The sequence below is a fragment of the Juglans regia genome, chromosome 16, assembly GCF_001411555.2.
Source record: "Juglans regia cultivar Chandler chromosome 16, Walnut 2.0, whole genome shotgun sequence".
Taxonomy (NCBI): domain Eukaryota; kingdom Viridiplantae; phylum Streptophyta; class Magnoliopsida; order Fagales; family Juglandaceae; genus Juglans; species Juglans regia.
The window spans coordinates 6,626,319-6,698,407 of record NC_049916.1 but is presented as its reverse complement, the minus strand read 5'-3'; the positions used below and the strand labels follow the sequence as shown (position 1 = coordinate 6,698,407).

Sequence of the window (72,089 nt, the reverse complement as noted above, 5' to 3'; positions counted from 1 at the left end):
TCTGTAATTGTCATCTCGCATGAATGAAATATTTTGTTTCTTATTAAAAAAAAAAAACAAAAAATCATTCATGTAGATTGCTTAATTTAAATGGATTAACCAATAATTTGTCTTTATGAATACAACATTATTAATCAATCCTCTTATGCCTACCAATTGATGTACTTAAGATTATTTCCTCTAACTTCCAAAGATGACATTATATGTACTGGATTAAAATGACAAGTCATCCTAAACTTAGGATTTATTTCTTGTCGTAAATATTTGCTTGTAGAATATCATAATTCAGTGAATTATAGTTAGTTAGAATTGGATGAGTGTAAAATGTTAGTTGTTCAACCTTTACCACAGGCTCTCGGAAGGCAATATTGGCGAAAAGATTGATCGAACAAGGGGAACAGATACAAGATCCAATACAAAAAGCTGCCATTATTATGTATGAAGTCTGTTAGCTGACGGACAAAACCCGACTCGTTTTCTTTAATTTCAACTGATCTTTTGCACTAAATATCAGCACATGAAAAATAGAAAAGAAAAAAAAAATGATACCATGCCACCTAAATTTGCCCTCTCAATTTGACCCTTCATGTATTTTATTTTAATTTTTAAATTTGTTTACTTAATAGTTAAAGAAAGGACTATTAGTATATTTGAATTTCTTTTTCTCTAAATGTTTACATATGTTTAAAAAATATCTAAAAGAAAAAAAGAAAAAAAAAATACAATTTGCACTGGAGACACACCCAACAGTCAAAGCTGAGTGGCATAATAGCACACCCAAAAAGAATGTGGGGCCCAGAAACAGTAAAAAAATAAAGATAAAAGTCATGGAATCATAATAAAAATAAAAAGAGAGAGGGAGAGGCTCATCATTAGGAGAGGCTGTAAAACTAATCTGAGTGCTAATTCATCTGGCAGGTATAACTAAGTTTTTAAAGTGTTATATATAACCATATACATCCACTAGAAGTTGGCCAAAAATAAGGAAAAGACCTTATAGCAGCAAAACTAATAAGCTCTCAGTCAATCTGCTTCCCTGCAGATTTCATCCAAGGCCAGTTTGCCTCACAGAGATCAGCAGGGGTGTTGCCATCATTGTCCTTTAAATTTGTTTCTGCATTTTGCTCCACAAGATATTTGACAATGCCTTCTCTCTCACACGTGACAGCATAATGCAATGGGGTTTGGCCATCATCATCCTTCCAATAGGGAAAGAAGGAGACCATTTTAGCAAAAAAATCAAATGGAAGTTGAAAAAGTAAAGAAATCACGGAATGGAAGAAATCTGTTAAAGATCTGATGGGGCATGAGAAATGCCGCAGGGAGGACCATTGCAGGTTCTACAACTCCAAATACTTATAAAAAATGAACAGTATAGGAAGACCAGAAGGCAGTTCAGAATGTCAATAACTGTTATATGCACTACCTTTGCATCCCATGATCTTGGCCCAAGGAAAAGAAATAACAAGGTCGCGCGGGGTTAAGTCTTAAGTAGTTAAGTATATTTAGAATTTCAAACTACCTTTGCATCTACATCAGCATTACTTTTAACAAGCAACTCAGTGATGTTAAGGTGGCCACGATCTACAGCCCAGTGCAATGGGGTCCGACCCTCGCCATCTGCAATTAATTTAGCCAAACTGTTTTAGAAGGCAACATAAATTTTGATAAAAGAGTAAATACTCATCAAACATAGAACTAAGAGTGGAAATCATCTACATCCACTTTCAAAGAAATCCAAAATGGAATCGATATCATTGAAAAATTGAACAAATGGAAACGGTTGCAAAGAAAAGAAAAAAACCTCTCAGATTTACTGAAATGCCGCCTTCAATACACTTGAGCAAATTATCCACCTCTCCCTCCCTGGCAAAGGCATGAATAGCATCCATTTTCCTGAAAGAAACAAGATACATTTAGCTCAGCCAAAAGAAAGAAAGAAAACCGTTGAAATTGTTATCAATAATTTATTTCTTCCAATATATGGAAGTATTGCATAGCTCAAAGAAGCAGATCCATACGTAATACAGAAATCAGCTCAACTCATTACAGACTGTATGGCTAACATTCCACGCCCAGATTATAGGGCATACACACATGACACAACTACTAAATGTTTCCTTAATTAACGAAAGACACCTGTCAAAACCTTAATTGTTTTTACAAGTATCTGCCAAAAAAGTTGCTAAACAAGAGCAAGACTGAATCATGATACCTGTGCTCAATCAACAACTCCTAGGTCAGAGGAAACCCAAACCAAAAGAATCTTTGGCTTATCCTATTTATACAAAGCCTCTTCCAAAAGATTCCATGATGCAGTAAAATTAATAGTCCAAATCTGCAATGAACTCTAAAATTTCAGATTTTGATCAGTTAGAATCTTCAACCTTAAGCCATAACGGAGAGTTAACAATCTTAGAACCATTTGATTTAAATTGAAAATGGGATGTTAATGCTGTAAAGGCAGCAAATCCCATTTGAGACAAACAAAAAGGAATTATTAAAGGCCATCTCTCCACATGATACGATTACAACCAGATAAATCCATAGACCACCATCAAGTAATCAGATCAGATACTAAACATTGATTAAAAAAAACATTTTCAAAAGCAAGAAACAATAGAATTAAAACCAACTTTTTCCTTCTCGTGCTCTTGGTTGTTAAGGGGCCCATGGGGAGAGAGTAGAGGGGAAGAAATCTAACAGGCAACATGACAGATTTCAGCATCCCTTGCAATCGGAAAATCTATTAAAAATTGCTAATTTCCTCACCATATCTCATCAGTCATCAATATATAAGCTCTTGCAGCAGCCCATGCAATAAGGCTTAAGGGGTGCAGAAATCTGAACATGAGCTTTGATGGGAAATTTTGTCAACCGTCAAGTCATTGTACTAATAAAATACCAATGAGAACAAGTCCTCAATGCTTACTCTTCCAAGACAGTGGTCCCCATTATATTATATAACTATAAGAGAGAAAAACAAACTTTTTTTAGCAGTAAAGAAGAAACAAACTCCAGGCTGCATTCGTGAAAAGTCCTCAAAAATACCTATTGAATGGGTATTCATTAATTTAAAATATAAGCAGAATCCTTGCACCAGATCAAAGCCAAGCCAGGACTACATGCTTACACTCTACATTTCTTTTCACATATACAACTACACAATAACATAAAATACACATCAACCACCTCTGCAAAGAAACTATTTAATGGCTTAAAATAACAGCACTAATCCCCAAACAATAAGAAGTTCTAAGAACCTTACGACTCGTTTCCAGACTCTTCCTCATAGACAAAAGTGCTGAAAACCGGTCCCATTGGTCCTTTAGCATCCATACTTGGTGCATCACCTTCTCTGCCTTTACTCTTCTAGTTAGCCATGAGTCAAGAAACCGGAAAGGGTAGGGTAAAAGAAAATTTAACAAAGAGTTAGCACACTCACATGAGTACAAAAGAATAGCAAGATGGGAAACTCAAAAGATCCTAACCAGAGTTGAACCAGCCAACCAAGAAGGATATAGCTCCGTAACAAGATCAATGTACTTCAGCATAGCTTCTTCTGGAGGCATAGCACCCAATTTCTGCCATGCTTGCCTGCAACACAGCAGTCAGAAAAATGAATAAAAGATCAAGCATTCAGCCAAAAGTAGTATCCAACCAATTACAAATCTAACACTACGTTTGGCAGGAGAAACGGAATAAGAAAAGGAATTGAGAGGGGAGAAGACATGGTCACTGATGTTAAAATAAATATGTTTTCTCAGTCGTTCTCTTGTTTTTAAAACTTTCCCTGAAAGATTTGATATCATAGTACCGACTCCTGACACATGACCTCTATTTGTAGTTGACAGAAATATTGCCTGCACGTATTTCCTAGGCAGAGGCCAATTTAATTATCACAAAAAAAAAAAAAAGTAACACATTTTTAGGCTAAAAAAAAACTTGTTTCCGACAGAACACTAGAGCAGTAAAAGAGATAACAGTCTCTTATTAGTAATCATCATATCACGTGCTATACTTCTAATAGGAAACAGTCCTACATAACTTACTGTTGCAATATGCTTCCCATTCATCTATCACCTTTCACCTACTTGATAAATTATATTGCTTAATATCGACAAGAAGAAGTCCACGCACACTTTAACTCCATTGACTGAAGGTCAATAGTTCAAGCACTTTCAATCCCAAACTCAATCAAACAGACCCCTAAACGACAACGTCCCTCATCATCAAGCTCGTGAAATCGCATTCCATTAAAATCCGCAACACCCACAAAATCAAATAAACAAAACCAAAACTATTCGTTTCAGTAACACCCAAAAAAAAACGCAACGATATCGCAAAACTAGCGCAATACCACTTGGCCCGCGCCTTGATTTTCAAAGCAGAAGGCTGTGGCGTGCTACAAGGGCCCTCGGTGGCAATCTTGTACAAACCATAGAGACTCAACTGCACGTCGTTCGAAACCTTTTCCGAAAGCCGATCGGCCGCAGCCGCCGCAACGAACGCAGTAGCCGCGCTGAAGGCCTCGTCCAGCTCCGTACTCTCCACTCCCTCCCAATCGTCGTCATCATCGTCTTCAGCATCGCTAGCGGGCACACTATCGTTTCTGATGCTACCCTGTTCTGCAATCAACGAGTCGGCATCGTTTGCCGGGCCTTCGGGTATCCCCGGTCTTGGGGCGGAGCGGGAGGGAGAGAAGTTGTCCTCTTTGAAAGAGAGGACAACGGAAATGAGCTTGGCAACGAGGAAAGAGAAAAGTAGGCCTAGGACTATTGACTGGACGAGCTGTTGCCAGTCAGCCATGGTTGAACCGGGGTAGCCTGTTAAACGAAGGATCAACAAAAGCCCTAAGCTCTAGAAATGGGACATGGGCGTGAGAGAGAGAGAGAGAGAGAGAGAGAGAGAGAATAATGTTAGTAGGGTCTATGAAGTGAATCGCTGAATCCCCTTGTAATCTTCGTTGAATAATGCTATTTGCAAATTTGAAATACCATCGGTCTGCGAAATATTATTTGTAAGAAAAAATCATCATCTATTTTTTTCTTATTTTTTTGTTATTTTATGATGTGATATTAGATAATAAATTTATAAATAAAATATAATAAATAATTTCTAATCATCCAATATCGTATCATTTCATAATAAAAAAATAATAAAAATTAAAATAATGAATAACATTATTTGTTACAAATAGTATTTCTCTTTTTTCCATTGAATATAATTTTCACCTTTTATCAAGTGCATCCTATGATCATATCACATGTTTGCATTGGCATGTCCGTAGCGATTTCACTTATCGCCTTCTCTTTTTACTTTTATCTTATTACGATGAGGTGATATTGTTTATCAATTTTTCAGATTTTCTTTAGAAATAATGAAAAATTATTCAAGATAATAATTGTATCACATTTTGCATTATAGGATGAAGTAAGATAAAAGCGTAGTATATGTTAATTTTTAAACTTAGAAATGATTAAAATATTTAATATTAAATAAAAATACTGTAAATCATTATCATTATTCAATGTATCGATTCGCTTGTTTAGATTTAAATGAAAATGTGTTATCCATTAAAAAAAAATGAAAATGTGTCAGGGTAACTTGAATCAATGCATGTCTTTTGGGAATATGAGTCTTAACCACTTGTAAATCAAACAAAAGATTGTGTCCTTCAGTGAATTAGAAATATTTTCAATATATTCTTTAATATTTGAGAAGTTGTGACTTCTTAAAAGTGATCTTTCATTTTAGTTGTAACTTTTCATAAATCCCCTTTCATATATATAAGTTGTGACTTTTCACAACTATTATTTCATTTATATATCTTGACTTTTCACAAGTATCATTTCATTTAAATAAGTTGTGACTTTTCACAAGTGTCATTTCATTCCAGTTGTGACTTTTCACAAATGTACTTTCATTCTCTATAAATAGGGAATCTCACCCACAAATTTATTGACTCCAAATTCTCTACAAAAATTAGATAAATACTTCTTCCTTTTTTTGGTCTTTCTTTCTTTGGATTTTGACTATTTATATTAGGCTCGAATATCTCATTTTGTGTGCACTGACAAAAAGATTATCGGAAACCGACGTTGTTGTATCTTGCAGTAGACTGTCAAGAAGTCTAATACATGTTTAAATTTGGAAGCGGTGGAATCTACTCTAAAGAAAACGTTCATCACAACGTGCCTCAACACCAAGTTCTCTTTTTCTAATTTTTTCTTATTATTTTACATATTCTCTAGTTTACAAAGCATTTCAATATATTTTCCAATAATATGTGCCATTACTCTTTAAAAAATATCAAAATAATATAGTTAGAAACTTATAAACTTAAAATAAAGGTTTCAAAAATAGTTAAAACCTTACCAATGAATTCGTTTTAAATTTTGCATAGGGAACTATTCCTCGCAAGCAACCTAAAGGAGGGACATATGGCAATAGTGATAGCTCCCGTTTGTTCAAATTGTAATTGTAGCCATTTTTTCCCCATTGCTAGGTAGTGAGCATTCACGGAATAAGCTACGAGTGCAGTTGTGCACAAACTTGTAATGTAAACTCGAGCTTCGCTCGAAGTTCCATCTGTTAACGAGCCAGGCTCGGCTTGAGATGGGTGTTTTTTTTTTATATTTCAAAAATAAATTATAACAAAATAAAATAAATACAAAAATGAAAATATAAAGAATTAACAATAAAATACAAAGCTACACCATCAAACTTTCAGGACCTCAGATAGATTATGGCTATAGTACATTAAATGACATCCTCATGGAATAATGAACCAAAAAAATGCTTTAAAACAAAAAATTATGCAACTAAGTACATTAAACTTCAAAACAAAAAGTGTAGAGTAAAGTCCTCAGTCTTCATGAATGGAGGTAGAAATGGTTAGCAAATAGCAAGTGTCCCGATTTAGGCATCTTCACACCAACTTGCATACGCTGATAAACTCAAAAAAATTAAGCTAATTTTTAATCCCTTGCATGATTATTCAAGTACTTTTAACTTAGTAATAATCATCAAAGCCCAAGTCCAAACCGGTAAAAAAAAAATACTGAAAAGATTAAAAAAAAAAGAAGCTTAAATACAATAGTTTAAAAACTAAATAACATGTATAATGTAGCTATAAGTTATAACAGTCTCATTTATAACGTAATAACAATATTGACTTAACCTTGAAATATAACTACATAAATATTAAACACGGATTTTACTCAAATCTCAATGGTTCTGCCAATAAATGAAAAAAATTGATAATAAAAAATTGAACACAGTAAAAGTAGAATTTGATTCTTACCAAGAAAGGGGTTCTCTCAACTCCATCCCAACTCTCAAGGAGCGTCCGTCTTAGACTCTCAGTCATCGGTAATTATGTTAGAATTTACGATTAGCTCTATAAAATCGTAAAAAGTAGAAGTTAGAAACATTAAAAACATAAGTAATGTTATTTGCAAATTTGCAATACCATTGACCTGCGAAATAGACATATATTATTTGTAAGAAAAAATCATCATCCATTTTTTCACTATCTTCTTATCATCTCATGATGTGGCGTTAGACGATAAATTCACAAATAAAATATAATAAATAGTTTATTATCATCTAATATCACATCATCCCATGATGAGAAGATAATGAGAATTGAAATGATTAGTAGCATTATTTGTTACAAATAGTAATTCTCTTTTTCCCATTGACTCCTTTTATCCGGTGCATCATATCACATATTTGCATTGGCATGTCCGTAGCGATTTTACTTATCACATTCTCTTTTTGCTTTTATCTTATTATGATGAGGTGACATCGTTTATCAATTTCTTAGATTTTCTTTAGAAATGATGAAAATTTATTCAAGATAATAATTGAATCACATTTTGCATTATAGGATGAAGTAAGATGAAAGTGTAGTATGTGTTAGTTTTTAAATTTAGAAATGATTAAAATATTTAATGTTAAGAAAAAAAATAATGTGAATCATTATCATTGTTCAATGTGTCGGTTTATTTGTCTAAATTTAAATGAAAATGTGATATGGTAACTTGAATCAATACATGCCTCTTGGGGATAGGAGTCTTAACCACATGCCAATCAAATAAAGGATTGTGTCCTTCAGTGAATTAGAAACATTTTCAATATATTTTCTAATATTTGAGAAGTTGTGACCTCTCAAAAGTGCTCCTTTATTTTAGTTATGATTTTTCACAAATCTCATTTCATATATATAAGTTATGACTTTTCACAAGTATCATTTCATTTATATGTCTTGAATTTTTACCAGTACCATTTCATTTAAATAAGTTGAGACTTTTCACAAGTGTCATTTCATTCCAGTTGTGACTTTTCACAAATGCCCTTTCATTCTCTATAAATAGGAAACCTCACCCACAAATTTATTGACTCCAAATTCTCTACAAAGATTAGATAAACATTTCCTCATTCTTTTTGTCTTTCTTTCTTTGAGTTTTGGCTATTTTATATTGGGTTCGAATATCTCCTTTTGTGTGCACCGACAAAGAGATTAACGGGAACCAAAGTTATTGTATCTTGGTAGTAGATTGTCATGAAGTCTAGTACATGTTTAAATTTGGAGGCGGCGGAATCTACTCTAAGGAAAGCGTTCATCACAAAGTGCCTCCATACCTGGTTTTCTATTCCTAATTTGTTCGTGTTACTTTATATATTCTCTAGTTTACAAAGTATTTCAATATATTTTCCAACAATATGTACCATTACTCATTAAAAAATACTAAAATAATACATTTAGAAACTTATAAACTTAAAATAAAGCTTTCAAAAATAGTTAAAACCTTATCAATGACTTCGTTTTAAAATTTGCTTAGGGAATCCGTTCCTTGCAAGCAACCTAAAGGAGGGACATATGACGTTGCGGAGGAGTCCCCCAGCCTTGTGGATTAGGACAAATCCTATATTTAGTAGGGTTCGTCGCACCACCCCATGAGTCCCTTAGAGCATTCACATTGGCATAGGCACTTTTATTGGCATTCACATTATAGTGCCTTGCAATCCTTATGGTGGAGGAATCTTCCTTGCTTTGTCCACTATTGGAGAAGGAGGAGTATCTTTATTTCTAGAATTGTTTTTGGTAATTTGGGGAATGATCGTTAAAATTGATAGTTTAAAAGCGTGAATGGATGATAGTTTGAGAGTGTGTGTATTTTTACAATTTGTTTTCTAGACAATATTAAATTTTTAATAAGTCCTATATAATGTACTCCATCTATTTATCTATTCTTGAGTTCTCATTTTAAATCTGAAAATTCAAATAAAAACTCTGAAAGAACTAGAAATATGAATAAATCTATTTATCATTCTATATATCATTATCCTCTCAACATCTCTTGACGTGGTATTAAATGATAGGCCCACAAATAATATATAATAAAAAGTTTTCAACCATTTAATATCATATCATAAAATGATGAGAGAATGATAGTTTAAGAGATGATGAGTAGTATTACTCTATAAATATTATGTCACTTACAAATACCTATAATGGCCAAATGTGTCTTCTCTCTTGCAATAGGTCTTCATTGCAAGTCTCCTAATATTTGCACCTTCCATAACCTGGAAAAACAAACAAACAATTTAATAAATGATAAAGACAAAAAGAGTTCAAAACCCACAGTGCCTTTAAAAATAGAGGAAATACATTATTTTTAAAAATAAAGGAAACACAAGTTAGCACTCTCATTGAAATATGCAAATACAAATAAAAGGAGGAATTTCGCTAATAGAGCATAAAAATATATTGTACTAGATTATGCAAATGTAAAAAAAAAAAAAAAAAATTAGCTACAATAAACTAACTCCTAAAGCACTAGTATTGATTTCTCTATATGCATATACAAAATCACATATTTTGAAGATTTATTTTGCATATTAAGAAAAACTCCTACATTAGATTATGCATATTTGAGCCTAATAATATATTATTTTTTTATTATTATTTTTTTTTCTAAAATTATTTTTTTCTTTCAAATTTCTTTTCGTTGGTGTCGAGAGAGAGAGAAAGCAACGAGAAAGAAATGTTTCGAGAGAAGGTTTGTTTCTGCTAGTCGAAAGAGAGAGAGGAGGAGGAGAGAGAAAAAATAATAAAATAAGATTTTGAGAGTGAACAGTACATCTTCAAATTTGTACAAATATTATTCATAACTATGTAAATTTTTAAATATGTATAATCCAATGCAGCCCAGTTTAAAATCATATTATGCAAATATGTAGATGCATATGTATATGTATATGCATAATCCAATACTAGTGCTCTTAGGCCATATTTGATGTTTACTGTAGCTAGACCAAAACTATAAAAAAAATGAGTTTTAATGCTGCTCCAGCCTCTTTTTGTCACTTTGCACTTAAAGTGTTGATGTCCCTCATTAAACGACTTACATTGAATTTGTTTTACATTAAATTATTGTTTTGCTATTAATTAATTTTGTTCAACCATGCTTAAAATTTGAAGCTCATATGGTTCTGGTACTTAATTATAGTTTGTCTCTATCAATCATATGTTAATTATAATTTGATTATTTATTAACATATAAGTGGTAGAATTGTAAAATATGAAAAAAAAAATAGAAAAATATATTACTATTAAATTATCATTATTTTTTATTATTTTAACTAATAGATAAATAATTCAATGTGATATTAAGTTTTGAGTAGAATATTACTATTCATTATTACTATTCATTATTTTTGTGTTCTCATCAAGAACCCAAGAACTAGGCCAAAAAGTGAGTACTCCAATTTCTGAGGAACAGCCGAAAAATGAATATGGGTTTTACCATAAAAGGTGCATTGCTGGCAATAGGCTGTATTGGAGTCGAGTTTGAGCGAGCACATGATGTACGAGTTAGGTTCATTCACAATATAAACTCAAGCTTGGCTCGAAGTTCCATCTATTAAATAAATAAAAAATAAGATATAACATCATATTCTAAACATCTCACTAAGATTAAGAGAGCCTATCATAATTCATACAGTCTTGATACAATCTTACAGAGTCATAGCCTATATTAATGTCCACTGAGATATCATCATATTCTTTTTATAAGTATCACTGAGATAGGATCAAAGAAGAGAGATAACAAATTAGCTATATAGCATCATACCATCTATCAAGTGTTTGAACTAGTAGGCAATAGTAGTTAAGACTTAAGATGTATACAAACTTCAATATGACAGCAAGCTAGTAACTCTGATGACTAGTACCAAACATGAACAAAATAACCATGACACAAGTTACCAAATTTGAACAAAATCACCATGACGACAAGTTATCAAACTTGAACAAAACTACCATGACAAGAAGTTACCAAACTTCAACAAAATCATCATGACAACAAGTTCCCAAACTTCAACAAAACCACCATGACACCAACATGCATACACTGATACACTAAAAAAACATTAAGCTAATTTTTATCCCTTGCATGATTACTCGTATACTTTTAACTTAGTAATATTGTTAATGGATGTTTGACAGTAATGCAAAATTTAATCGGCTGGACGGTGAGGAGTTAGAAATTACCTTAACTGTTATATCATCCAACAAAATCTTATTAATCCACCAAACCATCCAAACATACAAAGTAAATACACAATGTCGAAATATTAGTTGCACTTGAATCTGATTCCATATGGCTATGGCAAGAGAATCTAAGTTGTTGATGGAACAACCTTTTATTGACAAAAAAAATTAGTTAGTATTTCTATAAATTTTGTTATATAAGATAATAAACTAACAACTTAAAATAAAAATAAATATAACACTTACTGTCACAATTGATGATCTTGTAAGCCCATATAATGCTCTAACTCAATCATACCCACATAACAACATCTGTACAATTTTAGTTGACTATAAAGCTCAATGAGGATCAATAACTTTGCCACATGCACTGAATGTTGATTTTGAACTAACATTGGTAGTTGGTGAAGCTAATATATTCCGGGTCAATTTCGACAAAGTTTGAAACTTAAGACTATTTGTTTTCCACAATTTCAAGACATCGAAACTTGCATATGAACCCTTTTCACAATGTATATACTCTCCTCTAAATAATTGTCTAGTTCTGATTTGATTGGCTTCACTGTATCAACACTTCTAACAAAAAATTTAAACAATGACTAGCCACTCTGCATGCTTCTCTCAGCACTAGAGGAACCATTGGATAAGTTTGTTGAGCATGTTCCTACTTTCTTTGTGCCTCAATAGTCGAATTACATTCATTAACATACTCATCATTAGGAGTGGAAAAATGTGTTAACAGGTCGTGTTCTTATTGTGTCAAGTTGTGTATTTTATACGATATGGATCAACCCGCATACGACCCGTTAAGTTTAACGATTCAGATTTTCAAACCCTAACACGACCCATTAAAATAATGGATTGACACGACATGACTTTTTTTGACCCATTATGAATTAATTAAAAATATATCAACACGACAGGACCCGTGTCAATCTTTTTCAACCCGTTTATGTAAGTGGGTTGAATTGACCCAAATAATCCATTTGACCCAATGAACATAATTTCACATAAAAATTAAAATATCTCTAAAAATATAAAACTAACTACATAAGTCCAAAATTACAATCTAAATAATAAAAATACTAAAATTACAATCCAGACGAAGTGTAGGAGGTGGTCGTGACTCGTGAGAACAGACTCAACTAAGAACTAAGAGAGAGTGAGGGTCCAAAAGTGAGTTAGGAAATACGAAATAGGATTATGGTATTTCTTTTTAGGATAAAAATGATATAATTGTAATTTTGAGTAAAACATTTAACAAGTCACTAACGAGTTAAGCAAGATGACCCATTAGTGACCCATTAATGAATCGTGTCTTAATGGTTTAACTTGTTTTGATCCAAACCCGTTAACATCAAACCCAAACGCGCTAATCTCATGATTCGTGTTAGGTTAATAGATCATGTCACATATTACCACCCCTACTCATCATACAACTCATGCAACACTTGAGAGACATGTTCAATATTCTTGGAAGCTTCTAACTCTTGATAAATTAAAGGGAAACAAAACTGGATTAGCATCATCTTGAATCTTGGTTCTAACACAACAACAATTGCCATAAATAAATTACACTCCCCACAATATTTTTTAAACTCTGAACTCATTTTCTTAACATTGATTTCATGTACACATTCTCATTTCTAGATTTTTTACCTAAGATGTCCTTTATTCTTCATACTCTAGAAAAGAAATATATTTGTTGTTGGGTAATCACTTATGGATACAATATTGGTTTCTTCATTGAAAATAGCAAGTAGTTGACAAACATTTTCACCTTATCCCCAATCTTTAACACTTAGGACCCATTCATAACTCTTATCTTTATAACCATATCTGGTAAACACTTCTTTTAATTGAACTGTAGCATCCAAAATTAAATATGTATTGTTCAATCTTGTAAGCACATTTAAAATCAATTTCTTTTAGGGCAATTGCAACTGTTTTACAGTTTCACTAAACTAATTTAGCCTACTTTCTTATGCTACCAGATATTTTATACCATTTTTAACACAATTAATGATCTCCCTAATCTCTCCAACTCTATACTTCACAAGAAAATTAGTTATGCGTGCACAACAACGTACATGTGACAATTCTCCTCCAACAGACAATGTTTTCTTCAATCAAAAATCATCTTTCAAGATCCTAATAGTAACATCATTAGAACTTGCATTATCAACAATAATTGAATTCATTTAATTCTCAACTTTCCAATCTTGAAAACACTTTTGTAAAGCATCAACAATAAGAAAGCCAGTATATGGAGGTGGTATATTACAAAAGTTCAACAAATGCCTCTGAATATGCCAATCAGTATTTATAAAATGACATGTCACTACCATAAATGAAAGTTTCTGACAAGAAGTCCACGTGTCAATTGTTATATAAACTTTGTTAACAAGTTTAAGCAAAGTCTTTAACTTCGTCTTTTCAATCTTATAAGTTCTCATACATTCCTTATTTGCAACAGTCCAAGACATTTTTTTCTAATATGGAGTGTTTGCACCCATAAACTTATTAAACACTACACCCATATACCCTTGAATGAAGTAGCTAAGAAAAAAAAATCGACATCTTTGGAGGTTACCCGTGCTCTTCTCACTGCCTCTTTTGTTTGAACAAGCCTTGTTACTAAAGAAAGAATGCCATACTATCGAATTATAGGCGAGATGAAGCAAGCAAGGAAGAGTTCCAACAAAGCAATTGATCCAATTAAGACTGCTAAGTATGGGTGGTGTTCAATTCATAAAGCATGATTGGGAGTGTCCATCTAATATTTTCAATAATCTGCAAACGAGGGCGAATGGAGTTCGAAACCCAAAGGCAATCATTAAGTGAACTATATCTTATCTGTGTTAGTTGACCTAAACCGCATGCTCCATAAAAGAGAATGGATATTTATGATAAAATATCATATAAGAGGCAAGCTCTTTCACCCTATTACAGTCATAGGTAAAATTTGACATGGTGAAGCCACAGTTTGGCTCTTTAGACTCAACTGATAAAACTTTTTGTTTTTTCTTAGACCCAATGTATCACAAACAAGTTAGCGAGTGCCTACATAATGTAGTAGAACTCGACTGAAATGCTTTGAACAAAGTTTTACAACATTTGCGTTGAGGCTGTTTAGCACCATCTTGTTCAATTTCAACAAAATCCTTTCATATAACAGAAGTTATCTTTCTCTTGTTTCTTTCTTAGGCTACTATTTGCACTTTTGTTTGGCCCTCATTAGTGACTATATTAAGGGCCTCCGTATTTACAGTGTCTCCATCATCTTCAGATATGGACTCTCCTAAGCTAATTCCCAATAGAGTTTTTATTTTCATATTTCTCCATCAGATTAAGTTCATTCATATGATCATCCATTTGCTAAAATAAATAATTTGTAAACTCAGAACTAGATAGATTATATTAATAAACTAAATTAAAAATTAAAGTTAAACAAGTTTGACTCAATGCTTGTCAAAACAACATTGCCTTGATGGCTCGATGTGCGTCCAGAAACAAGGCACCTCCATCAACATAAAATAAGCATATAAACATAGAACATACAATTTATATTAACCAACTAAAATAAAAAGTTAAACTCTAATCAACCTTTCCTCGATGGCTCAATGCTCCTCTAGAAGCAAGGCTGATAAATTTGGTTCTAATCAATTAAAAGATATTAAAGTCAAACATATTTGACTCGAACAATTTCAATATACAATCTTGCCTTAATGGCTCGATGTGCCTCTAGAAGCAAGGCACCTCTAGAAACTTTAAGCAAGAATCCAAGATTATAATTTATGAACATAGAAGATTAATCAATCCAAACATGTTAAAAAAAAACATCGTTTGATACTTTAAGCAAAAATAACATAAGCATAAAACCAGATATAATTAGATTAATCAACTCAAACATGTTAAACAAAGCACCATTTGATACTTGAAGCAAGAACATAAAAATAGAGATTAGATTAATCAACCCAAACATGACAAACAAAGCATCATTTGATACTTGAAGTAAGAACATACACATAGAACCAAATAGGAAATGATTAATCAATCCAAATATGTTCAACTCAAACTGATTTTATATTCTACTCATCAAAATAGAGCAAGAACATAATATAGAACCAAATAGGAAAAGATTAATCAACCCAAACATGTTCAACTCAAACTAATTTTATATGCTACTCATCAAAATAGAGCAAGAACATAAACATATAAGCAGATAGGAAAAGATTAATCAACCCAAACATGTTAAACTTAAACTAATTTTATATTCTACTCATTAAAATAGAGAGTTGACTCTATGTGCCTCCACAAACAAAACACCACTCGATACTTCAAGCAAGAACATGCTACATAGAATCATATAGTTTATATTCTCGAAACCAAAATCAGTTAGGGCTCAAACAGATTTTAGACTTGCATTGTCACAATAGAGAACCTCTATGTGCAAACATTATCAACAAACACAACACCTCCAAAAACTTCAAGCAAGAACATAAAATTGGAACCATATAGTTTATAAGCATGTTAAACAAAGCACCATTCGATACTTGAGGCAAGAACATAAAAATAGAGATCAGATTAATCAACCTAGACATGACAAACAAAGCATCATTTGATACTTGAAGTAAGAACATACACATAGAACCAAATAGGAAAAGATTAATCAATCCAAATATGCTCAACTCAAACTGATTTTATATTCTACTCACCAAAATAGAGCAAGAACATAATACAGAACCAAATAGGAAAAGATTAATCAACCCAAACATGTTCAACTCAAACTATTTTATATGCTACTCATCAAAACAGAGCAAGAACATAAAATAGAACCAAATAGGATCAAATTAATCAATCCAAACATGTTCAACTCAATATGCTACTCATCAAAACAGAGCAAGAACATAAACATAGGAGCATATATGAAAAGATTAATCAACCCAAACATGTTAAACTTAAACTAATTTTATACTCATCAAAATAGAGAGTTGACTCTATGTGCCTCCACAAAAAAAAACAACACTTGATGCTTCAAGCAAGAACATGCTACGTAGAATCATATAGTTTATATTGTAGAAACCAAAATCAGTTAGGGCTCAAACAAATTTTAGACTTACATTGTCAAAATAGAGCACCTCTATGTGCAAACATTATCAACAAACACAACACCTACAAAAGCTTCAAGCAAGAACATAAAATTGGAACCATATAGTTTATATTAATCAACCAAAAATCTCCAGTAAAAAATATACACAAACAAATAGAGAGAAGTCAAAGAAGCAAAAGAAAAAATTAAAATCTATAGTAAAAAAATATAAAAATAGAATCAAGGAGGAGGAATAATTTAAACTCACAGAATTGCAGACTTTAAATTTTTCTTCAAGCACAAATCAGGAAGTTCTTTCTCCAGAAGGTTTTTTTTTTTCCCAAAATTTTCAGTATGAATAATAATAAGCTCGAAATATATAATATAGTGCAAACAATAGCAAGACCAAGATAGGAAAAGACCATTTTCTGCCATTACAAAAGAAAATAAAATAAAAAATCTATTTTCATATCAATCAAAGTGATAGACAATCACACAAGCATGCATGTATGTCATGAAAGGCGACACTAGTAACACAACTTTGGTGTACAGATCTTATATAATTAGATATACAAGACTACAATTTAGAAAGAGTTAGGAGAGAACTAGAGGGGAGCAGGCTAGCGATAGGTGGTTCCGAATCTCCCAAGTTCCCAACCAAATGGTTAGAAATTGGAAAAGAACATGGCTAATCAACTGAGAGACGGACAGATGATTTGACAAACCAGAGAACCACAAACCACAAAATTAGGGATTCAGTCGATTTGGACTCATAAATGCTAGCATTTTATGACCCATCTGCCATCTCTGAAACTGAGATTGCAATCACGACTCCCCTATAATACGGTCGTTGGCTGCAATCATGAAGGTTAAAACTAACTCTCAGTCTCTCAGGTTCTTGAAACCCACACAGTTGCAAGCCTTCAAGAATCAAGAATCAAGCCTTCGGAGATGCAAATTGCGTAAGCCTAGCCTTCTAGGGTTTCTTGAGTCCTTGAGAGAAGGAGTGTGAAACGGCTGTAAGGAGAAATGGTAAAGCATCGCATCATGTAAGCTAGGGTTTAGGAAAAGAATAAATGGTTGATGTCGAGTTTTACATATCCAAGTGCTAGTATGAAACCCACATCTCCCAAAGTCTCAAGTTCCCAACACGGCAATTTGCCAACTCGTAACATATGACTCACAAGTCACAAGTCAGTGAAGTCTTACATGATCCCATAAATACTCATACAGTAATACCGTGGTTCATGGACCGTGGTCATCGGTCTATGTATTAACATGTAACATGTTACATAATAACATATATATATATATGGACCATATGGTGTCGTTCGTAAATTTATAATGTTATGTATTTATGTTAGACTATACTACTAATAAATAATAATACTATATATTTATTAACACACCACTAATATACCACCATCTACTACTACAATACTGATACCGTATGTTAACATAAATACATTCTAGTTTTATATGATATATTATAAATTTATATTTATAGTATATGTAGTGGACTATAAGTGTACGGAAATTGAAAGCACTACTTCCACAAAGACTGCTTACCAAAATTTTATACCAAATTTCATTTTACTTTTTTTTAACTTAATGATTAAGGAAGTGTTTTTTAATGAGTTTGTATTTTTTTTTTTTAAATGTTTAAGGAGTTTAACAAAATGTTTGAAAAAAAAGCAAAAAAAAAAAAAAAGACTAATCAGTGAGAATCCTTGGTGTATGTAGCATGACTCTAAATCTATAAGACTATAAGTCTATATACATAATTGATAATATATATATAACTTATGTATATTATATATTTATATATATATATTGTACTATATTATATATTGATAAATATATATGAGTAGAGCTGACGAGTTAAATCGAGTTTCATACGAGTTTGTTTATGAACATTAATCAAGTCGGTCGAGCTATTTTACAAAGTTGAGTCCGAGTTGGCTGTTGAGTAGCCTGCTCATTTTACAGCCCAAGGTGGCCCTATGGAGTAAGCAATAATGGGATTAAAAAACAAAGTTTAAGGAACGCTTGGAGAATAAGAAGAGAAATTTTTGTGAATAGTAATAAAATAATTTATGAATAGTAGTGACATAGTTTGAGTTAAGATGTTTTATTGGATTTTAAGAAATGAGAGAAAAAAAAATTGAATAAAAATATTATAAAGTTAAAATATTGTTTGATTATAGTTTTTTAATATTATTTTGTTTTGAAATTTGAAAAAGTTGTATTTTTTTGTGTTTTGTTTAAAATTTTGAGAAAGTTGTAATGATATTATGTTATGATTATATGAAAAAAAATCAAAGACTTACAATTAAAAAATGTTTGTATTTAAATGATGTTTGGGAAAGAAATTTTGATAAATTTTCAGTTGGGATGAGATGAGTTTCCCAAATAAGTCATTATACTTACTTCATCCCTGATGACGGGCAGGACAAAGATCTCTTGATTAGGATTGATCAACTTAGGTGGGTATGTAAGAACTATGCATTGTTATCATATATAATCAACATTGCAATATATAAATCACGAAATTATGCTATTAGTTAACAAATATAAAAAAAACTATATATCAAACTAATTTAGTACTACCGCAGACATTCAAGCAAATAGTCTCCTTTTGCCTCAAAAAATTATTGATCATAAAATATCGACATAAATACTCACTTTATATGAAAAATTGAAACCATTAATTTGTGATCATTTTATGCAAATCCACCCATTTTTGCATCTTATTTCAAATGGTTGCAAATAAGCAACTATAAAATTTCTCAGACTTTGTAAAATTTCTCAGACTCTGAACCCTAAGAGCACTTCTCTTTGGGGCACTGTGGGATGAAATTAAAAAATTTATGCTTGTGGACTAGGATACTGAGTATAGAAATTAAACTAGTTGGTATGAAGAGGTTCAATGATTTGAGATAGAAAGAGAATAAACAACATACATGTCTATAAAGATAAAGGTGGATACTTGTTTCATCTACATAGAATGATAAAACATCAGTAAGATGATTGTTTTTTTTCTTCAATCTATTATGATACCATTTCAATATTTGTGGAATTTTAAACCTTGCTAACAATAGATATTATAACATAATTTATAGTTGTAATAAATGGTAAAAAAATTAAAGCTAAGTTTAATGATACTTATGCATCTATAGTCACTTCAGAAGAGTAGAATACAGAAATGGCTCCTGGTATCAACCAACTAGTTGTGGCCGGTAAGGGTTCTTACAAAACTCTCATTGGTTCTCACAAGTTTGAATATTTGCTCGTCTTACAGCCCACGTCAAATTGTGATTGCACCTATAAGTCACTTAGGAGGCTACTAGACTCTCTTTTTTTTTTTTTAGAAGAGTAGGAAGTCACATGTCTAATAGTGACCCCTCCCAAATTTTATTAATAAAGCCCTCACTTATGGCGGAGGAATACCGTGGTTACAAGAAAGGATCATGGAAAACAGATCCAAAAACAAGAACAAACTAGAACAAAAATAAAAGACCATTATTACAAACAAAAACCACCACAACCCAAACCAATGCTTACAAAATAACACCAACTTATACAAAAAACTAACATCTCAAGGAAGGAAAACCCAAAGAATCCAAACGGATCAAACCTCTAAGAACCCGAGGCAAATTATAACTACTCGACAAAACCCACTCAGATCCTAAGGCCCCTGCCTTTGCTAACCAATCTGCCACCCTATTACCTTCACGATAAACATGCTGAAACCGACAACGAACCGTGCAAGCTAATTCAACAATTTCCTCCCAAAAATCCTCCAGATACCAAACCCCACATCGCCCTTTACTCCACCAAGAAATAACTATCATAGAATCCATTTCAACTATCACATTTTATATATTCAGCGATTTACATCTTCTCAACCCATAAAGAAGTGCCATAAGCTCCGCCTTATTATTAGAACCAAACCCAACATAAGAAGCATAAGCCTGAACCATTCCACCAGAAGCATCCCTAATAACCCCACCAATCCCACAAGATCCCGGATTACCCATACTACTACCATCCGTATTTAATTTAAACCACCCCAACGGAGGTTTATCCCACCTCACCACTTTACAACTTGGCATTTTCGGAACCACCGGAAGTATCCGCAAAGCATCCAAAATCATAGCATCTCGCGAAGAGAAATTATTAATTTGCTTAGCCGCCTGTGAAATGGAACCTAACCACACACAAATAGAATGAACAACAGAATTATGCGATTCCACAATACCTTCCATTCGAGCAAGACACCTTCTTCTCCATAATCGCCAAGTAATAATAATGGGAATAATGCCAACAATAAAACCCACCTGTGAGGAAGATCTAGCCCTCCTAAACCAAATCTCAACATTCTGTCTCCAAGTTCTACCAAGAGGGATTCCAATAAGATTACCAAAAAAAGACCACACTCTGAATGGAAATTCGCCTTCAAAAAACACATGATTAATATCTTCAATATGACCATGACTACAGCAATTACATTTAGAAACCAAAGGAATACCAATACGGCGTAATCTGTCATCCACACTCAAGGCCATAAACCAAGTCCTCCAAAAATGGATAGACATTTTTAAAGGAAGATTCTTATGCCAAATCCAAGCATGCCAAACCATAGAATTCCCTCTAATACGAATACAATTCCAAGCAGATTTTGTAGAGAAAATACCTGTATCCGTAGAAGTCCAAACTAGAACATCCTTTCCATTCTTTAATCCAGCTAAATCCGTTATTATCTCCTCCACCCTATCATGCCCTACTAACTCCTCCAATAACTCCACATCCCAACTATCCGACAATCTACAATCTTTAATTTTCAAAAAAGGAGAACCCATAATATTCATATCATTAATCAATGGACCATTATCCCTCCATTTATCATACCAGAAAAAAAGATCACCCTCTCTAATTTTCCATTTCGAATTATTTAACAACAACGGAATACAATTCGCAACCATTCTCCAAAATCGAGATCCTTTATTATTTTCTATAAGATACCATGGCCGGTTACCAACATATTTGGTTTTGAAAAAATTAGCCCATAAAGAATTACCTTGAAGGAGATTCCAAGCGAAGCGCATATGCAAGGCTTTCTGAACATCCTCAAGATTTCTTAACCCAATTCCTCCTTCTTCCACCGGCTTACACATCTTATTCCAAGCCCACCATTTCCTTTTATTCCGTCCATCAGCTTCTCCCCCAAAAAAAGAACTCATCAATCTATGGATTTTGGCAATAACAACTTGAGGTACCTGTAAAACAGCAAGTAGATGGATATTAATACTAGATAAAACATGCCTCAAAAGAACAAGTTTTCCTCCCGAAGAAAGAAGCCTCATTTTCCAGCCACTAATCTTTTGCCTCACTTTATTCACCATATCCTCTAAATGAGCCTGTTTCAAACGCCCTTGAATTATTGGCACACCTAGATATTTGAAAGGAAAAGACCCTTCCATAAAATCCGTCTGCCTTAAAATCCTTAAAGATCAAGAGCTTAAAATGACTACTCCAGGAAATTGTAGAGATAGAGGAGGGGCTTTTGTTTTGTACATTCACTCACTTTTTCCATATACAAAACTAACTTATATAAAACTCTTATTTAAAAAGTTTTCTGATGAGGTGGTTAATTAACTTCTATAGAAGTTAGTTAACTGTCAGTTGTGAGGAGTTAATTAACTGCTTGTGGTAGAGATTTAATTAAATGCTTGTAATTTTCCTACTCATGGACACTACATAGGTCATGGGGTACCCATTTACAAACATCTCACACTTGTCCACAATGGGTGCCATGCTTATTAACAATCTCATCCTGATATCTTAATCAATTATCAATCGTACAAAAAATCAAGTATGCGACTTGACAAGAAGGCAAAAGGTAGGAATATTATATTAAGTCGTCATCTTACTAACATAGTACATCACTCATAACATCTCATTTATGCCCCAGATTGTTTGATCTCACTATGTTAAGTGTCCTTAATAACTCACAAGTTTATAACTCACAAAAATTCTTAACTTCACGTTATATAATATACTCATGATTATATCGGGTCAAAATGACATAATCACCCAGACTACGAGTCATAAAATAACAAGTAAGAATCTAAATAATCTTCCCTAGACACTCATGCCAACTCAATTGACAACTTTCGACATGTTATACCAAAAAATAGCTCCCTCAATAAGCATAAATGCATAATCCGTCATGGATTTACACTCATATTTATAACTAGCTCAATTAGCGTCGCTATAATCCTTCAGTCTCATATCTCCACCCTCATCGCAAGGAACGAGATCTGTTGTCCCACAAAAGTATCAAAAAATTCTGAACAGGTCCTAAGTTACTCTGATAATGACTAACCAATCCAGCTGCAAAATAAATATCAAGTCATGTACACTACAAAGCGTACATCATATGTTCAGTTGCATTGGCATAAGGAATTATGGTCATCTCTTTCTTTTTCTCATCATTCTTAGGACAATTTTATAAACTCAATGTATAATTCTTCCCAGTTGGAGTGCCTTTGAGTTTGGAATTGTGCATACAAAATCGTTCTAGAATCTTCGTTAGTCTCTTGAGAGAAACCAAGAAGTATCCTATACCATTCCCTTAAAATTTTAAAATCATAATTATTGCCACGGACCTTTTCAATATAAAAAGGGAATATTTTGTTACAATCGAAGCAGAAGTAATGTGGATTATTCAAGCATCGAAGTCGATTTTCTTTATAAAAAGAAGATATCAATGAACTTCTATGAAATGGTTTCGCAGGATTCAGTCTCAATTGAAGTAATGAACTTATGAAATATGTAATACCATTGTCTAAACGATTGTTTAAGGTCATAAATGAAACGTTTCAATTGGCATATTTTGCACTCTTGTTCCTCAATCTCAAAACCAATATGTTCATCCATATAGATCTCTTTGTCTAGTTCTTTATTAAAAAATACAGTTTTTACATCCATTTGAAAAAGTTCCAAATCCGAATGTGCAACTATAGCTAGAATAAGACAAATGAAAGAAAATCTCACCATAAGGGAAAATGTTTCTTCATAATCTATATCGTCTCTTTAGATATAGCCATTTGCCATGAGACAACCTTATAATACTTGTCAATTGATCCATCTACATTATGCTTAATTTTTAAAACCCATTTTTTTCAATAGCTTTACCCTAGGTAGAAGATCAACTAACTCTCAAACTTGGTTTTTTGCATTAGAACTCATCTCACCTCTCATAGTAGTTGGCCTTTTATCTTAACCAAGTGAACTTAGTGCTTCCTCATCAGAAGCTAACTCATCAAGGTCACACGGGGCACACATGAAAGATTTCCCTTCAATTTCAAAACGACGATACGGAATGGTTCCAAGTTTGCTTCTATGTAACTGAAGTTCTTGTGAGTCACTTTCTAATGGTACACTCATACTAGGAGGTAAGTTGCTCCCATTATCTTTTACGATTTTAAGGTGTAATAATTCTCCACTCTCACCAAAAAATGGTGTAATTCACTCGAATTCTTGCAATTCAAAAATCTCAAGATCTTGTTTTTGCTTCACCAATATTGGAAAATTCACTTATAATAAATGTAGCATCATGCGAATCTATTTCCTTCATTCCTCTATTTATTGTTCATCATACATTTCATAACCCTTTGAGTTATCTGAATATCTTATGAAGATATGGTTACTTGTTTTAGAGCCAAGTTTCTCATATTTATAGAAAATAGTGTGAACATAACCTACAAAACCAAGACTGTGAATGTTCTAATTTTGATTTTGCGTCATTCCATAATTCATATGGGGTTGATGGAACATACTTAGGAGGTATATGGTTCAAAATGTAGGCAAAAACTAAAAGAGCATCCACCCAAAATTATATTGGTAGGTTACCTTACGTCATCATTGATCAACCAATTTTCAATAAAGGTTAAGACTCCTCCTTTCCACTACGCCAGTTTGTTGTGATGTGCCACGAATTTTTAATTTCTTGCATATCCCATTTGCTTCACGTAGTCCTTAAAACTCTTTAGACAAGTATTTACGACCTCGATCAGTTCATAAAATTTCTTAACTCATTTATTTCTGATTCTCAACATCAGCTACAAAGCACTTGAAGCAGTCCAATGCTTCAAAGCGATGGGTGATTAGATAGACATAATTGAAACATGAGTAGTCGTCTATAAATGTGAGAAAATAAGAGGTGCATGGCATGCCTACATTCATAGTTTCACAAATATCATAATGAACTAGCTTTAAAGGATAAGATGCTTTAAGAGTCTTTCCAAAAGGTTTCATACATGCTATCCCAGCTAAATATGACTCACACACAGGTAGACTTACATTAGCGAGAGACCCCAATAGACATCTCTGGCTAGTCTAATCATTCTATCTTTCCCATGTGGCTTAGACTAGCATGTCATTTCAATGAATTAAAATCAACATCATCATCATTTGAAGCCATAAAAGAAAATGAGAAATTATCTAAATCCAATATAAAAAAACTATTCGAAAGAAAACAATTTCCATACAAAGTCTTATCCAAATAAAAACTCAGCCGAAGACGATCAAAGTAAAAAGTAAAACCAAGTTCCAACATAGAATTAATTGAAAATATATTACATTGAACACCAAGTGCAAAAAGCACATCATGAAGAACTTCCTGAGTTGGAAGGTGCCAATTCCAAGCACTTCCTCTCAAGTTCATTACCCAATATAATATACTATCTGCCAGCTGAACTCTTTTATAATCTATGAATCCAACTCAATCTCGAGCTACATGTTTGGTTTCTCTTGTGTCTACAATCCATTCAGGGCTTGAGTGAGTAATGAAAATATGTGAACATATATAAGTAATGAGAGATTTGTGTTTAGTAGATACATTCTTTATCTCAGTATACTCACGGGCAAAGTGTTTTGCTTTTTTACAGTTATAACACTTAAGTTTGGACTTGTCCTTGTCAACACACGCTTGCCTCTGTGGCATTTTACTACTTTCCCATCACATGGCCCAAGACTATTTTTCACTCTAGCAGATCTCTCATATTGTTTGCGCTTAAGCTTGAATGCCTTGCGCTTCAAACTTGGAAAACAAAAAGAGTAGTACGGTGTGTATCTATGCGCTCCGCCTCTAGCTCCAAATGAAGAGATATATCAATAAAAGTCTTAATATTCTCACTGTGTATCAAAATGAACTTCATTTGCCCCCATGTTGACTCGGAAAAAGATTGCATCACAGCGGTAACTTGCTATTCATCAGTGAAATTATTGACAGTAGCCTTTAGATCACGAATCAAGGTAGATATCGGTCTCAAATGCTCAATGATGGTATGTTTGGGGTCTATAATATAATGACCAAACCTCAAAGTAAGAGCAAGGAGCCTAATAGTTGATGTCCTCCATAGGCAATTTTCATATCGTTCCACATATCTTGGACAGTTCTCAAACTCTCCGATAAGATCATTGTACATGATGCTAAGCATGGTAAAAAGCGCATACCGATTTTCTTTGCCCAAGCCTGATAGGCTTCTATATCACGATGATGTTGGAAAATATTTCATTCCTCAAGTTGTATCATAAGGTAGGACATGTTTTCTAGGACCTATTGTTCATTAAGCAAATATTATATTTTTCTATGCCACATATCATAGTTAGTCTCATCCAATTTTTCTCCTTTAGTAAGGTTAGCAATTACGTTTTTAGTGGTTATTATCACTACATTCATTACACGAGATTGACATTAGCACATATTTGATTTTATTCCAAAATCTAACTAGATCATGAAGTTCCTTCCTACATGGTGAGACTGCAAATTTCACAAAAAGTTAGTGATAATCTCCCACTGTATAAGTTAAAATACCACATCTAATTAATTTTGAATAAAATTTATAGAGATGTCATAAAAACTCAAAACTCATGCAAAAATAATTCATTCATCAAGTTGAAAAATTCATAATTATTTCACTAAACACATTGCGCATAGGCTTGGCCCAAAGCCTTACTAGTAATTTGGTACATCATGTTAAGATGACCTTAAAATATATCGATATAAGCGAAATGCATCCCTTTACATGAGCGCAATAATATAAGTATATTCTCAATATCACATTTTCAAAGAAAATCAAAATGTTCTAGGAAAATAAATAAATAAATTGGGATGACATGTGACCAATACACTTATAAGCTACATCTTATACATTCACATAAAAATAAATACATACATTACACAATGAGCACAACAAATTACCACTACCAACTCTATCCATTTACAAAAAAAAAAATGTTAATGAATTCAAACATCCAATCATAATAGTATGCATAATGGTTCAGTGGATAGAGGACCCACATTCTCAACTAATGAGAAGGGTTTAATAGGCTAACAAATCTAGAGACACATATTCAATATATACATGCAATTAGCAATAACAACTCAATAGATGCCTTTTATTATCATCATCATTTCTTAGATGCATTTTACGAAAAATTAATTTGTAAAAAATATTCTAAACTCTCAGGATCAACAACAAATTCTATATATAGACTTTGTAGACCAACCCAAGAACCCATGTGCCACACGTGCTCCAAAAAGGTCACCGTAGACTATCACATGTGCTCCCACGCGCCTATTGCATATGGGGTTGTCGTTTTGGCTTGAGAGGCTATGTTGCCTTTGTTTCACGCATCATGGCGGCAAGTACTCAACATCACCTGCTTGTACAGACTCATCGGCTTCTATTTCTATTATCATTGAAAGTGCAAGGGTGGAGTGCACTCTCCGAGGCTGAGAGTGGAACTAGTAAAAATATTATTGTCATCATCTTCTTCCTCAACTAAATTTTCTGTTTTTTTCTGATGTCAACCACTTGATTTGAATTGGCCATAAATCACTCTTTTTTAGTTAGAATCAAGTGTATGATATGTTACTCTAAAGCTTATAAACCCAACTTTCTGACCATAGAAATTTGATTTTCAAAAAATAATATATGGTTGGTTAAAATTAGGCTCAAAGTGTCATTTTTAGCATTAACTTTAGAATTAGGATTTTAGATTTGTCCCTCTACATGCAAAAAAACTTCACCAAACTTAAGGGACATGTATAAGATATTATAAGGAATCTTTTCATATAAAAAATTTAATCTTAATTATGTCATGTCCTATCATCAATTACATGCTTTTAAACTCATTTCAAAGCATCAAACAATATGTAATCATATTCATAAGGGTAAAAACAAGCAGCACTGACTCTTATATCAATGTTAGATAAGGTTAATTCGAATTACCTCAAGTGGGGTGGAATTGTCACAAGTTTGAATTTTTGCTCGTTTCACAGTCCATATCACATTGTTGTGATTGCGCCTCTACGTCACTTGGGAGGCCGCTACTAGAGTCTCCTAAAATAATCCCACCCTTCAAGATTAAGAGCTTAAAATAATTGCTCTAGAAAATTGTAGAGATTGGAGAGATCTTTGTCTTGTACATTCACTCACTTTTTCCACACAGAATACTAACGTACGTAAGATTCTTATTTAAAATGCCTCTTAATGGGATGGTTAAATCATTTTCCTAGAAGTTAGTTAACTGTCAATGATGAGGAGTTAATTCATTATTTGTGATGGGAAGTTAATTAATTGCTTGTAACTTTTCCACCCATGTGGACACAACATGGGTCATAGAATACTCATTTTCTAATACTTATGAAACAATTTTAAGAGTTAAGGCCCCGTTTAGTTTCCCAACTAGTCTCAACCCATCTCATTTCATCATCCAAACACCATTCAAATACAAATATTTTTTAATCTTAAATTTTTAACATTTTCATTTAATCCTTATCTAATCATTACAACTTTTCCAAACTTCTAAATAAAACACAGAAAAAAAAAATTCAACTTTTTCAAATTTCAAAACAAAAAAAAAATATTAAAAAATTATATTCTAACAATATTTTAACTTTATAATATTTTTATTCAATTTTTTTTCTCTCCTTTCTCAAAATCTCATAAAACATCTTAATTCAAATAATTTCATTAATATTCACATATTTCTCATCTTATCTCATCTATATAATCAAACATGATCTTCACATATATGTACAGAGTTATATATATGTATATATATATATAATACAAAATCCAACGATTAGCTATCTATGGAGCAAAACCAGAAAGCTCTTGGCTAGTTGAGCATAAAGACTGAAATATTATTGTTCATCATCTACTTGCTCAACCTATTTTTTTGGTTTTTTTCGATTTTAACCACCTGATTTCAATTTACCATAACTTACTCATTTTATGTTCGAATTAAATGTGATGTGTCAATCTAAAGCTTATGAACCCAGCTTTCTAACCATATAAAATTTTATTTTAAGAAAATAATATATGGTTGGTTAAAATTGGCCTGAAAGTGTCGATCCAAATATTAACTTTAGAATTAAGGTTTCGGATTTGTCTCTCTACATGCAAAGAAATTTCACCAAATTTAAGGGACAGTTTATGACATTATAAGGAATGTTTTCATGTAGAAAATATGATCCTAAACATGTCATCGCATAACCTCTATTGAAAGATTTGAAACTCAAACAATTATGTCATATCATCAATTGCATTCTTTTAAACGCATTTCAAAAAGTCAAAAAATATGTAATCATATTCATAGGGCAAAAACAAACCGTACTAGGTCATATACCAATGTTAGATGAGGTTACTTCGAATTACCTCAAGCAAAGCGGAATTCTTACAAGCTAGGGTCTTTGCTTGTCTTATAGCCCATGTCAATTGTTGTGATTGTGCCTCTACGTCACTTAGGAGGCCACTACTAGAGGCTTTCAAAATTATTCCACACTTGAGATCAAGATCTTAAGATTGTTGCTCTAGGAAATTATAGAGAGAGGAGAGGCCTTTGTCTTGTACATTCACTCACTTTTTCTACACACAAAACTAACGCATGTAAAACTATTATTTAAAGAGTCTTTTGATGGTTCTGAAATCCCACAAATCAAATGTTACGTTTCACAATAAATATGAGATTAAGTTCTAAATATCGCAATTGAAAGATAGATAAATATATAAAAAGAGTCTTGCAATATCTATTAAATATTTCTAGATATTAGGTTATCCAAAAAATCAACACAAGCTCTAATAATATTAATGTTTTATGGTTCACTCTATATATTTATCTCTCTCCTCCTTAAAATTCTAATTAGTTTTAAGAACTTCTTTTCTCTAATTTTACTTTCTCCATCTTTCGAAGTAGGCAACAACAAAAACAAAAAACACTTTTCAGTTAATTTACGCCTACAATAGTTATGTATAATCATATTCAGAAGGAAAAATAATCATATCTTATTTGAGAGATTATATTTTAATATCTTTATTCAACATGCATAGTTTGATCAACAGTACGGGCGTAAAAAGAAAATTGAAAAAATCGGTTGAACAAGATCGGACCGGTCCCACCAGTTCGGTCTTGTTTGTAGTCAGTCCGGTCCGGTGTCGGGTTTTAAAAATCAAAACCGGTCCAAACTGGTTCGATACCACTTTTCATATTTTGTAAACCGGCTTGAACCGAACCGACCAATATATGTATATATATATATATATATGTATTTTTAGTTTTTTTATATTATATACTAAATTGGTAATTAATATAACATGAAATTTTAATCTTATTATCCAAATCTATTAATCTTATAACATAAAATAAATATAACATTTGATATAAGTTAGATATGACTACTTATACTAAATTATATGATTTGAATCTTATTATTTAAGTCTATTAATCTCACTAATAAGTTATATAATTCTTATACTATATTAGAATGATTAGACACTAATAAATTAGTAATTGTTAATAATAAATACTAAATTTTAATGATTAAGTTTAATGTTAAAAAAATTATAATACTTAAGTTATATAATGGCACACGTGTAAACGGTAAATCGAAAAAATTGGACCGGACTGGACCGAAATCGAAACTTTTGAAAGTTCAGGTTTCAGTGATGAACAGGTCCGTATCGATTTTTAAATTTTCAAAATCGATATATACTGGTTCGGTTCTAAAATTTATCATAAATCGGATCGAATTAGACCGGTTACATCCCTAATCACCAGCGAAATTAAGATTATTTCTCTACAGCTTTATATATGTTTGGTTTAGGTCATGATGGGCATAACTTACCTTTTATACAATAGATTGAGGAATATTAATTAGTTTATTTCTTGAGTTGTTGGCAGCCTGGACCTAACTTCCAAATTTCTTTATGTAAAGAGAGAATTTTAACATTATTTTACGGACTTCACGAACACATAAATGCCCCTTCTACAATTAAAAGTGTGGTTCATAGTTGGTTTTTTTTTTGAAAATTTACTTAGAAAAAAATAAAAAGAGTTATGTTATAGAGTACGTACTACATCCTCATCACATTGTATTTATGCAAAATTATCCTTAAACTTTTCGATTAACCCTTATTTTATTAGATAATAATCAAGAGTTGATGGGTAATACCTGCATATCAATACACTGTAATAAAAGTGATAAAAGAGTGTAGTATATATAGTAGTTTTGAAATAAAAATATTCCTAATCCATAACCCACCATGCATTGTTGTTTTTATGATTAAATTCAAATTTTAAAGATTTGGGTATTGGTATTATCAAAATACCTCACTATTATTCATTATTTTATTATTACTTTTCACATACTTTTCACTACTATTCACTGTTATTCAATATCCTATTATTACTTTTTCATTACTATTCACAAAATATCTGAAAATACCTCACTACCCAGACGCAACCTAATCCATGAAGAGTAGTGGGTCAAATTGTAGCAAACTAGCTTTAACACTTGGGCAAAATCAAAAGGATCAATTTTAATTTTACAGTCAACAAGTATTTCTTAAAAAATGCTAACATTTGTTTACTTGAATTTCAAGCTTTAGATAATTCCCCCATTTAAAAAAAGAATTATAATTGGATTAAAGTCTTAAGAATTGTACAAAATGATGACCAAGCATCACCATGGTTTGTGCAATGCAGCCTCAACACAGAAGACAAAACACCCATGCATGCTACCTGAGATCACCTAGAGCACAACAGAGCAGTAGAGTAGCATACTCCTCATAGTACAGCAGAGCAGCTACTACCACTGCACAGCACAACATAGTAGAATTAGTTAGGGTTTTGTCTTTTATACTTTTGTATCTGCACATAACCACGACCTCAAATTGTATAGGATTGGTTATTCTTTAGTGATGTACTACTGCAGCTTTATTTCAGAGCGATGTATATATATTTTGATACTTCTTCTTTGTAATGAATTAATTCATATTTTAGTGAATGAAATCAACTTCAGTTTTCTCCATTCTCTGTCATTCTTTCTCAATTCCTAACTTAGTATCAGAGTAGGTACTGTGATTTGCCTGCAACCTTCCCTTCTTCTTCTTCTCCAAATCTTTCCCATTGAAATCTCTCTTTTTCCTCTGCTAAACACTTCCTCATGGCTGATGACACTAATACTAAAAACTCAACCCAAGTTCTCAATCCTAATGCAGCTCCCCATACCTCTTCTCCCTCTGAAGATCCTAATAGCCCTTTCTTTCTACACCATAGTTGTGGCGCCCCCGACCCCCATGTAAGGAAAACACGGGAATCAAGACGCCGGGATGATGACAACACGGTCACACATCCCAACGAAAGTACCAAGTGTGTGTACATGCAACGGTGTACAACCACAACGCAGCGGATTAGTCAACTAAGTACCAGAATTTAAATACAAGTAAACATCAGTAAAGTTTTAAAAGCAGTTATACAGTCATCCAAAATAAAGTTAACACATGTCCCGAAATACAGAAGGGTAAAATAAAATAACAAGCTAGTGATCCCAGATCACTCCTCGGGCGGAGCCGTCTCCTCAGGCTCACCCTCCTCCTCCTCAACTGCATCAAAATCTGCGTTACCACAGAATGGTACCGCAGGTAAGTATAACCCAAAAAATAATATCCTCAGGAATAAAAATGCATTAATGCCACCAACATGCATGCATATGAAGAAATATGCATTTTTCCTCAAAATATCATTTTCCCCGAAAATGATTAATTTTCCAACACACGCCAAAATCCCATTTGGCCCAAAAATAATCCGTAAAACATTTTCCCAGAAAATGAATTACACAAAATCCAACACACGCTATTTTCCCAGAAAATAGTCCATTTAATCCGTCAATACCCTATGCACCATGGCCTCCCCTAGGGACCATCCGCACGTCCTGGCTTCGTAGCGATGCCCAGTTCCGCGCCCAGCGCGTACATGGGAGCACCACTACGCAACGAGCGATGCCCAGTTCCGCGCCCAGCGCGTACATGGCCAGACATCCTCTAGTCCCCGCCAGCAGAAGGACCACGGAGTCGGCACGAATCTCTCGTCCGATCCCATTGTCGCCCAGCGACAATCCAGGGGACGTTACTCAGTTTATTCCGCTCCCGAGTAACCAGAGGAGCTCCACCGAGATAATGCCCCATCTCGGCTTGGGGTTCGTGATACACACGCACCCAACAAATCATTCACATGAAAACCCAGTTTTCATAAACACATGAACATGAATGCAATACACGAAAACCCAGTTTTCCTTTACAAACATGAACATGCATGAAACCATGAAATGTACATGAACCAACCAATCCAAAATCCATCAATAACCAATAACCAATAACCAATCCAATCCGATCCAATCAAACCAACAACTCCAATCACAAATCCATCCGACCCCCGTACTCCTCGGACTCAGTCCGGCATGCCAAAAATACAGTGAAATGCGTTAGTGCAAAAATACATAAAATTCATGAGAATACTTTGGAGAAATACTTACAGCGCTATAAGATAATTTCCGGAGGATCACGAAGCTGAAAAAGGCGACGTCTGAGCAACACCACAGTGTAAAATACACTGTGGCCGTGGGTCACAAATACCCACTTTTCAACGGAGACAAACGAAGACCCCAAAATGATAGGGTAGGGCCTAGAGAGGTCGGTGAAGCCAATGGTGGTGGTGGTTTGCCGTGGATGACGGCGCAAATGGTGGTTTAAGGCCAAAAATGCCGAAATCGGAGATGGACTTGGTGGGGCTTCACCGGTGACGGATCGGAGCCGGGGTTGGGTCCAAAGGGTTGCCAAGAGGTCGGGGATGAAGTGGTAGGAAGATGGTGGCCAATGGCGGTGCGACGGCGGCGCAACGGCGGAAAGAGTGCCGCGGCTTCGTGGGTTCGTGGGGGCTAACGGTGGCACGAACGGCGGTGATATTGGTGGGGTAGGACGGCCGGCAGCTGAGGAATGCAAGGGACCGGGCAGTGTCGACCACCGCCGACGGACGGCGGCGCTGGGTGGAAGAGAAAGAAATGGACGGAAGAGAGAGGGAGGGGGCTGGGCTTCGCGGCGCGCGGGAAAGGAAAATACTGGGAGAAGAAAAAGAAAAGAAAGAAAAGAAAAGGAGGAAAAGAAAAATAGGGGAAAAGAAATGAGGTCCAATCCTCATAACTTGGGTCACGAAAATGATCCAACGGAAACGATTTTAAAACCACAAATTAAATAAAATAATTTAAACGAAATGGTAAAGTCAAATTGAAATAATTAAATCTCACAGTAATTAATTTAAATATTAAAAGCAATTTAAATACACAACATTAAATAAATATTAAGAAAGCACATAAAAATAATTTTCACCAAATTAAAATCATAGAAATAAACTCACTAAAAATCCAACCAATTTTAAAATAAGAGGATAAATTTTTGAATAAATAATAAAAATCCTTCAGTAAAAATACACTAAAATACGGGATGTTACAATAGTAACAATGCCAACACTGTGGTGGTCACACCACCCCTCTCAGGTCCAAACTACCTCTCATGGAACAGATCATTCACTCTTGTTATATCCATCAAGAGCAAGCTAGGATTTCTTGACGGAACAATCTACACACCAGATCTGTCTAGTAATCTCTACATACCTTGGTTAAGATGCAACAACCTCATCCTTTCTTGGATACTCAACTCCATTTCAAAGGAGATTGTCTCAAATATTTTGTATGTCACTTCTGCAAGGGAAGTATGGGAGAAGCTCAAGGCTCGGTTTGCTCAGCTCTTAAAATGTATCAACTCTAGCGGCAACTTGGTTCAGTTATGCAAGAGACATAATTTGTAAGTGATTATTTCACTCAACCCAATGCTCTTTGGGAGGAGTTACACAATTACAGGCCTCTACCTCACTGTTCTTATGGTTCTTGCAACTGCAATGCTCTTAAAAATGTTGGTGAAACCCAACAAATGGACTATGTCTTCAAGTTTTTAATGGGGTTAAATAACACATTTGATAGCATTAGAGGACAAATTATCCTTATGAACCCTATGCCTTCATTGGATAAGACCTTCTCATTGGTCTTACAAGAGGAGAGACAAAGGCAGGCATGCACATTAACACTGCCAGCCCCTGAATCTTCAGCCCTGGCTGCCTTTCATGGTCTGACCAAGAAGAAAGAAAAATCTGATGTTACTTGCTATCACCGTGGGAATGTTGGACACACCAAAGAAAATTGTTATAGGTTGGTAGGGTTCCCACCCAACTTCAAGTTTACCAAGAGTAGACCTGGATACTCGAGTAATGTGTCTTCTGGCATGCACTCAGCAAACCAAGTCCACTCCCAGGGTCAAGAGAGAGCCTATGTTAATGCTTCTCAGTTGCCCTTCACCCAAGCTCAAGTTCAGCAACTCATTGCTCTAGCCAATGCTTAGACATCACAGCTCAACCTCAATGAAACATCTCACCCTTAGCCACTCAACCAGATCAATTCCTTGCTGCCTACACCCACGGATGCAGTGACTAGCAACTCTCATTCCTCCAACATGGCAGGTATAAGGTCATGTCTCTGCAGTTTTTTAGATTCCTCTATTTTTTTTTCCACTAATCATAGGCAACATCTTGCATCCCTCTTGCATCACTCACCACATGATACACATTCCACACCTTGGATAATTGACACTGGAATCATAGACCATATGGTCTGGTCCACTTCCTTTTTCACTTCTATAACTCAAACCACTCAAGCATATGTTCAGTTACCCAACAAAACTCAAGCCAAAGTCACTCATGTAGGCACTATGAAAATTTATGAGTCCTTAATCCTCACTGATGTTCTGTGTATACCCACCTTCACTTTCAATCTCATTTTTGCCAGCAAACTTACTCACAACTCTTCTATTTGCCTCATCTTTTTAAATAACCTTTGTTTCATACAGGCCCTCTCTTCATGGTTGATGATTGGACTTGCTAAAGTCCACAATGGTCTCTACTTCCTTCTCCCAAGCTTTCTTTGCAGCAAGAATGTCAGTCCCTCAATTTTCTCTTCCAAAAGTCAAGCCTTCAATCCAATGCAGAACATCACTTCGATCTTTGGCATTTTCGATTAGGACATCCCTCTCATCAAAGGATGAATGTAATTCAATCTCAAATTTCTAATGTAAAATGCAAAGAACTTATGCAATGTACTGTTTTGCCACTTGGTTAAGCAAAAAAGGAAACTATTTCATTAAGTGTTACCTCTACTTCTGTACCATTTGAATTAATTCGTTGTGATATTTGGGCCCCTACTCTCAAGCATCCATTCAAGGCCATCACTATTTGGTGACTCTTGTTGATGACCAAAGTCGAGTAACATGGGTTTACCTTATGAAATTTAAATCAAAAGTCAAAACTCTTTTACAATCTTTTATCCACATGATTGAAACACAATTTAATGCCAAACTAAAGCAAGTTCGATTAGATAATGGACCTGAATTTCACATGCCTGAGTTTTATAGTTCTCATGGTACTTTGCACCAAAAATCTGGTGTTTATACTCCACAAGAAAATGGAGTTGTGGAGAGAAAACATCAACATCTCCTTTCTGTCACACGAGCCCTCCTTTTTCAAGCATCTCTTCCCATTAAGTTTTGGGGAGATGCTGCCTTAATTGCCACCTACTTAATTAATAGAATTCTCACTCCTACTCTTCAAAACAAGTCTCCTTATGAGGTTTTATTTGCATCTAAACCTTCCTACCATCATTTAAGCGTTTTTGGATGCTTATGTTTTGTTTCTACCCTTAAACATAATAGAACAAAACTTGATCCTAGAGCTAAGAAATGCATCTTTCTCGAGTATCCAACTAGTGTCAAAGGCTATAAAGTCTATGATCTGGCCACTCAAACCAGTTTCACCTCAAGAGATGTCACCTCTCATGAATCCTCCTTCCATTTCCAAAAATTCAATTCAAATACTTCTCCCTCTCCCACTTCCTTTCTTGATCTGGTTTTGCCTCCAGCTCTACCAGATTCAATATTTTCCAATCCTCTTCCTCCTACATTTCAATCTAACATCAATTCACCTCCCACCTTTGAAGATTAATCTAGTTCCCTGACTCATAATCACTCCCTTGACTCATCATCCTGCCCTTCCTCTCCAGACCAAGACTTCACTCAGCAAATTACCCCCAATTCCCCTCAACATCTCGACACTTCTCTAAATCCTTTTAGAAGGTCCACTCGGGTCAAACAGTTACCAACTTACCTACAAGACTATCACTGTCAGTTAATCACTGCCACTTCCCAACACCCTTCTTTTCATCACTCTACTAAACATCCTATCCCTAAACACATGTCTCATGCACAGTTATCTCCTTCCCATAAAGCCTATGTCCTTTCCCTTTCTCTCATTAATGAACCCACAACCTATAAAGAGGCTATGATCTCTCAACATTGGAGAGATGTAATGCAAGCTGAGCTAGATGCTTTAGAGGCCAATAGGACATGGACCATCACTGCTTTACCTTAAGGAAAAAGGGCCATTGGATGTAAATATGTTTATAAGGTAAAACTTAAGTCAGATGGAACACTAGAGAGACATAAAGCTAGATTGGTGGCAAAGGGTTACACACAAAGAGAATACTTTGATTATCAAGAAACTTTCAGTCCTGTGGCTAAGCTCACTACTGTTCAAGTTTTCTTAGCCTTGGCAGCCATTCATGGTTGGCATTTGTGTCAACTAGATGTGCATAATGCTTTCATCCACGGTGATCTAGATGAGGAACTATATATGAAGTTACCTCCAGGTTTTCAGGTTAAATGGAAACGAAGAACTGGTATGTCGATTAAATAAGTCTCTCTATGGCCTCAAGCGGGCCTCTCGACAATGGCACTCAAGATTTTATGTTGCTCTCATTGCTATTGGCTTCAATCCATCAAAATCTGACTACTCCTTATTCACAAGAAATGATGAGCATGGCTTCACAACTTTGTTGGTTTATGTAGATGACATTGTAGTATGAAGTTCCAGCTTAGCAGCCATTGACAGTGTCAAGAAACACCTGCACTCACAATTTAAACTCAAAGATTTGGGGCCCTTGAAGTATTTCTTGGGACTGGAAATAGCAAAATTGGCTGCTAGCATTCACTTGTGTCAAAGGAAATATACCCTCGAAATCCTTGAGGATGCTGGACTTCTAGGCTGCAAATCAGCCACAACTCTAATAGAAATCAACCACAAGCTTGCACATTCAGATTCATATCTCTTGAGTGATGTCACAAGCTTCAGATTCAGATCTCTTGAGTGACGTCACAAGCTATAGAAGGCTAATTGGACGACTTATCTACCTATCCATCACCAGGCTAGATATCACATATGGTGTGAATATCCTAAGCCAATTCCTGGATAAACCAGCACAGTCTCACTTGCATGCAACCCATATAACTCTGAAATATCTAAAGGGCTCCATTGGGCAAGGCATTTTCTTCTCAAGTCAATCCCCTTTACACCTCAAGGCTTTTAGTGATTCAGATTGGGCAGCTTGTCCAAAGACTAGGAGGTCAGTTACTGATTTTGTATATTCATTGGGGACTCCTTAGTTAGCTGGAAATCAAAGAAACAAGCTACTGTTTCTCGCTCATATGCTGAAGCAGAATATAGGGCCTTAGCTCAAACCAGTTGTGAGGTCATCTGGCTGATATCTCTACTAAAGGACTTCAACACTCATCATTCCCAACCTACCCTCCTATATTGTAATAGTCAAGCAACTCTACATCTCACCAAAAATCTCATTTTTCATGAGAGAACTAAACATATAGAGTTGTGGACTGTTATTTTGTTAGAGAAAGAGTTCTGAATGGAGTCATCACACCAGTGCGCATCAATACCAAGTTCCAACTAGCAGATGTGTTCACCAAGGCTTTACCAACTACTACATTCCACTTTTTGCTGTCCCAAATGGGCACATTAAATATATATGCCCATCTTGAGGGGGAGTCTCAAAAATTGCACAAAATGATGACCAGGCATCACCATGGTTCGTGCACTGCAGCCTCAACACAGAATACAGAACCCCCATGTCTGCTGCCTGAGATCACCTAGAGCACAGCAGAGCAGCAAAGTAGCATACTCCTCATAGTACAGTAGAGCAACCACTACCACTGCATAGCACAACATAGTAGAATTAGTTAGGATTTTTGTCTTTTATACTTTTGTATCTGCACATAATCCACGACCTCAAATTGTATAGGATTGGTTTTGTATAGAATTAGTTACTTTTAGTACCTAAAATTAGTACCTTCGGACTTTGGTCCGAATGGAGTATTAGTCCCCCCTCCGCGTTGATGAAGTTGTTGGGGTTTGGGATACCCTACCCTGCTTAGTCAGGGTATGGGGTTTTGTAATCTCTGTCGTGTACATAGTGGGTATTTTCTCTGAAAATTTAGGTCTTTAGAGATTTACTGTCTGGACTAGACCATGTCAGTCACGAAAGTGTACTGGGGAGTTATTAACGATTGTAATTGATTTGTTTTTCAAATCAACTTTGTAAGTCATTTTTTAATGAAGGTTGACACCTGTTTACTCAAAAAAAAAAAATAGTTACTTTTGTAACTCCATGCATGGTTGGCTTGCCAACGAACAAGGTTTTCATTGAAAACTTTGAGATGAACATTTATACAACCACGCTGAAAAACCACATATAACAAAATCACATGCATAGCTGAAAACCACGAAGAAGGAAATAAAACATTAGTTCTAAAAAAATGGCAAAAAAGAAAAAACTATCATGAAGAGGATACAAACCTAGAGCAGATCGATCTCGCCTGTGGTACGAGGGGATGGGGCCTGAATCAGAGTTGGCAACAACAGGCGAGAGAGAGAGAGAGAGAGATCAGCTTATATTTTTTTATGGGCACCAAGTGTCCAAAACAAAATCCCAACTAATTCAGAGGTGCTAGAGAGAGCTCATGTATTTGTCCTTTTGTTTTGTTAGTTGATTTGGTGCAATCAGACCCATCATTTCATAGTTCTAAGGGTAAAAAATCAGTTCCTTCTGGTTATTATGGTGCATATGACTAGTCGTTACCAGGTGGTCATGTTATGATCATGATTCATGAAGTCACAATCATACATCCCAAATGCTCTCAGGAAATTAAAATACTTGTAGCCCACCACAATTGTCAATGGGAGATGCAGGACAACTGATACAAGGAAATAAAAGCAAATCAATACAATAAGAGGGAACACAATCACAAACCATATATACCATATAGCTTGAGCTTCCTCCTCGAGTTATAAGTCAAAATCAATGAAAAAGTGACACTAAGAAACACCAATGATGAACACTTGATTCCACTGCAGCATTTAGTCTTTCTAATGGTACCCATTGCAAAAATCCTCAATATGACATAAGTAGCGTCCTCAGTCTCCATTGATAAAGAAATGGGTAAAGATGAGTTTACATGTGGTCACCGGCATCCTAGTTCAGCTCTTCCTTCAGCATTGATAGTTATGTTCCTGCAAATCTTCTGAAGATCAATATAACCAATAATGGTGTCCTCAAAAACTGCATCTCCCAATTGAGCTTCATCAAAGGTGGATCCCGATAATACAGTGTTCTTGAATACAGCTCCTTGGAGATTAGCTTTCCCAAAATTAACACGATCTAAAACAGCATTTGAGAAATTTACACCTACAAAAATTGTGGTCGCCATTAGTTTCAGGGATTCTTGCTTGGATGACTTCTAGAATCAACGGATGTTTACATCTTTCTTGGTTTTCTCTTAACCAAGAAAAATGACACAGTTGTTTGCAAAAGGTGAGTCAGCTTGCAGACCTTCATAGAACTCACAAAACACACACACACACACATAGATAGAGAGTGAGAGAGAGAGCCCAAAACTAATCTAAGATTGTTAAAACATTCTCAAATTAAGAAAAAGCCTAGAAAAGGAAGCTAAAAAATGAGTCACAGTATCAAGAGAGGGAATCTCACGTCTATCTGGTTTCAAACAGCTCTATTTTTATTCCAAAAAGAGAATTAATAGCTTCAGAGTGCTTATATAAATAGATAAGCAATAGCTTTTTTTTCCAAGGCAAATGGAGATAATGGGGGATCGACCCCTGGACATGGCACCACAAAAGGGCTGCAGATGCCACAAGGTCACAAGGCCTTATTTTCAGCATACTCCTGTGTCTACATATAAATATACTCGTGGTTTATAAAGCAAACTTAAATATGTCCAATTTGTTCTTCATGTCACTGTTTAATTTACAGTACCCTTGTATAGAAGATTGCCTTGAAAAATCTCTAACCATATGAACTATAAATAGGGGATATTTCAACTACACAACTCAAATGATGAGATGGGAAATAGGAAATTACCCTTGAAGCTAGCTCCAACAGCATAAGCCTTTGACATCACCACTTCTGACATGTCTGCTCCATCAAACTTAGCATCTGACATAAGTGCTGCTGCAAGAGACTTACCCTTTAGGTTGGATGCATCATTAGTGTAATCACAGAATCGAAGGTCAATCGGCTTGTCATAAACACCATTTGCCTGACCTATTGTGTTACCAATAAATGCTTTCTCACACCGATTGGGCTCTGTTGATAATGGAGGCAGCCTCTGCATGCCAAACACATACACTTGTTCATGTCCTTTACAAGGAAAATTTGTATTCTCTCACGAAATAATAACCAGAAATTTTCAGGTAACTATATCACAGCCTTGCCAACAGCAAGCCAGGCAAAACTAAAAGGTATACTAAGAAACAAATGAAGTGAAAAGATTCCACAACATCAGAGGATGAAGCAATAGCTCATTTGCTGATTATGCCAACTACTACAGATCATGTAACAACCATGCCATTCTCTACTTCCCTTTTATTGAATTTTCTAGGAAAATATTCTTCACTCATATCACAAACAAAGCAAAAGCTTTATGTGGAGTCAGAAAACCAGCAAACTATTAGCTGCAAGAGATTAGTTACCCATTAATATCTTAAATAGAAATACATATTGAAAAAGGATAAAAGAAAGTTTCCATACGAATTATATTTCAAAGAAAGAGAGTTTCTACTGGAGGATATTAAATTTAGATTCTGAATCTAACTGTGTATTATGTGCATGAAGAAATGCTAATATCTTTGATTGTTGGTATCTAAATGTGTATTATACGCATGTAGAACTGTTATTATCTTTGCAGATAAGCTGACAAGTTTATGTCATGTTCCAATAGTATGTCCTTCAGTGCCATGATCATCAAAATGAGGCAAGGCACTCCAATAAAACCAAGCATCAAATAAAAGTGAAGCAAAGAGACCTATTATTAGGGCTAGCTGCTCGCCATAGCATGGTTAATCAAGGTTGTATGAGATAAATCACGCTGCTAATGGGGTTAGAGGCATACAAAATTATCACACTGCAAAAAGGAGCATAAGCGTCATGTTAACCACATAGAAACTGCATGATTTGATTGTTTTCAGATGGGAAGACAGCTTGGGATACACCAGGAGTACACGTTTGTTATGAATCAAAAGCTAATTATTCATCACAGAGAGATTGAAAATATGAGAATAAGCTGACAGAGAGATTTTCTTGCTTCGTCATATACAGTCCTTTTGTGTTTGATTAGATTTTAGTACCATCTGGCTGAGAAAAGTGCTCGTTAAATCAGTCCAAAAATCTCAAGCCAACTTCAAGTAGATAATGGTTGAAGAAGGTTCAGATGCAAATTGCAATGGAATGTAGAACCATTGAGCAGGTCTCATCATTCATCTGAACCCATCAGGAAAAATTTTAAGAATGATCCAGCTTTGGGAATGTTCCATCAACAATCAACAAAATCAATATTATTCTAGGCTCAAAGTGCCATTCTCGTGTCGCAAATCCAGGTGTAATGGTTATCCCTATTACGGGGTGGAGAAACAAGAACAGCCATGAGGCTGTTAAAATGATGAGTGATTAGGATATTCAAATGGGACAGTCGAACAAGCCACAGATTGAGTGGAGGGACCCTCCACGACCACAGATAAGAAAATTGAGAATATGGTAACATTGTCCAATACCTTTCCCTAGCTGAAATAATGCCACCTCTTTCTTTAAGAAAAGGTAAGGGATAAGATCACAGGTTCCAATGGGTGGGTATATTCATCTGAGAAGAATTATGATGAGCAGAAGCCACAGAGTCTTCACATTACCCCAATTATGGCATCTCAAATCAGAATCATTGTCCAAACTCTTACTATTAATTAAGAAAATCACATTTATAATTTTATATCAACATAACGTTTGCTACAATTAGATATTTATAGTACAAGGGCAGGCAGTCTTGATTTTGAACCCCAAATCCATTCTATCTCCCATTTAAAGCTTCAAGTTATTGGGAATTAATCACAACCATAATGCATGATTCACTTAAACACGTAATAGATTGATGCAACAGAAATTCCTCTTAATGGTTAGTAATTGCATAAATATTGATCACGTATTAGTTGAGTGTTAAATGAAATATTTACAAAAGAAGAGTGCTACCAACCTGGCCACCAGCAATTACAGGCGAGGCAGCAGTCACAGCCCAAACCGCGAGAATTCCACAAGCTACACTTTTAAGTTCCTTAAATTGAAATAAGCCTCCCTTGGACTCAGAACCATCTCTAGCTGTTGCAGGCACACCAAACACCAATAGCATCAGTCAGCTTGACAACTTCAACTACACTAGGTGGGTACCAGCCAAAGATGTTTTTTTTTTCAATTTTTTTTTTTTTTTTTTTTTATTTTTCCCCTTTTGATGAGTAAGTTTCTCAAGGGGAAGTGAGAGAGTTGAACCAATCAACTCTGCTACATGAAAATTGGTACCCATCCGATTGTTCTATTTCCTTTGGGTTATCACCGAAAGAAATATTGGACTGGTTCAAGCAATTGACATGAATTGAATCAAATATCCACATTTTATGATGAGTAAGGTGATTGTGGGGAAAACACTGCAAAGTTAACTGGTTATTCATACGCAAACTCTGTTTGAAGTAACTGTGTTAAAATCTTAATTATCTTTGAAGTCTAATAAATAAGCATTAAATACAAATGGGTACGTGCTTTTTATGGCTAGTACTCGTCTTTCATCAACTTGATTCACATTTCCAATTTTCAATCATACAAACATTATAGAGAGAGAGAGAGAGAGAGAGAGAGAGAGAGAGAGAGTTTGAAGTTTTCTTTTAAAGGATGTAGGGGTCATACCAGAGCAAGTGATTCTGATGGATGAGTGGAGTTCTGGAATGGGGAAAACGTGGCGTCTCGGAGATGAGTTTCGCAGACAGAAGCCGTTTCGGGGGAGTGGAAATGAAAGAGTTGCCATTTTTGTGAATTGTGTAAAGCTTTTTCGTCGCTTTCTTTCTCCGTCTGTGAGTTTGGAAGAAGGCTTCCTTACTTATCCGTTGATGGTCCTGGCCGGTACATACGTTTATATGACGTGGCACGACACGTAAGACTAGAGAGGTGTTTGGACACAAGTACGATAACGGCCCGGTTTGGTTTGCCGGATGATCTGGTGTGTACGGATGAAGTAGTTTTATTTATTTAAAATGTTAATTTCACATCTCTATTTTATCTTTATTTCATCTCAAAGTTTTCAAACTCATTTCATTATTTTTTGACATAAATAATGAAAAGAATCTCACATAGTAAAAAAAATTCTTTTATGATTAAAATAAAATAATCAATAAGTCATTATTAGAATAATATATTTTCATAAAGAAATTGATAATTTTGTGAATATTGAATAGAAGTGTATTTTAGAATTTTATTAGAAAATTTGAAATTAATAAATTATTTAAAACAAATCTACAACATAATTCATATACTTATTTATTAGAATAATCAAAATTATTATAATTTATAATTGAAAAACTCTATATGCAGTCGATGCGTGCAGTCAGGACACAATCGTCTGACAACTTGGTCCCACTTTTCCTTTTTTTAGTCCCTCTTTCTCTCCCCTTCTTTTTCCATGGCCTGTTATTTTTACCCACTCTCACCGAATGCACTCCCACTTTCTCTCTCTAATTTTCTATATTTTGTGCTAGCAATAAGTACTTCATGCAACTAAGGAACTCGATCTTGAGGGAGACGCATTCCACAAATCCACCATTGTCAACAAACCACAGCTGGTGACAAGCTCAAGCCTCCCCCTAGTCGTTAGCACAACCTTACTTCAACCACCCAATAATGGAATGATTTACTCATACTTAAAACCCATAAAAAAAAAAACCAGCAGGAGAGAGAGAGAGAGAAGATACCCACTTCATAATCAAGGTGTATGGAGATTAGGTAGTTGGATAAGAATGAGAGAAGCGAGAAAGAGAAAGATGATCGTGTGATTGGCGTGGAAGAGCATTGCTTGGTGCTTGCTCCTCTTTTTTGCTCAATGGATCTTCCGCAGGTGGTGGTGGTTGTGGTATTATTGTCATTGGTATTTGAAACTCCAGTTATTTAAAATGCTTCAAGCTTCTTTTATTTAGGGGTGTTTCCATCTAAGAGATGTTTTTTGTTCGTTTGTACAAACAAACTCAAAACTTTAAAACTGAAAGGATCTTCCATTGGTTATCTAAAGGATCTTCAATCTCTCAGTTCATCTTCCACTGTAAGTTGTCCGACAAATTCTACAGGAATAGAAGTCTAGATGCTTGAAAATTTAATAAACACCTTTAATTCACCTTTAGCTTTTTTCTTTGAATAAAAACCTCCCAAATGATGCAAATGGTCGCGTGCCATCATCTTCCCCCACTTCATTCAAGAAACAGGATAAAATCACCCAATCATGAAATAGAAGTAAAAAAAGGAGATTTATTATGGATGTTGTCGAAACCACCCAGTAGAAATTCTGGACAAAAAATATAGAACTAGCTTAGACGAAATAATTGAAGAAGGTTATATCCCATAAAACAAACAAGAAAAATAGAGAAAGACGTACGAGAAAAGAAGAAATGGAAGAAGAAAGAGAAAGACAGAAAGGGATCTGCTTTTGTCCTTTTTTATTTTTTTTATTCAACATATATTCTCACATACAGACCAATTGCCTCTAGCTTGCACATCCCGTTTGTACCAAGCAAAAATGTTTATAATTTAGAATAAAAAATACGAATTTCTTATATATAGAAAAATAAATATATAAAAATATCTTTTAAAAAAAAAAGAAATTATAAATTTTGGCCAACAACTTCTTAATATATTTTGGAATTTAAATTATTTTTTAGAATAATAATATCTTTAAGAATAATATCTTTTAAAAAAGAGAAATTATTTTTTGAAATTATAGAGTAATTTCGGCCAACAACTTCCCAATATATTTTGAAATTTAAATTTATTTATGATAGATTTTTTATTAATATATTCATAACTATTACTCAATCATTGGTAGGACCCATCCTTTCATCAAAGAATACTTATACACCCACATATGGGGGATCCCACCCAATGTGTTTCCTTTTTTCTTTTTGCTTTTTTTTCCACACATTTTTTTATATCATTTTTAAATATTTAAAAATAATCACAACATCAATAAAAAAAATACTTACTTAATCATTAAGTAAAAAAAAAGTCAGTCAGGATCCTAGTTGAGAATACCTAGATGTGGTTTTAGTCTTTTCCTTTATCAAATTCCAAAAAGTCAAAACTATCTCATCTCACTATCCAAACATATATTTTTTTACAAACTATCTCATCTTATTTTAACTCAAAAAATCTCAATACTATTCAAAATTATCTCATTGCATCTCATCTTAATTGTGTATTCAAACCGGACCTAACTATAGATATCACATGTGAACTTCTTCACCTTTTCTTAGTTCCATGCTTATCTATCTTCTTCTTTTGTAAGTTTTACGGATGAAAAATGTTATTATAACTCTTAATTTATATTATTCTCTTTATCTTTTTGACGTGATACCATAATATAGTAGCACGTGGCTTATTAAAAAAAATTAAAAACACAAACATAAAAGGAAAAAATTTTAATAATATTTTATACAATATTAAAATTAAAATATATATATGAACTGGTCTAGTCTGGTGTTCGAAACCGAAAAATTGAAACCAGACTGATTTCAACCGATTTTGAGAAAAATGGAATCGGTATTGAATCGGTCCAGTCCAATTCACCGGTTTTTTTTTTTCACCCCTAATTCCAAGCTTATCTATCTTCTTCTTTTGTTAGTTTTACGGATGAGAAATGTTACTGTGCCTTTTAATTTATATTATTTATTTTATCTTTTTTATGTTATACCATAATATGATAGCACATGACTTATTAACAAAAATTAAAAACACAAACATAAAAAGGTAGATGGAATCTAAAGTTTTAATTTTCTTCTTTCATTATTTTCAAACTCTATTTAATTTTGAATATATATTTTTAATTTTTTTTTAATATATACCACATAATGAAAATAAAGTGAATGATATAAATTAGGGGTATAGTAGTATTACTCTTTATAGATATAAGAAAATCTCTTCTATAACATATTATAGATATAATATAAAATGATTAGAAAATAGGAGTGCCAAAGAACATCATGAGCTTACCAGCATTTAGAGAATTAGCCATCAATGAACTTAGTCAGCAAGTTAGATAGAATCCAATGGGTTGATTCTATTAATTTAGGACGAGAGAATGATTTCATTTTTTCCTTATCTGTTAGCTCATCTCATTATGGATACAAGACAAAGAGCTTTGCTACTCAGCAGATAATAATGATTATACAAAGCTGATTACCAACATTTCGATATTAGTTTTCCTACATTATATGAATTGCCACCACTATTTTTTTGCAAAAGACATTTTTCCTGTCGAAAGAGAGAGCATATGAATAAAATAGAGTGTAAATCTCTTCATTAAAAAAATATTAATCCATGTTAGATCAAATCTCTATCCCCAAGAGGGGAATTGGCAAATGACCCATTTTAATGCACATTTCAGTATGTTAAAAACTTAATTATTGATCTAAAAGCTCTAGAATGACGCCGTATTCTATCGATGCTGACTCTGTAGTAGCCATTTTCCTTTTAAGGACTTCACTCGTCTATCAATATGTAATGATTTAACACTATGTCTATTCATGATATCACTGCATTTTACTTTAACCCATAGGTCGCTTCTTCCGTAACTTAAACTCGTGACGCGGTCACAAATACTAATCGCTAGGATTCAATCCAAAAGTTTTAAAATTATTTAATACTAGAAAACTTTATTGCAAGTATTTACGGTATCCTGAATTCTCAATATCTACGTCCAACACGAATACAAAAATCTATATTTTATTTGAATATCAAATAATTCGCAAATATTAGGATGTAGAGCATTGAACCTAAACATCCTAACTAAATAAGGTAGCTTGCCGGCCCAATGGGCAGCCCAAGATACAGATGGGCTGGGCCTAAAAAGCCCTATATTATAATTGGAAAGACCAACATTCACACCAATTTCACAATTTTTATTTTCCATGGATCTCAGAAACCAAAAGCCCCTCAAAATCCACCTGGTTTGCTCCACCGACTCTCCCGAGTTCACTCACCTAACCGAGTCTCTGACTCGTTCTTCACTCATCGCTCTCGACGCCGAGTGGAAACCCGTCCACACCGGCCCTCAGTCCTATTTCCCCACAGTCACCCTCCTCCAACTCGCCTGCGAACTCAGTCCCCTACTCGTCTCTGACCCAGACGAGTTGGAGGACTCGGCGACTTTCCTTGTCGACCTGACTTCAATCCCTCTCTCTTCAATCTGGGAACTGCTTAGAGATGTTTTCGTTTCCCCTGATATATTGAAACTGGGTTTCAGATTCAAACAGGATTTGATTTACTTGTCTTCCACTTTCTGTGAGCAAGGCTGTGATCCTGGGTTTGACAGAGTAATTGCTTAACGTTTTTCATTTTCTTTTTTGGGACACCGTTATTTATTTCTAAATTATAACAGTTTTTTCCCTGTTTTCTTTTAAATCCCACCACAATGGGAAACTCAAGTTTTGTTATTGAGAAAGGATTTTTTTTCAAATGTATAACATGGGTTCTAAAGTTTCAGTTCGGGGCGTTACAAAGAGTTCAATGGAGATTTCGTATGTTATAGTTTAGAGTTATGGCTATTGCTTTCTCTTAGTTGAAGCTGACACACTATTAGCTGCTGCATGTTTTTGGTAATATTCTAAAGAATTAGTGAAGGTTGAGTCTCTGTATCTAATATTTTCCAAGCTATATTACCAAGCGAAATCCTTTGAACTTATATGTTATAACAGGTGGAGTGGTGAAATATTGTTGACGACCTTTTTATTATTATTATTATTATTATTTTATTTTATTATGTTAACCAAGAAAACACATTGTGTAGTTGGAAAGAGAGGCCAAAATTTTTGGAATATACTCAAATAGAGAAAATATAAATAGCACTCTACTGTGCATAACAGCCGCTGTACACTAAGTGTATTGGATGAAAAAAAAAAAAAAAAACCACAGCACGGGTGTGCTGCGGCTATGGGCTGATGCCCAGAATAACTCACTCAAATATCTGGTAGAATTCTCCAATATTTCATTTACTTATTTACTCACAAGGCATGGAACAAGGAAGTCAAAGTTGTAAGATATTGGTTCATGTTTGTCCTCATTTCCTCCCTCAAAGTCTGTAATATGTTCTTCAGAAGCGCTAGGACAAGGAGGAGGGTAGTAAGGAGTCCTATTTGAATGCTTCATGAATATTTTGTTGTTAGTTTGATTTTTGTAGTCAGGTTGAGTTAATTTCATACAAAATGTACTTATGTTTCATAGATTGATGGAAAATAGGTCGAGCCCTTTTTGGATATCACTAGTGTATACAATCATTTGCAACATAAGCTACATGGAAGGAAGGTATCAAAACAAATTAAGAGTCTGGCAACCATCTGCAAAGAACTGTTGGGCCTCTCTCTTTCAAAGGTTTGGTTCTTGAATTTCTACAGATTTGCATAATTCTCAAGATAACATCTTATTCTATCTTGTTTCTTGTTATTTCATGGATCCTGGTTGCTTTGCAATTTTTGTATATGCAATTGTTTGTCCATTCAATATCACCGATTATAAGTTCTGTTAAGTCATTGAAATAACCAATTTGAATGGGGCAGAAGTTAGTGTTGGCTATTCAATATTTAAATCTATGACCGGAATTTGTCATTAGTTCTGCAGAGAAACCTTCACACTCACATGTTGTGGAGGCAACCTTATATCCTTTTGTTTTCCTACAGATGTGGTACTTACAGGTAATATAAACTTCCAATATTAAGTATACCAGTCTCATGCCTTTGTTGTTGTGCCTATGTGATATAAACCCGTAGGAATGGAATCCCTTGAACCCACAATCAATTTGAAAACACTCTAAGAAAGTCAAAATCAAGTCAAAAGATGGAGAACCTAGACTCGATGAGAACTCGTTTTAAGAACCTAGATTATATTAAAATCCAAAACTGTTGAAGAACCCGTCTCAAGAATCCAGATTACAAAGGAGGAACGCCACAAAAGTTGTGATTTACCTTTGATAAGTTCAAAAGTTCAATTAAGAATAAGAGGAGATAAACTCAACTCACAATGAATAAATTCATCAAATTTCATAAACTCCTTAACATGAGGCAACAAAGTGTATTTAGACTAAAACCTAATTAAAATCTTAGCCAAAATAATGTCCCATCTTCCAAAAATACTCCTGAGTGAACAGTACAGCGGCTACTGTACGACGCTACAGTAATTCGGCTACAGTAACCCTAACTCTAGTTCAATAAAATAATAATTTTTCTATGCCCTTGCAAAGGCCCCTTTAAGTGTTTCCCATAATAAACCTAATTATTCTAAACTAAGAAAATAAGTTCTTTAAATGATTTAAATAAGTTGAAAGCTTTCAAGTGTCCAAAGCCTTTAAGTCATGTTGTTGCCCTTTTCATAGCTTATCAAATGAATCAAAATTGAATCTTCATCATTTGAGCCATTGAACTTGTATTTGGCCCATCTGGAACTTGCAACATATTTTTATGACTAAGCCCACCTTGATTCCCATCATTCCCCCTCTGCTCAAAGGGAAAAATGTTTGTAACATTATCATTAATTTCATCTGCATTATCATTAATTTGTTCAAGAATGTAAAAAAATCCATCGAAACTACTCATGTTGTCAATAGATGAAGGCATTAAATCTAAAGGAGTAAATGGATTAAGTTTATAAATAGTTTCAAAAGGAGAATATAAATTGGTAGTATGCATGGTCTTATTATATGCAAACTCTTTAAATCCATCCATAACCACAAAAATAGGTAAGGGTGTATACAATCCATATGGCAAAAGCTTAAATTTGGTCTTTCTGCATGTAATGCACCTGCTACAAATACGATTGACATCTCCCTTTATCTTAGATCAACATAAATGTTCATGCACAATGTCTAAAGTTTTTTTGACACCAGAATGACTACTCCAATTATATACAAACTCAATGGAAGACAAATGATAGTTTCGCAAACGTTTACAAGTCAAAGTATGACAAATGATACTCCCACAAACGTTTATACAACATGTTTAAAATCTTCTTTATATCAAAATAACAACTCCAATTATATGCAAACTCAATAAAAGGCAAATGATAGTTTCACAAATGTTCATGCAACACATTGAAAGTCTTCCTTACACCAAAGTTACCCAACAAACCACCATGTCTATCACACACAAACAACTTACGCATAAAACTAGTAGGCACACAAAATCCATTCTCTCTAGACAAGTACCAATCTAGTCTATAGAACTTACCGAACGATGCTTTCTCACTTGTTCCATACACACTAGCAAAGTCATCATTATTAGCTTGCAATTCTTTATTATATTCAAGTCTCAACAATCTTGCATCTAAAATGAAAACAAGGACATACCTTCTTGCTAAAGCATCAATCACAAAATTTTTCATACTTTGTGTGTATTTGAATATATGAGGAAAAGTCTCAATACAGTCCTCCCAATTAGCATGCATTCTACTCAACAACTTACCTTGTCCCTTTAAGTGTGTCAATGACTCATGTTCTTCAAAGAAAGGTCGGGTAGGAATTGTCGCACCTGGTACAAAATCAATGTAGTGCTCTATCTCCCTAATAGGTGGCAATCCACTAAACACACTGCTAGGAATCATAACCTTATATCCCTGCAACAGAGAGACAATAATACTAGGCAAACATACGTCAAGTCCGTTAGTATTAAGACTCGCCTTAGCATAAAAACTCACTTTTATCTTTGTTTTTCTCTCACTTTCTTCACTCTCTCTTTTATTTCCACTCTCTTTTTTTTTTTACTCTCTTTTTCCTTTTCACACTCTTTTTCCTCATTTTTTTTTTGTACTATTGACCTCACAATTATTTTTCAACTCATTCTCTCTTTTTCTTGTGGTTTTACTCTCACCCTCTTCTTTTTTCTCTGTCATTTTTCTTTCTTTCTCCATTTCGGCCTCACTTTCACTCTCACCTTCACTCTTCTTTTTGAGCTCAATCTCCCTTTCACTTTTTCTTTTTTGATCACTCTCACTTTTACTCTTTAATTTTTTATCACTCTCATTTTCACTCTTTCTTTTTTGAGCAACATCACTTTTCAATTTCAATTGGTCCCCATGGACCTGTGTTGGAGTTAAAGGAGCAAATTTGATTATTTTTTCATCTTTTTCAAAATGTACATGTTCTTTAACCCATCATGGATCACCTTCCTATCATACTGCCATGGCTTCCCCAACAAAATATGACCAGCATGCATAGGTACTACATCACAAAGGACCATATCCTGACATTTTCCAATTGAAAAAGAAACTAGCACTTGCTTATTTATCCTAACATCCCCACAATCACTCAAACCATTACAACATGTATGGTCTAAAGTGTTTCAAGGTACATAAATTCAATTTCTCAACTAAAGTAATGCTAGCCAAATTAATACAATTCATCAAATCAATGATCATGCTACATACCTTGTTGTTGATGTGGCATCTAATATAAAAAATGTTCTCGCTCTTCTGCTCTGTATCATCCATCTTAATTTGTGTATTGAGTGCACGTATAGTAATAAGAGAATCACCATACTTTTCTTTCTCATACCCATTTTCAACACTAGACTCACGTCGCCTCCAATCTCTCCTGCCCTGTAGATTTCTAATTTCTGCATCTTGATGATCAATCATATCCCTCACTTCACCCAACACTAAGTTCAACCGCTCAAACTATTGTTGCAGGGCTTGTAATACAAATGATGAGTTATTTGCCATCCCCTTTAGTGAAAAGTCACTTCTATGAGACATCATAATATGCTGCACAAAAACAATGTTAGTGGATAACCTCACACATTCTCTTACGTGTTTACACTCAAATAATGACACTCCACTCGTGTTTCACTCTTAATGGCTTTTTCCCGATTATAGTCTCACACTCTCTTGCCTTTTACCTAAAGTTTTTTAAGAACTAATTGAATTCAATCAAGACAAAGTAATCTTGTTTTATCCCAACTACTAATTAGGTCTAACAAAACAAGTACAAGTGAAACACGGAAGGAATAAAGACGACAGGAGAATCAAGGAAGTTATACGAATGAAAGAGTAACGTATAAGACAAGAAACCAACTAGAAAGATGTATTTAGCCCCTATGATGATAAAAGCTCAATCAACAAATGCTTTTTCCTCTTTGTTGTAACTATGTAGCAACTTTTGAATATGCAACATTTTATTTTCGTCTTCTTCTTTTTTTTTTTCGAATTTTTTTTTTTTTTTCTTTTCCTTTCCTTTCTTTTCTCTCATCTTGTTTTCTCTAGTTCAATCACAAACAGCAATATTCAATTGTGAAAATCAAGCAATTGAATTCAAGCACATAAGAATTGACAATAAAGTAGAAGAGAATCAACGGAACGACACTCCAAGCAATTGACAAACTTAGAGATGCAGGAAACCCTAGAATTTTGAAACCCTAGGAGATGCAAATTTCAGCCAAATCAAAAAAACTATAAGAATTTTGGCAGCTTACTTTTTGTTTCATTTTTTTTTTTTTTGCAACCCTAAAACAATGAAACCCTAAAATCAAAATTAAAGATACAATAACTAAAAGATAGAATCAGACCTGATTGGAAACCTTGCTCTGAATACAAAATGATATGAACCCGCATGAATGGAATCTCTTGAACCCACAATCAATTTGAAAATACCTTAAGAAAGCCAAAATCAAGTCAAAAGATGGAGAACCTATACCCGATGAGAATTCGTTTCAAGAACATAGATTATATTAAAATCCAGACCCGTTGAAAAACCCGTCTCAAGAACCCAGATTATAAAGGAAGAACGCCACAAAGGTTGTGACTTACCTTTGATAAGTTCAAAAGTTCAATTAAGAACAAGAGGAGATAAACTCAACTCATAATGAATAAATTCATCAAATTTCATAAACTCCTTAACATGAGGCAACAAACTGTATTTAAACAAAAACCTAATTAAAATCCTAGCCAAAATAATGCTCCATCTTCCAAAAATACCCCTGAGTGAACAGTGCCGCGGCTACTATACGGCACTACAGTAACTCGGCTACAGTAACCCTAACCCTAGTTCAATAAAATAATAACTTTCCCAACATACCCTTGCAAAGGCCCCCTTAAGTGTTTCCCATAATAAATCCAATTATTCTAAACTAATAAAATAAGTTCTTTAAATGATTTAAATAAGTTGAAAGCCTTCAAGTGCCTAAAGCCTTTAAGTCATGTTGTTACCCTTTCCATAACTTATCAAATGAATCAAAGCTGAATTTTCATCATTTAAGCCCTTGAAATTTTATTTGGCCCATCTGGAAGTTGCAACATATCTTTAAAACTAAGCCCACCTTGGTTCCCATCACTATGAAAAAAGTTCAAATATCTATTGTCTATTTCTGTGTTTGATTCATGAATCAAATGTCTACTAATCTCCAGGGCATGTTTTCCACTATCTGCTCTCTCTGGGTTATATGGTTTTCAATTTAAAAAGAGGTAGGTGGAGATTTACTTCCTGTTAGAATGTGATATTTTCATGCATTGCAAAAGGAACTGGAGATCTAGCTAGCATGATACTTTCTGACCAATGTGAATATTCAGCTGCATTCCTCATATTCTTATGCATTTTCTTTTTATTTTATACAATTAGAATATCTATGCAAGCACTGTGCATCAAATATAGAGGCATTCTATTGGGCTTCTGTTGTAAGGCTTGGTTCTGGCACCTTTCCAAGCTTATTGAGGAATTGTTTTGTATCCTTGATATTTCAGTTCCTGGTCTGTCACTTGATGGCACTTTCATTTAGTACAATTCTTTAATGCAATCTATATTCCTTTAGGAGCTTCAATGTAGTGATTGGTCACGTCGTCCTCTTACAGAAGAGCAGAAAACATATGCAGCAATGGATGCACACTGTTTACTCAAAATATTTAATGTATTTCATGCAAAGACAATCAAAGAAGGTATGTGGTGCTTTGAAATTTGAGATTTGCAAAAGTTGTTTTTGTATTATTAAACCTGCGCCTTATATCTGCTTTTTTGTACCTACAAAAATAGTTTTTTGCTTTAAAGAATGGCTTGGAAGGATTTATGTGCCTTCTGATGTGTTGAATGACTTTTCTATTATGTCTTTCAACCTTCATTCCCTGAAACCGTATAATCGCAAGTATAGTCTGTTGTAAAGCATTTGATAGGTGCTAATGAATTGCCAGATAGATCATAAGTGCTGCCGGTAAGTTGCCCTTCTTATGGTCTCTTCAACGTTCAAAGCATGAATTTCCCACAGAATTGCATCTCTGAGATCTATTTTTTGTCTCAGAAGTTTCATTGAGCGGGTGACAGGGATGCTTCTGAGATAGCAGATTCATTCTCCCACCTCTTTGATTGGTCATCTAACAACTAAACTGAAGTTCCATGAATCTTTAGGAACTAAATGAATGTGATGCCTACCGACTATCCCATATTTGTTCCTTAATTTGAGCAAGGATGATTCACAACCAATTTGTATTAGTAGATATTTGCTGGAGTTGGCAACGGCCTTCTGGCCGAATGGCACTACCCATGGTCCTTAGGGATGATTGGGTTTATGGTTAGTAGTTGATGTCCCTCAAAAAAAATTACCTAGCCAAAAAAATAAGGAAAGAAAGAAAGAAGAAGAAGACATTTGCAGAAGTTAATTATCAACAATGAGACCATGGTTTGATTGCTTCAGTGATCATTCAGAGCAACTACTTCGACATTCTCTGCAAAGATTGTGGAAGCAACCAAAACAGCTGGGACAGTTAGTCTCCCAAGCTCCAATATACAAACACCATTTTATTAACATCGGATAAAAGGAATTATAGAAGAACAACGAAATTCTCTGGAGCTGTTTTACTGTTCTACAAGATATCAATAGACATCAATGCTCATTTGTGCTGACAAGTATCTGAATGAAAAATTACCCATTGAACTGCATGCTTGACCATTTAATTTATATCAGCAAATTGATAATTAAAACTTTGTTTCGTGCCAGTCATAGAGTGTGATCTTCCAATATGGCAAGCATTTTTCCATGTTCCAACTACCGTTATCTTCTCATTCATTGGATTTCCAAATTTTCGTAACTAGTTCATATTGATGTTTTGCCATGCATAAGCATCACGTCAACTACCAGGCATCTCTTGATGTTATTATCTTCTCTCTCTTAATACAATTGAAGCCATATCCACTTTGTTACAAAAGTTTCTTGGGCTCTTCATTTCAGGGAGTTATTTTCACAATGTTGACAAAATGTCTCCCGCTAATGTGGATCTTGGGTTGAAAGAGGTTCTTGAGCAGCATGATATAAGTAGTAAGGTTTTGAGTATCAAATTTTGTGAAGCTTTAGAAATAGTCCAGGCTACAGCTTCTAATTTTCCAGAACAAATAACTACAGTGCATGAGATGGTTTCAAGATCATCAAGCAGAATTACCATGCCAATGGATGAATCTATATTGAATGTTGTAAAAAAATATGGGGAAAAAATTTTGTTGAAAGATTCAGACAGAAAGCCAAAGGCCTCCAAAAAGAGAGGGAAGAGACAGTCACCGGTGGATGCAATCTTCAAAGAAAAGCAATCAGAAAATTCAGATGCTTGGCAAGGGCCTCCACCATGGGACTTGTCTTTGGGGGGTGATGGATGCCCTAAATTTTTATGTGATGTGATGGTAAGTATTTGTCTTATATGTGTATGCGGTGTTTTTTTAAAAGCTAAGTAAGTCTTAGATTTTTACTTTCTACAAATGGCTGAATATAAATTACCTGATAAGATAATGGAAAATTGTGGTAGGTTCTCATGCTTCTAACTGACCAACTATCAGTGGAACAGTCTTTTCTTCATTATCATCATCATGTTTTCTTCTCTGTAAGAATAATTCCAGTAATGTAATACAAAACCCTAGATTTGCTAGCTCCCAGCAATCTAGGATTTAAATGCATTTCTTTATTTTGTAAGCATGGGGCTAATGAAACATTTACTCAGGTCGAAGGCTTGGCAAAACATTTACGGTGCGTTGGGATAGATGCTGCTATTCCTTATACAAAAAAGCCCGAACCCAGGTGTTCCTTACATGAATGATCTCAATGAATAAATATTTTTTCTTACTTTAAAATTGTTGATTATGGTGTTAAGCTTGTTGTATTTTTATGCTAACTGAAATTTAATTGTGTTCAGGGAGTTAATAGAACAAGCACTCAAAGAGAATAGGGTTCTCTTGACACGAGATGCTAAGCTGCTAAGACATGAGTATTTGATAAAAAATCAAATATATAGGGTGAAGGCTCTTCTCAAAAATAAACAACTACTGGAGGTATGCATGTAGTTATTCTTGCCACCTTAATTTTGGCGCTAGTTTAAATGCTTCTTTGAATTTAAATATTAATTGTTGAACTATTAGTAATTAGCATAACTTAATCATGTTTTAAAACTCATAATGATGCTTGAAATCTTATCAAATTCTCATGAGTAATGCTACTCATCATCCAAATTTTCATCATTCTCATGATGTGGCATTAGATGATTGGAGACTATTTATTATATTTCACTTGTGAACCTATCATCTAATGCTACATCATGGGATGATGAGAGGATGATAAGAAAATGGATGATGAATAGATTTTTTCAATTTTCATAGATCTTAAATGCTACCAGAAAATGAAAAAATAAATAAATAGATCTCTTCAGAATCAATGAAGGCAAATCTAATCATAGATTTAATGAATAGTATTTTTTTTTTTTTTTTAGTCTTGTTTAGGAAGTATGTACCTCTGATGTGTCACTCATGATGATACTTTATCTTGTTTTATTTTTATTCCGAGTAAAGATGCAAGGGAATCTGAGTAAAAATGCATGGGGAGTGCAAAAAGGGTATGATGCTGTTTCTTAAAACAATAATTGGGAGACGATTCTGGGTATGAATCTGGTTTAAGAAGGTAAGATGTTCTAGCGATGATGGTGGGCTTGTATGGTAGCTGTAAGATAATGGATGGTAAATGGAGGGGATATAAATAGCAAAATGTAGAAAAGAAGGGATGTGAGTCTCAGTGCAAAAAATAGGTGACAATGTAGTGTGATGAGAATGTGCTGGTGACCGAGATTGGATACTTTTTCCTTCATGTCTTGTCGATTGAAGTTAGGAAATAGTGTTGTAGGTGTTAACTTGAAGTATACTTGCAGGTCATTGAAACTTTCCAGTTGAAAATTATCGAGGATCAGCTGATGTCGAGGTGCACCAAATGCAATGGGAGGTTCATTCAAAAGCCCCTATCCACAGAAGAGGCTGTTGAAGCTGCAAAAGGTTTCCAAAGAATTCCTAACTGCTTGTTTAACAAGAATTTAGAGTTTTGGCAGTGCATGGACTGCCGCCAGCTTTACTGGGAGGTACTGTTTATCCATTCAAATTTTCTGCGTCATTGCTTTATCTTCTGTTCTATTTATCTCTGTTTTTTCAACTGTGACCGACTAAGAAATCATTTTAGGAGCCAGTTTTCAGTGCAAGGCCATGTTTACTTGATAGGTTTGAAGCATATATCATACTGATCCATATTAGAATCATAGCAATGTTTTTTCCCTGTATGGAGAGAATCTCCATGTACGTTAACTGTTTCATTGATCAAGTGTCTAAAAAGGCTATGCGGTAGTACATGGGTAGTCAGTTTGCCTTGTGGCAGTTCTGCATATCACATATAGGGTGTGTTGTCAGGTTTTTTCAAGGACCAGATGGACACAAAACCACATTTCATATAATTGGGTATGTAAAAAACTGAATTTCATCAAGAATGTCATATTTTCACGACATCAAAAATTCTGAAAATACAGATGCAGCCAACATGAATGGTTTGTGCGAAGGTGGCAGAGACAGGTTTGGGATAATCCATTCAGTCTTTTATTTTTGGTAAAAGGGGATCAAAATATTATATATATATATATATATATATATATATATCTGTGATAGACGGTTCTCTCCTGCTCGTTCATTTGCTAAGATCAAGTCTCAATCTTGAACCATATTGAATGAGGAGGATCCATCTTTGGTTCTCTCTCAGGATTTGTGGACGGAATCTTTGATACTGCAAAGTTTATTCTGTAGACATATGGTTATACCATTTAAAATGCCAAGCATATTACACATGAAAATTTTATGTTTTCCTGTTTGGTCATTTTGTTTAAAAAATCGCATTCAACTTCTCAGAACTTGATATGAGATGCGCATGGGTAGATGATGTTGGTTTGGGCTTTGCTAACATGAGTTTAATGTTCTCATCAATGTTACAGGGAACCCAATACCACAATGCAGTCCAGAAGTTCATCGACGTGTGCAAGTTGAATGACTAATCTGAAGTCCAGAATCATTTTGCAGTTTTTCTCCTAAGTTGGTATTGGTACCACTTTATGACCCTCCTTGTTTTGAGTACAGGTGCATATCAGTTTTATATGCAATTTTTACTCGTTTCTATTGTTTAAATTAATTCATTTTTCTTGGCATCAGTATCTAGTAGACGATCACGACATGCCCCCCCACTTTATTATATGGTGATGCTTTGTATAGAACTGGTTGGACCCTTTACACTATGGGGTAAAGCTGTCTGCCAAAATTGACTAAATTGGAAGTTTTACTATATGGGCATGACGTGTATCTGTGATATTGCTCAAACTTTTTGTTTCCTAGTTATATTTATTTAGTTCCACCAACTCAGTGTTCTTCGAATAAATCATGTTTCTTGTGCATAAACTCCTCCCCCATATGGAACATTTATGCATGTAATGGAAGCAATCCTAGTTATGTGGCAGAATGAACTGATGCAACTGTTGGGGCTGTCACCTTTGGCAAAAAGCAGTGTGCTTCATGTCCCACAAGGGAAGTCACATTGATTTCAAAATCATAGCCCTTAAAACACTTGAACTACCGAGTATATTACAAAATTAGGGGACAAACAAAACTGGTTGAACTGTCTCTAGTGTAGGAATTTTCTCATTTTCAACAAGGGAATGTTCTGTGGTGGTTACTAATTTGACTCTGAAAAGATGGATTGCCCAAAGAACCTTGTCATGCAAGTATAGGCTAATCTTTCATCTTTTCCTGTGGGAAATTTTGAAATTTTGGGACATGTTCCTTGACCTGTTGGATTTGCCATGTTGTGTTCATTTATGATGTCTTACTTTATAAAAAGTAAAAAACATTACTTTTGAGTTGGTCCATCAAAGCACTAAGCTTTAGTGTGATTGGGTGAAAGTTAAATTAATGAATCAAAGATTTAGTTGTTAGGCAACCTTGATACTGAAGAAGATATGGAAACCATGACACACACACATGCACACATGCACTGTTACTTGGCTGAGTATTGTGTATCTTTCAAGAGGTGGGTTCCACACGTAATTAAGTCTCAGTGGATGGATGGTCCCACTATGACTCTTTTCTTGTAAAGATTTTAACAAGGGCCTCAGAAAGAATGCCATGTTGATTGTGATCAAGGAAGGAATGTAAAATGGTTGGCTCCTTTTGACCATCAAATTTCTCTGTGGGTCTCATTTTTCTGAACATAATAAGCATGGGTTATTACTTTCGATCCAAATATCTTTAAACAAATACGGTTGTATTTGTGTAGTGAGATATTCTGTGAATAATAATAATAAAATAATAATAAAATATTAAATAATAATAAATAGTATGTGAAAAGTAATAATAAAATAATAAATAGTATCATGAGAATTCAAAAAACATCTTACCTTGATTTCTATAAAAAAAATAATAATAATAAAAACAAAACAACTTTTTATATATAACCAAATTATGGAATAAAAATCTGTTTGAAGCCTTTTTGGTTGAATATAAAATAATAATTAATTTAAGAACATCAGTTTTCATCAGGTGCACAAATGCAGCAATGCCAAAACCAGAAGTGCAGAGTTATTATGGATGGATGAAAAAGGGCTGAAGAGAGAGAAATATTCGTTTATTTCGTTTGTCAAAGTATAACACTAATCCACAGACAGGTGGGACCCAAGATGTGAACCCAGTGACCCACTGCTCTCCCCCAATCAAATTCAAATCACCTCCACTCTACCTATTATTTATTCTACACTCTTCTCCGCCATACCACAGCTCTAGCCTCTATTTTATCCTCTTTTTTTTTTTATTAATTTTTTAAATACATTTATTAAGGAAAATGGAAGATGAAAATATGTAGATAGTTCACTAGCTGTGTTTGAATGTTGTGTTGAGTTGAGTTGAGTTGAGATAAAAATTAAAAGTTGAATAAAATATTACTAAAATATTATTTATTATTATTATTATTTTGAGATTTGAAAAAATTGAATTGTTTATTATATTTTGTGTTGAAATATGAAAAAGTTATAATCATTAGATAAGATGAATTGAGGTGAGTTTGGAATTCAAACTAGCCAAATAAAGGAAGTGCATTCTTCCAATTTAGATAGTAAAACGAGACAAGATGAGATGTTTATAGATAAAAATTAAAAGTTGAATAAAATATTATTAAAATATTATTTTTTAATAATATTATTATTATTATTATTATTTTAGGATTTGAAAAAGTTTAATAGTTCATTATATTTTGTGTGTGAATTTAAGAAAGTTATAATGATGAGATAAGATAAAACCGTTTTTGTATCCAAACGAAGCCTTAGTCATATATGTGTTTTAAATTTTTAACATTTATGATTATCTTTATAATCTACTCAATTTTTATGATGGAAAATGATGCATCCTAACAAAAGTTATCGAGTTTTTTTGTTTACTTAATTGTTAAGGAATTGTTTTCAAATGGGTTTTTGGAATTTTTTTTCAATATTTAAAGGGGTTTAAAAAATGCATAAAAATACAAAATAAAAAAAAATGTATTTTACACTTCTAGGTAGAAATTCTCGGGGCCACTCTTGTGGTCCTAATTTTATGAAGAGTTTTGTTATGGACAAGTAAATTTGTGAATCAATCTGTGTATTAATATTATTGTCTTTATATTTTAAATTCAAATTAATATTGTTTTCAATAAAATTTACTTTCTGACCAATCATATTGAATGAGTGTACATATTAGTGTACAAAATTGTTTACAATTAAATTTTTTCTTTTATGAATTATCCATATCTATAACATGAGATTGAGGAGTTACAACAATTGTGACGAATTTTGTATTTGAAGAGGCTTTATGTCGAAAGCTTGGAAAATTTTGAAATTAGTTGAGACTTTTTTTCTTGGACATCTGGTGTTAATAAAAAAATTTCAAAAATATACAACAGACTATTACTTGACTAACCATGTACAATAATAAATTGTTTTGATATTTTCAAAAGCGATTTTTCATATTAAATCTTCTTGAAAAAGGGAAAATAGATAATTAGGATAGCAAATATTATTATTTTTTCCTTGGCAAATAGGTGTGCATGATTTAATAAATGAACAATAATAGTCTTCTCGCTCGGGCTCTCGGGATTTTTTTTTTTTTACTTCATGATTAAGGAAGTATTTTTACTAATAATGTTATGAATTTTTTTATTAAAAGTATTAAAAAAATGTATGTAAAAAAAGAACAAAAAAAAAAATACATAAAATACACTAACGAGAGCTCCCAACTAGGGGTGTAGAATCGGGCTTATTTTTTGCCTGGTATGGTTTGAAACCTAGAATCCGGGTGCATTCGAGTGGTTATCGCCTGGATTACAGCTGGGTGGTTGAGAGAAACTCAGATCCGGTTACGAATCCGGTTTTATGACTCGATTATTTGTAATCGGGTCCCCTTTTAAAAAAAAATTACTATAAATTTTTTTTTTTTAATTTTAACATTTTTTTAAAAAAAAATTATTAATAAATCCGGTTACAATCCGAATATCTAAATCTGAATTAAATCCGATTACAATCAGGATATCCGGATTTATAGCCAAAAAAGAAAAAAAAAATCTGAATATCCAGATTGAATTCAGTTATTTATCCAAATTATTTCCAAATTAATTCATACGATTAATCGTCCAATTTTTAAAATTTGGATCCAAATTCAGATCTGATTACGATCGGATATCCGGATCTGAATCCGACTGCCCACCCCTACTCCCAATGATAACGGTAGTGTTACTCTTAAAAAAAAATACTTTATTATTCCCCAATTAAATATACATTTTGTGTTCATAGGGATGCACGCAATATTATTATTTTCCTGAGGAGACTATCGCACGCTCAGCTTTAGAGAAAGTCGTTGTCACATAGACATCTGAGACTTTATTACATGGCTACCTTTGTACACTCTATTCCTTCGATATTTCTGGTTTTTTTTTAGCTAGTGGGGTCCTTTTTACATTCATTCTCTCGAGTCTCGTCTATGTTTTTTTTTTTTTTTTTTTTTAATCTATCATAACTTTTCTTACTGCTCTACAAGTAAATTTAATGAGATATATTACAATAATCTTAAATTTATCAATTGACATGATTTTATATAATATATTAGATTTATTTATAATAATAATAATTTTATATTCTAATATACCACATCAAATTACATTAGTTTGTAAATTTATTTTTATAAAATTTCTTTATAACTAAAATATTTTTTAAATTTAATACGTGATTGAATTTATAAATTAAATTTTATCTAATATATATTATTTCTCCTCGAGTAATTCCTAAGTCATGAACTAATTTTTTTTTTTTATAACAAAACAAACTATCATTCATATTAAAGAAGTGATTACAGACATTTATCAAGTCATACAACTTAAGAAATAAAATCTGGAATATAATCACACCACATCATTACAAGCAAACCTAGCAAGGCTATGAGCAACCTCATTACCCAATCGGCTTACATGTTGAATAGAGCGCGCAATCTTCAAATAACATCAGACTCTTTCTGACTTCACGCAATAGAATACCTTACATAACATCTGAATCCTCTTTAGCTTGCAATTCCCTCGCCATGAGTAAACAATCACTTTCCACCATGAGTCTGTTGATCTCCATCGTTACACATAATTGCATGCCCCGAAATATAGTAAATAATTCTATAGATTCAATGGATTCATAAAATCTACTCAAACATCTTAATTCGTTATTATTTATATATCAATTCAAATCATTTTAAATCACTTCAACACCTAAACGCAACCGTAACGTCGGAACAATGGCAGGGATGCCATTCCTCGTTGGACGCATTAGAGCCACAACCCACAAGGCTGCAGATTCAACCTTTGAAACCGACCTACAATTCTCTCTGTCTCCCCCCAGGCCCCAACACAATCAACCAAAAAACATTTAAAAAAAAAAAGACTTGATAAAATAAAATAAAATAACTGAAGATAAGGAAAAGAGGAAAGAATCCCAGTAGTACTACTCATTCTCTGGTCTGAAAAAAAGAGAAGCCAGTACTAAAGTCCAATGTCATGAGCAAAAAGACGCCTGCAAAGAATAAGATTGACTAACTGGAACTTTAAAAAGATAAAAAGCTATGGTAACTTTTGCAGTAGTACTGCATGCATGCGTGTACACATGATCAAATATTCTTCTATATATAATTTCTACATACATATTACATACTGATCTTGAGTCTGAGAAAAAATAACAACACTGTACGTAGGAGAAGCTAGCCCCTCCTTTTTTGTCAAACATTTAGAAATTAAATGGGTGGAAATTAAGAAATCATGTAAGCTGAGATCATCAACACCTAGCTGCAGTGATCAAACCTAGTATGTACCCTTGGCAATATATATATATATATATATATATATATACACGATTGCCGTACATATAAATGTTATAGGGGAAAGAAAAAGAAGAAAGGAAAGGAACTATATATGGAGTATGATAATGATAGAGCCCAAATGACAAAACTACCCTTCTCTCTCTCCCTCTCTCTCTCTCTCTCAATCAGCCAGTCACAGATAGAGTTGGCCAACACATGGAACCACCACATATATCATGTCTAGTGTTCCATCTTGCTTTAAGATAATCAGCTTGAAAAGCGGTGTGATTTTCATCTCTTGGAAGACCACATAGCTTCTCTTCCTTTTTCTCCCTCTTCATCCATGGATACTCCTCAGTGGCCACAGGTAAAGAGACTTTTTCGTTCTTTTCTTCCACGAAATTATGAAATTTTCTTCTGGGCTTGGGGGTTTTTCAAAGCTAAATAAAGAATATTTTGGTTTGAGTTCTAAAATTTCTCTCTATTGATTGTTTCAAAAGGTACAACCCCCAATGAGGTGATGTTGTTCAGCTTAGCCCCCCTACTACTTATATTTGAATTTTGTGTTGCTGTCTTTTAAGATCTCTTCATGTTCTTCAAAGTACTGCACCTTTTTCTTTCTTTTTTCCACCGTCTGATAAAGCACCCGGAAAAGTTCTTGTAATTTGTTTTTATTGCTGGTGTAATCCTCATCAAAGTGTAAAGCAGCTTCCTTGTTTTCTCTGCCTTGTTTGTTTGCTACTACACTTTCTTTCTTTGTCTTTAAAACTCTTCTCTCCTGGCCTGAGACGTTTACTTTTGTTTTGATCATCAACTTATGGCCTTTTGCTGTCCGCTCTTTGTTCTTTCTTGGTTTTTTATTCTTCTTTAACTTCAGGGAGTTGGAGTGGTTAAACCCATGGAGGATTCGAGGCCTATGAGGGCAAGGCCTCAAAAGGATCAAGCTTTGAACTGTCCAAGGTGCAATTCAGTTAATACCAAGTTTTGCTACTACAATAACTACAATCTCTCTCAGCCAAGATACTTCTGCAAGACATGTAGAAGGTATTGGACTGAAGGTGGGTCTTTGAGAAATGTTCCTGTAGGAGGAGGTTCAAGGAAGAACAAGAGATCAACTTCATCAACATCATCATCAACGTCATCACCTGCTTCATCTTCAAAGAAGCTTCCTGATCATCATCATCTTACCCCACCAGCTGGTTTTCCTCACTCTGCTTCTCAAAACCCTAAGATTCATCAGGGTCAAGATCTTAACTTGTCATATCCACCTGGTGATCAGGATTACAACAGCATATCTAAATATGTTGAGGTACCCTTTAATACTGACAGCAAAACGTCCCACCATCAAAACCCTAGCGCATCCTCTAATGCTTCAACTCAACTCTCGGCCATGGAACTGCTCAAGACTGGGATCACTTCAAGAGGATTTAATTCTTTCATGCCCATGTCGGTATCAGAATCGAGCACAATATATTCAAGTACTGGGTTTCCTTTGCAAGAGTTCAAGCCGAGTACTCTGAATTTTTCTCTCGAGGGGTTCGAAAGTGGGTATGGGAATAATACTCTTCATCAAGGGGTGCAAGAGAGTGGTACTGGTGCGAGGCTTTTGTTTCCTATTGAGGATTTGAAACAGATCCCAACAACAAGCGAATTTGAGCAGAATAGAGGGCAAGGAGATCATTCTAATGGTTATTGGAATGGAATGATGGGAGGAGGATCATGGTAAATAAGCCGGCCAGAAGATCATCAGAAATATTGGATGAACGATCGAGGAGTTGGTGTTTCAGTTTGTTTTCTTCCACTCCATGGGTGACTTGTTTTTTCTTGTTTTTTTTTTTTTTTTTTTTTTTTTTTTTTTTTTTTTTTTTTTTTGAGTTAATCAAAACTAACAGATCATAGGGCGTACTACATGGGTTTCTTTCTCTTTCTCATGTTATTATTATTACTATTATTATTGTTTGCATCAAATTCCCCCTTTATTTTCTTTGTCAATCTCTGTACTTAATTATAATTTTCTCACTATAAGAAAACTGCTTATTTGTAACTATTTAATTCCAGCAAAATGATTATTTACAGTCAAAATGAGTCTGTTTTGATCACAAATAACATTTTCGCCGCAATTAAATAACCACAAAAACTCATTTTTCTTGTAGTGTCTCATCTTTCTTTGCACTATCACGATCAATGTGGATGTCTGGAGCTTTATTAATTTAGGTTGGCTTTTCAAAAGAGTGTCCCGGCATGCAGTATAAAAGCTGATAGAACAAGAGGCTAATTAAGAAAGATGGATCGATGTCTCTTTTTAGGACTTAAGGAACAAATGACTTCTTCATGACTTAGATAATTTTTGTAATTTGTTACAGTGGTGGGATTTGTGGCTTGATTATCTGTAATTATTTATGGATTGTTTATATCCTTTGAACTTAAAAGTGAGTTGGAAAGATGGCGGTCAATCCTTTACAGCAAAAGACGTTTCTTCCTTTTTCTTTTTCTCTTTTTCTCTTTTTGCTTGCCAACAGGGTCCAGAAGTGTCAGGTCTTTAATCAGCACTATCTGGGTCTTAGATCAGATTCTTCCACCCAATAAAGAACCACATTCATGAAGAAAATAGGATCTGATGAAGAACTACCAGATCAATGACTTGGTATGACACCCACGAACTATTTCTTCACATGCCACACCACTTTAGAAACTGCAGAAAGAGGGAAAAAATAGAAAGGTAAAGAAGATCATCAACTTGCTGTACCATGACTTTGAAACTAGTGATCCAATGTACATGATGATCATATGCATGCCTTATAATATATATATATATATATATATATCACCAAAAAAATGCAGTGGTACTAGTACTGCATGCATTATTTTCTTTTTTGCACTGGAATCTCCTCTCCCATTTAAGGAAATATCACAAATCTGTCTGATCTCCATGCAGCAGTACTGCAGCCACACATGAGTCCAAAGCTCATTCATCAAATTGCATCAGCATGTGCTCCATTTCCATGAGTCCATATAATTCGCAGCTTCTTTCTTTCTCATTTTCTTGCACCTACCTCTACGGCTCTGGTGAATGCGCGGGTCCCAGAAACATTCCCCTTGTTAAGCGTGCTGTGGAATTATAATCTCCTCCACTCGATCCGCAAATCCTCCCGATTATATATATATATATATATATATATATATATATATATATCTCTATATATTTATAGACCCTAGCTCCATGTTTCTTTAATATATACATAGATATATTTGTAGAGAGTTAGCTAGCTAGCGTTGAACTTCCATTCATATATAATTGATCATACACTTTACTTTCTTTTGTGTCTAAAGATGTGTTTGGCACTAGGGTTTTTCTCTTTTTATTAAAGAAAAATAAAGTGGTTGATGGAAGGGGGGGTCACCACATAATCATGGAGGTCTTTTTCTTTCCACACGTAGTTATCTACTCCATTACTCTCTCTCTCTCTCTCTCTCTCAATCTTTTCCTTTTGTTCTTTCAACTTTGTCAATGACATGGGTGAAAATATTTAAGACTTATCACTGAATTTTCATCCCCTAGTGTCGGCGTTAATTAGGGTCAATAATTAGAATTCATGATGTGGATAAATGCATTAATTAATAATATATTTGCCACTCTCTCAAACTCATCATGCATGTATATAGACATATATATATATATATATACACTTCATATATATATATATATATATAGTCAAATTGTACAGTACTATAAGAAAAACATATTACTATATATAGCTCTCGATCGTAATTATAAATTATTAGCTTTAACGTACTCTATAATTTTCCTACTAATTAATTAACCATTAATTTTTTATGTTGATCCAACCATTAAGTTCTCAATAATTAATGTTACATCCAACCATTTATAAGTGAAGAAGAAGTCATGAAGGAATTACTAATTAAGCTAGGCGTCCCCCCATGCCACTTATACGTACAATTTGGTCCGAAATTGGGTGGGATTTTTGTAATAACTGGAAGAAATTGAATCATTTAAAACACGATATTGAACAAATTCATAATCTAATTATTGGATTAATCGATCTACATTTTCCCCCCGGCCGGCCCCTTAATTTGTTTCGCTATTCTTCATTTTTCTTCGATCCTCTCCTTTCTATATATAATTCTAATATTGTTAAATATATAATTTGATCAGACACTGCAAACTTAATGCTTTCTGATCTTACGACTGATCAAGCATCCCATAAAGCTTAAATAATGCGTTTAACTATGCATATTTACTTAGTTCTTGAACAAGGCCTCCCTGGCCCTTACAAATTACAGGCTTTCAAAGGTGATGATTCTATGCATGGAAAATTCTATAAATTGTAGCATTAGTCTTATATGTGTGTGTGTGTGTGTGTGTGTGTGTGTATAAGAAGCTTGCTATATATCAATCGACATCAAAGATTCCATCGCACCAGGTTCATGAGTACAATGGGATCAGATATGATTTATAGACATATTTGGCTTTGTAGATGGATCTCCTCTTACAATTAAGTTGGCTTTCTAGGGTAAGTACTTCTGAATGAGGGTGTGTATCATCGATCGCTTGTTGCTCATCATGATTATCTTGTATTCTTCAGTTAATTTAATTACAAGAATTATTTGCCAAGCATGCATAAGTATTTTTCTAATGATGCTCACCTTCTGGAAACCATACACATGAATATTATGTTGAGATTCTTTCATTATCACGGATATAAGTAGATACATACATATAATATACATATATATATATATATTATGTAACAAAGGAAATAAACATATATGCATGCACCATGTTATAATTATGATGACTGAGTGATATATCTCAGTAATCTCTCTGATCTCTCTCTCTCTCTCTCTCTCTCTCTCTCTCTCTCTCTCTCTCTCTCTCTCTCTCTATATATATATATATATATATATATATTGCTAAGTAGAAGGAATATCAATATATAAAACAATGTTCATTGAATCCAATTGAATGAATTCCTTCGAAGTTTATATTTGACTAAACTCAAAGCCGCCATGCATGCATGCACCTTTTGTATGGTTCACAAAAAACAGAATAGTTCTCGAGGATAAGTCCACTTCATGGCCATCTTTATAATTTGGGTATAAGTGATCATCCATGCACGAGGCACGAACGAACTTTCTAGATATACAGTCCCTCTTTGCATAGATGCGCATTTTCCCCCAAGATGCTTCATGGTTTTGCATTTTATTTTTTCTTTCGTAGAAAGCTTTTGATCATCTTTTCCAAAAAAAATAAATATAAAAAGAAGAAGAATAATAATAACATCTGTGAACCACCACACATTTTTTGGGTGGAGAGTTTTCCATTTATTATATGTGTACAAGCAAAGTACACTTGGATACAAATATAGTATCTACAGGAAGCTTGGAATGGAAAAAAACATAAAGGGCCGGTGAAACACTCTTGGTGAAGATGTCGGCAACTTGCAAATGGGATGGAACATGCTGAGAGCGAAGAGTGCTAGCGACAACAAGCTCACGCAGAAAATGATAGTCAAGGTCAATGTGCTTAGCACGCTTATGGGACACTGGATTTGAACTCAAAAAAATAGCGCTTTGGTTCTCACAAAGAAGGAGAGGCCAGTGAGTTAAGGTGACCTGAAGATCATGTAGGAGATGAGTGAGCCATAGAACTTCAGTAGCAATGAGGGCGAGAGCATGGTACTCGAATTCAGGGGCGGAACTACCTTATGGCTTGGCCCCCCCAAAGTTTTTAAAATTTGATAAAAATTAAGTTTTAGAAGGTGTTTTTATAAAGTAGACTATATAAAAATTAGTATTTGACCCCCCCAATTTTATTTTTTTTTAACTTAGCCCCCCAAAACTAGATTTTCTAGTTCCGCCCCTGCTCGAATTCACAGCTGTAGTGAGAAACAATTGGCTGTTTCTTGGCACTTTAGGATACAAGATTATTGCCAAGATAGATCGAGTAGCCAGAGGTGGAGCGTCTAGTGTCAAGGCACCCAGCCCAATCTGCATCCAAATATGCTACTAAGGCAATAGAGGAAGACGAAGTGAACCTCAAACCAAAATGAAGTGTGCCTTTGACATAGTGAAGAATCCACTTGACTGCCTGAAAATGATCATCAGTTGGCACATGAGGAAATTGAATTATGGAGTTGACGGAATGAGCGAGGTCAGGACGGGCAATCATCAAGTACTGCAAGGCACCAACCAAGGAGCGATATAGAGTAGGATCCGCAAATGGGGAACTTTCGGAGGAGAGCCATTGAGAGACAACCATGGGCATATAAACTAGTTTGCTGTCAAGTAATTGAGCTTGTGCCAAGATGTCAAAAGCATACTTGGTTTGGCTAAGAAAAATGCCGCCTGTGATGGGAGAAACCTCGAGTCCAAGAAAGTAACTCAAGAAGCCTAAATCCTTGATGGCAAACTCCTAGTGCAGGTGCTGAATAAATTGATTGAGAAGAGAAGAATTGTTCCCTGTGATAATGATGTCGTCAACATATAAGAGCAGATAGATAAGGTCATCCTTCTAATTAAAGACAAAGAGAGAGGTATCTGGTTGACTACAAGAAAAAACAAGTTTTAAGAGGAACTAAAGCGTTGAAACCAAGCACGTGGGACTTGTTGCAAGCTGTAGAGAGCTTTCTTTAATTTGCAAACATGGAGACGATGTTGAGGATCAACATAGCCCGAGGGTTGCTCCATGTAAACATTTTCATGAAGAATGCCATTGAGAAAGACATTTTTTATGTCAAGCTGACGTAATGGCCACTTATGAGACACGGCTAAGGAGAGAACAACACAAATTGTGGAAGCTTTGACCACAGGACTA

General features: G+C 34.2%; 5 protein-coding genes across 7 annotated transcripts; 2 read left to right on the top strand and 3 right to left on the bottom strand.

The window, feature by feature from the left end:
- Window positions 1-885: 885 nt before the first annotated feature.
- On the bottom strand, window positions 886-4,990 carry LOC109007565 (acyl-CoA-binding domain-containing protein 1-like). Of its 2 annotated transcripts, none has more exons than XM_018987283.2 (6): window positions 4,361-4,990; window positions 3,492-3,597; window positions 3,269-3,372; window positions 1,805-1,896; window positions 1,523-1,620; window positions 886-1,199 (listed from the first exon to the last, which is right to left on the bottom strand). In XM_018987283.2, the coding sequence occupies exons 1-6, from the start codon at window positions 4,807-4,809 to the stop codon at window positions 1,020-1,022; spliced, it is 1,029 nt and encodes a 342-aa protein (XP_018842828.1). In that variant the 5' UTR covers window positions 4,810-4,990; the 3' UTR covers window positions 886-1,019. The 2 variants fall into 2 exon arrangements, with proteins under 2 accessions (XP_018842828.1, XP_018842829.1); XM_018987284.2 differs by having other exon boundaries at window positions 3,269-3,369; window positions 4,361-4,962.
- Window positions 4,991-40,145: 35,155 nt separating this feature from the next.
- LOC109007564 (thylakoid lumenal 17.4 kDa protein, chloroplastic) lies at window positions 40,146-44,431 on the bottom strand. The gene is made up of 4 exons (XM_018987282.2): window positions 44,251-44,431; window positions 43,550-43,671; window positions 41,392-41,638; window positions 40,146-40,698 (listed from the first exon to the last, which is right to left on the bottom strand). Exons 1-4 carry the CDS (start codon window positions 44,366-44,368, stop codon window positions 40,475-40,477), a joined length of 711 nt encoding a protein of 236 aa, XP_018842827.1. The 5' UTR covers window positions 44,369-44,431; the 3' UTR covers window positions 40,146-40,474.
- Window positions 44,432-48,490: 4,059 nt separating this feature from the next.
- Window positions 48,491-60,196, top strand: LOC109007563 (Werner syndrome ATP-dependent helicase homolog). Of its 2 annotated transcripts, XM_018987279.2 has the most exons (9): window positions 48,510-48,914; window positions 49,837-49,968; window positions 55,386-55,509; window positions 56,793-57,235; window positions 57,358-57,432; window positions 57,550-57,626; window positions 57,742-57,877; window positions 58,744-58,947; window positions 59,842-60,196. In XM_018987279.2, exons 1-9 carry the CDS (start codon window positions 48,510-48,512, stop codon window positions 59,899-59,901), a joined length of 1,656 nt encoding a protein of 551 aa, XP_018842824.1. In that variant the 3' UTR covers window positions 59,902-60,196. The 2 variants fall into 2 exon arrangements, with proteins under 2 accessions (XP_018842825.1, XP_018842824.1); XM_018987280.2 differs by lacking the exon at window positions 57,358-57,432 and having other exon boundaries at window positions 48,491-48,914.
- A 5,259-nt stretch (window positions 60,197-65,455) lies between these two features.
- On the top strand, window positions 65,456-67,120 carry LOC109007562 (dof zinc finger protein DOF4.6-like). Its single transcript, XM_018987278.2, has 2 exons — window positions 65,456-65,621; window positions 66,132-67,120. The coding sequence occupies exons 1-2, from the start codon at window positions 65,598-65,600 to the stop codon at window positions 66,978-66,980; spliced, it is 873 nt and encodes a 290-aa protein (XP_018842823.1). The 5' UTR covers window positions 65,456-65,597; the 3' UTR covers window positions 66,981-67,120.
- A 4,066-nt stretch (window positions 67,121-71,186) lies between these two features.
- On the bottom strand, window positions 71,187-71,534 carry LOC118344784 (uncharacterized mitochondrial protein AtMg00810-like). Its single transcript, XM_035686179.1, has one exon. The coding sequence runs from the start codon at window positions 71,532-71,534 to the stop codon at window positions 71,187-71,189; it is 348 nt and encodes a 115-aa protein (XP_035542072.1).
- Between the last annotated feature and the right edge of the window lie 555 nt (window positions 71,535-72,089).

Coding starts and splice junctions, on each gene's coding strand:
- LOC109007565 (XM_018987283.2), bottom strand. CDS start 4,809: ATGGCTGACTGGCAACAGCTCGTCCAGTCAATAGTCCTAGGCCTACTT. Junction 3,598..4,360: donor ATCAAGGCGCGGGCCAAGTG/GTATTGCGCTAG, acceptor GCTGTGTTGCAG/GCAAGCATGGCAGAAATTGG. Junction 1,621..1,804: donor CATTTCAGTAAATCTGAGAG/GTTTTTTTCTTT, acceptor AATTAATTGCAG/ATGGCGAGGGTCGGACCCCA.
- LOC109007564 (XM_018987282.2), bottom strand. CDS start 44,368: ATGGCAACTCTTTCATTTCCACTCCCCCGAAACGGCTTCTGTCTGCGA. Junction 41,639..43,549: donor CTGTAATTGCTGGTGGCCAG/GTTGGTAGCACT, acceptor TTTGGCATGCAG/AGGCTGCCTCCATTATCAAC. Junction 40,699..41,391: donor TGTTGGAGCTAGCTTCAAGG/GTAATTTCCTAT, acceptor CAATTTTTGTAG/GTGTAAATTTCTCAAATGCT.
- LOC109007563 (XM_018987279.2), top strand. CDS start 48,510: ATGGATCTCAGAAACCAAAAGCCCCTCAAAATCCACCTGGTTTGCTCC. Junction 49,969..55,385: donor TGGGCCTCTCTCTTTCAAAG/GTTTGGTTCTTG, acceptor ATATTCCTTTAG/GAGCTTCAATGTAGTGATTG. Junction 57,878..58,743: donor AAAATAAACAACTACTGGAG/GTATGCATGTAG, acceptor GTATACTTGCAG/GTCATTGAAACTTTCCAGTT.
- LOC109007562 (XM_018987278.2), top strand. CDS start 65,598: ATGGATACTCCTCAGTGGCCACAG. Junction 65,622..66,131: donor ATACTCCTCAGTGGCCACAG/GTAAAGAGACTT, acceptor CTTTAACTTCAG/GGAGTTGGAGTGGTTAAACC.
- LOC118344784 (XM_035686179.1), bottom strand. CDS start 71,534: ATGGTTGTCTCTCAATGGCTCTCCTCCGAAAGTTCCCCATTTGCGGAT.